Source organism: Rattus rattus, chromosome 5 (assembly GCF_011064425.1).
Source record: "Rattus rattus isolate New Zealand chromosome 5, Rrattus_CSIRO_v1, whole genome shotgun sequence".
NCBI lineage: Eukaryota > Metazoa > Chordata > Mammalia > Rodentia > Muridae > Rattus > Rattus rattus.
In genome coordinates this window covers 33,745,428-33,816,085 of record NC_046158.1, presented here as the reverse complement: position 1 = coordinate 33,816,085, position 70,658 = coordinate 33,745,428, and the positions used below count along the sequence as shown (strand labels likewise).

General features: G+C 39.7%; 1 protein-coding gene and 1 pseudogene across 1 annotated transcript; both read left to right on the top strand.

Annotated features, from left to right (window-relative positions):
• Nucleotides 1–21,852: 21,852 nt before the first annotated feature.
• Nucleotides 21,853–23,226, top strand: LOC116900178 (annotated as a pseudogene).
• A 1,354-nt stretch (nt 23,227–24,580) lies between these two features.
• Nucleotides 24,581–45,962, top strand: Tbpl2 (TATA-box binding protein like 2). The gene is made up of 7 exons (XM_032901933.1): nt 24,581–24,643; nt 26,064–26,527; nt 27,329–27,416; nt 30,356–30,447; nt 32,359–32,526; nt 43,174–43,268; nt 45,886–45,962. Exons 1-7 carry the CDS (start codon nt 24,593–24,595, stop codon nt 45,960–45,962), a joined length of 1,035 nt encoding a protein of 344 aa, XP_032757824.1. The 5' UTR covers nt 24,581–24,592.
• Nucleotides 45,963–70,658: the final 24,696 nt, after the last annotated feature.

Genomic DNA, 70,658 nt, shown 5'->3' with positions numbered 1-70,658 from the left:
CTAAGATCAGAGAATGGAAACAAATGGGATCTCTGTAAAACTGCAAAGCTTCTGTAAGGCAAAAGACACTGTGGTTGGGACAAAACAGCAACCAACAGATTGGGAAAAGATCTTTACCAATCCTACAACAGATAGAAGGCTTATATCCAAAATATACAAAAGAACTGAAGAAGTTAGACAGCAAGGAGAAAATAACCCTATTAAAAATGGGGTTCAGAGCTAAACAGAGAATTCTGGCTGAGGAATGCCAGATGGCTGAGAAACACCCTAAAAAAATGTTCAACATCGTTAGTCATAAGAAAAACTGAATCAAAACAACCCCAAGTTTCACCTCACACCAGTAAGAATGGCTAAAATCAAAACTCAGGTGACAGCAAATGCTGGCGAGGATGTGGAAAGAGAACACTCCTCCATTGTTGGTGGGGTTGCAGACTGCTACAACCATTCTGGAAATCAATCAGGTTCCTCAGAAAAATTGGACATTGAACTGCCTGAGAATCCAACTATTCCTCTCTTGGGCATATACCCAAAAGATGCCCCAACATATTAAAAAGACACGTGCTCCACTATGTTCATAGCAGCCTTATTTATAATAGCCAGAAGCTGGAAAGAACCCAGATGCCCTTCAACAGAGGAATGGATACAGAAAATGTGGTACATCTACACAATGGAATATTACTCAGCTATCAAAAACAATGACTTTGTGAAATTCGTAGGCAAATGGTTGGAACTGAAACTATCATCCTGAGTGAGCTAACCCATCACAGAAAGACATACATGGTATGTACTCATTGATAAGTGGCTATTAGCCCAAATGCTTGAATTACCCTAGATGCCTAGAACAAATGAAACTCAAGACGGATGATCAAAATGTGAATGCAGATCGCTCATGAGAGACACAGCCAGAATACAGCAAATACAGAGGCGTATGCCAGCAGGAAACCACTGAACTGAGAACAGGACCCCTGTTGAACAATCAGAGAAAGAACTGGAAGAGCTTGAAGGAGCTCGAGACCCCATATGTACAGCAATGCCAACCAACCAGAGTTTCCAGGGACTAAGCCACTACCCAAAGACTATACATGGACTGACCCTGGACTCTGACCTCGTGAGGGCTGCAATGAATATCCTAGTAAGAGCACCAGTGGAAGGGGAAGCCTGGGTCCTGCTAAGACTGAACCCCTAGTGAACTAGACTGTTGGGGAGGGGCAGCAATGGGGAGGGGTTGGGAGGGGAACACCCATAAGGAAGGGAGGGGGAGGGATGTTTGCCGAAACCGAAAGGGAATAACATTCAAATGTATAAAGAAATACTCAAGTTAATAAAAAAATAAAATACAAACTGCAGTTGAAGCATTTGACATATCCTTTCTCCTTTCTTTCCAGTCACTGGCTTTTTGCTGAAGTTTCTAAATTTCCACTCAAAACTTAATCATTGTTGTTGAAAGATATATTTTATGTTTAATTATATAGGTAGCTACATATCTGTGGGAGCATATGCATGGGACTGCCCATGACAGAAGCTAGAAATGGGTGTTGGATCTCTTGGAGTTGGAGTTGCAAACACTTGTGAGCCACCTGGTGTGGGTTCTAGGGACTGAGCTCAGGTCCTCTGGAAGAACAGGGTCTTCTCTCAATCACTGAGCCATCTGTCCAGCCCTCCAGTCAACACATTTGAGAATTAATCTTTGTGCTTATCTCAGTCTTACTCTCCATGCTGAGGCCATCAGCCTAATATGCAGTAAGTCAAAACTGGGCTAGCTCTTCTGTCACAATGTATATCTTCCCTTTATCCCCAGGTCTCATGATTCTGTTTCCGTCTCTTTTAGTTTACTCTAATGGCAGGAGGTATCCCCTAAGACCCTGGAACAATGATATAGAAGTAAAAGATTTGAAACTTCTTTGCTTGGTCATGGGGTATGAAGGGATAGGTAGATTATAAACATGCATGGGGCACTTTGGGACCAGATAGATATGTTTATTTGATTGTAAAGAATACTATATGTCCACAGCAAAGCTCCTGAAACTATGACAATATATTGCTGGTGTCAGTTATAGCCCAAAGAAGCTGTAATAAACATGAAGAAAAGGCATACCCATAAAGTTAAGTTTACCAACCTATGTTCTTAGCAAATCTATATAGACACAGGTATTCTCAAAAGTGTTGTCAGAAATACAAAATAATATACTCTCAGGAAAAATCAGGTCATAATCACACAGATGACAAATATGTTTAGTCTTTGACCACTTTGTTTCCAGAAGAGATGTGAAATACATACAGGTAGAAATACAAAGAATGCTTGTATGAAACAGTTCAGCAAAGTACTATTTGTAAGAGTAAAATAATTGGCAAATGGGACCTCGTAAAATTGGAAAGCATTTGTAAGGTAAAGGACACTGTTATTAGGACAAAACAACAACCAACATATTGGGAAAAGTTCTTTACCAGTTGTACATCTAATAGAGGGCTAATATTCAATATATAAAAAGAATTCAAGACATTAGACTCCAGAGAATCAAATAACCCTACTAAAAATGGGGCACATAGCTAAACAGAGAGTTCCCAACTGAGGAATATCAAATGGCCATGAAGCACCTAAAGAAATGTTCAACATTCTTAGTCATCAGGGAAATGCAAATCAAAACAACCCTGAGATTCCACCTCACACCAGTTAGAATGGCTAAGATAAAAAAATCAGGTGACAGCAGATGCTGGTGAGGATGTGGAGATAGAGGAACACTTCTCCATTATTGGTAGAATTGCAAGCTGGTACAGCCACTAGGGAAATCACTCTGGCAGTTCCTCAAAAATTGGACATAGTACTACCTGTGGACCCAGCTATACCACTCCTGGGCATATACTCAAAAGATTCTCCAATGTATAACAAGGACATATGGTCTGCTATGTTCATAGCAGCCTTATTTATTTATAATAGCCAGAAGCTGGAAAGAACCCAGATGTCCTTCAACAGAGGAATGGATACAGAAAATGTGGTACCTATAGACAATGGAATACTACTAAGCTATTAAAAACAATGACTTCATGGAATTCTTAGGCAAATGGATGGAACTAGAAAATATCACCCTGAGTGAGGTAACCCAATCACAAAAAAGCACACACAGTATGCACTCATTGATAAGTGGATATTAGCCCAAAAGCTCAGAATACCCAAAATAAAAATCACAGACCAGATGAAGCTCAAGAAGGAACACAAAAGTATGGCTGCTTCAATCCTTTCCAGAAGGGGGGACAAAAATACTCACAGGAGGAAATATGGAGAAAAAGTGTGGAGCAGAGACTAAAGAAAAGGCCAAACAGAGACTACCACACCTGACGATCCATCTCATATACAGCTACCAAAGCCAGACAATATTGCAGATGCCAAGAAGTGCATGCTAATAGGAGCCTGATATAGCTGTCTCCTGAGAGACTCTGCCTGAGCCTAGCAAATACAGAGGAGGATGCTCATAGTCAACCATTGAACTGAGAACTGGGTCCCCAGTGGAGGAGTTAGAGAAAGGATTGAAGTAGCTGAAGGGGTTTGAAACCCCATAAGATGAACAACAATATCAACCTACCAGATATCCCAGAGCTCCCAGAGACTAAACTACCATCCCAAGAGTACACAGGGATGGGTCTACAGCTCCAGCTGCATATGCAACAGAGGATGGCCTTATTGGACATCATTGGTAGGAAAGATCCTTGGTCCTGTCATGGCTCTATGCCCCAGTATAGGCGAATGTCAGGGCAGGGAGGTGGGAAGGATTGGGTAAGTGGGTGGGGGAGCACCCTCATAGAAGCAGGGAGAGATAGCAGGTTTCTGGAGAGGAAAGCAGAAAAGGGGATAATATTTGAAATGTAAACAAAAAATATCCAATAAAAAATTGATTCAAGGGGTTGGGGATTTAGCTCAGTGGTAGAGCGCTTGCCTAGTAAGCGCAAGGCCCTGGGTTCGGTCCTCAGCTCCGAAAAAAAATTGAATCAACAAAAAGAGAGTAAAAGAATAAGTCAATTAAATGTCTATGAATGACAGTTTAGCTGATGAGTACAGCACCATTCAACTTCAGAGAAATAAGGACACTTTCAAATTACTGCTATGAAAGGACTGGAGGGATGACTCAGTGGGTAAGAGCAGATACTCCTCTTGCAGGTGAGTTCCATTCTGAACACCCTCATTTGCCCCAGGGACCAAATATGTTTTTATAGGAGTCTTATGCACCTGCACTGACATTGGCAGAAACACACATAATTCAACATAAATTGAAATTTTTATTGAATATTTTTATTTACATTTCAAATGTTATACCCCCTTTCAATTTCATGTCCATAAACCCCCTATCCCATTGCCCCATCCCCTTCTTCTATGAGAGTGTACCCCTTCCTGAACCACCCACCCCTTTCTGCCTCCCTGCCCCGATATTCTCCTACAGTGGAGGGTCCAGAAATGGCAGGACCAAGGACTTCTCCTCCAATTGGTGCTCAATAAGACCACATTCTGCTACATATGCAGCTGGACTCATGGGTCTGTCCATGTGTACTCTTTGGATGTTGGTTTAGTTCCTGGGAGCTCTGGTTAGTTAGAATTGTTGTATTTATGGGGTTGCAAGTCCCTGAATCTCCTTCAATCCTTTCTATAACTCCTCCAATGGGGACCCAATTCACAGTTCAATGGTTGGCTTCGAGCATTCATCTCTGTATTTGTCATGTTCTGGCAGAGCCTCTCAAGAGATAGCTATATCAGGCTCCTGTCAGCATGCACTTCTTGGCATCAGCAATATTGTGTGGGTTTGGTGACTATATGTATATGGGCTGGATCCCCAGGTGGGGAAGGCTCTAAATGGCCTTCAGTCTCTGCTCCAAACTTTCTCTCCATATCTCCTCCTATGAATACTTTTATTCCCCATTTTAAGAAGGACTGAAGCGACTGAACTGAACAGGTCCCACAGTTCCCTGCATGCAAATCCTGTGGGGGAGATAGCTGAACACCCAGAAGTGCAGACAATCCTGAGAACTCAGAGGAGACAACTACTTTCTGCCCATATTTATGACCCAAGAGAAACTGCCTAGTGCTATCTGTCTCCACTGAGTACAGGGACCTAGGAACAGTCAAGGGTAGGACCCTTAGGGTTTCTGCCTGCACCAAGAGCTGAAATCCAGTCACCAGGAGCACTTACACTCCTGGGAGCAGAGGTAAAACCAACTCTTCTGTGCTAAGCAACCCACCTGGAGGTTCAGGTCACACAAACCCAGGAGCAGTTCTCTGTTCCCAGATCTTGCTCTAGGTAAACAGGTCTACAGGAGTGCTGACACACAAGGAGGGTCAAGCCACTGTAAGAGACAGCAAGACAAACTAACACCAGAGACAACCTGATGGCAAGAGGCAAGCATAGGAACCTAAGCAACAGAAACCAAGACTACTTGGCATCATCAGATCCCTGTTCTCCCACCAAAGAAAATACTGGATATCCAAACACACTGGAAAAGCAAGATTTGGATTTAAAGTCACAACTTATGATGATGATAGAGGACTTTAAGAAGGACATAAATAACTCCATTAAAGAAATATAGGACTGCACAAATAAACAAGTAGAGGCATTTAAAGAGGAAACACAAAAATCCCTTTAGGAATTACAGGAAAACACAACCGAAAAGGTGAAGAAATTGAAAAAACCATCCAGGATTTAAAAATGGAAATAGAAACAATAAAGAAAGCACAAAGGGAGACAACCCTAGAGATAGAAAACCTAGGGAAGAGATCAGGAGTCATAGATGCAAGCATCACTAACAGAATACAAAGGATAGAAGAGAGAAGATACCATATAAAACATTGACACAACCACCAATGATGATGTAAAACACAGAAAGCTCCTAGCCCAAAATATCCAGGAAATCAAGGACACAATGAGAAGATCAAACCTAAGGATAATAGGTAAAAAATAGAGAGAAACTCCAAACGTCAAGGGCCAGGAAATATCTTCAACAAAATTATAGAAGAAAACTTCCATAACCTAAAGAAAGAGATGACCATAAACATACAAGAAGCCTATAGAACTCCAAATAGATTGGATCAGAAAAGAAACTCCTCCCATCACATAATAGTCAAAACACCAAATCTATAAAACAAAGAAAGAATATTAAAAGCAGTAAGGGAAAAAGGTCAAGTAACGTATGAAGGCAGCCCTATCAGAAGTACACCAGAATTCTCACCAGAGACTATGAAAGATCCTGGGCAAATGTCATACAGACCCTAAGAGAACAGAAATGCCAATGCAGGCTATCTTATCAAGCAAAACTCTGAAGGAACATAGATGGAGAAACCAAGATATTCCTTGACAAAACCAAATTGATACAATATCTTTCTACAAATCCAGCCCTACAAGGGATAATAGAGGGAAAACGCCAACACAAGGAGTTGCTGTAGGAGGAGGGAAACTACACCCTAGAAAAAGCAAGAAAGTAATCTTCTTGCAACAAAACCAAAAGAAGAAAGATACACAAACACAATTCCACCTCTAAAAACAAAAATAACAGGAAACAACAATCACTATTCATTAATATCTCTTAACATTAATGAACTCACTTCCCCAATAAAAAGACATAGACTAACAGAATGGATATGTAAAGAGGACCTGGTATTTTGCTCCATATAGGAAACATGCCTCAGAGACAAAGGCTGGAAAACAACTTTCCAAGCAAATGATCCCAAGAAGCCAGCTGGAGTAGCCATTCTAATATTGAATAAAAGCAACTTTCAACCAAAAGTTATCAAAAAAGGTCAGGAAGAACACTTCATATTCATCAAATGAAAAAAATACCAAGATGAACTCTCAATCCTAAATATCTATGCTCCAAATGCAACAGCACATACATTCAAACAGGAAGCCTTATAAAGCTCTAAGCACACATTGCACTTCACAAAATAATAGTAAATTTCAGCAACCCACTCTCATCAATGGATCATGGGAACAGACATTAAACAGATAAACTAACAGAAGTTATGAACCAAATAGATCTTACAGATATTTATATAACATTCCATCCTAAACAAAAAGAATATACCTTCTTTTCAGTACCTCATGGTATCTTCTCCAAAATTGACCATATAATCAGTCACAAAACAGGCCTCAACAGATACAAGAAGATTGAAAGAGTCCTATGCATCCAATCAGATCATCATGGTCTAAGGCTGGACTTCAATAACATCAGAAACTACAGAAAGCCCACATATACACGGAAGTTGAACAACACTGTAATCAGTGAAAACGTGGTCAATGGAAAAAAAGAAATCAAAGACTTTTTACAATTTAATGAAGGCACAGCATACCAAAACTTATGGGACACAATGAATTCAGTACTAAGAGGAAAATTCAAAGCTCTGATTTCCTCCAAAAAGAAACAGGAGAGAACATACATTAGCAGCTTGACAGCACACCTAATATCTCTAGAACAAAAAGAAGCAAATACACCCAAAAGAAGTAGAAGGCAGGAAATAATCAAACGCAAGGCTGAAATCAATGAAGTAGAAACAAAAAGCACTACACAGAGAATCAACAAAACCAGGAATGAGTTCTTTGAGAAATTAAACCAGATAGACAAACCCTTAGCCAGACTAACCAGAGGGCACAGAGACAGTATCCAAATTAACAAAATCAGAAATGAAAAGGGAGACATAACAGAATCTGAGGAAATTCAAAACATCATCAAATCCTACTACAAAAGCCTATATTCAACAAAACTGGAAAATCCAGAGAAAACAGACAATTTTCTAGACAAATACCAGGTACCAAATTAAATCAGGATCAGATATATCATCTAAAGAATCCCATAAGTCCTAAAGAAATACAAGCAGGCATTAAGTCTCCCAACCAAAAAGAGCCCTAGACCATATGGATTTAGTACAAAATTCTATCAGTCCACAAAATAGAAACAGCCTGAGTGCTACCTAATTCCTTCTGTGAAGCCACAGTTACGCTTATACCTAAACCACACAAAGACCCAACAAAGAAAAAGAACTTCAGACCAATTTCCCTTATTAATATTAATGCAAAAATACTCAATAAAATTCTTGCAAACGAAATCCAAGAACACATAAAAATGATCATCCATCATGATCAAGTAGGCTTCATCCCGCGGATGCAGGGATGGTTCAATATATGGAAATCCATCAACATAATCCATTATATAAACAAACTCAAAGAAAAAACCACCTGATCACTTCTTTAGATGCTGAGAAAGCATTTGATAAAATTATATACCCCTTCATGAAAAAAGTCCTGGAAAGATCAGGAATTCAAGGCCCATATGTAAACATAGTAAAAGCCATATACAACAAACAAGTAGCTATGCATTAAACTAAATGGAGAGAAACTTGAAGCAATCCCACTATATATAATCAAGGACTAGACAAGGCTGCCAAATCTCTCCCTACTTATTCAATATAGTACGTGGAGTCCTAGCCAGAGCAATCAGACAACAAAAGGAGGTAAAAGGAATACAAACTGGAAAGGAAGAAGTCAAAATATCATTATTTGCAGATGATATAATAGTGACCCCAAAAGTTCCACCAGAGAACTACTAAGCCAGATGAACAACTTCAGCAAAGTGGTTGGGTATAAAATTAACTCAAACAAATCAATAGCCTTCCTCTACTCAAAGTATAAACAGGGTGAGAAAGAAATTAGGGAAACAACACCATTCACAATAGTCACAAATATTATAAAATACCTTGTTATTACAGTACTCATGCAAGTAAAAGATCTGTATGACAAAAACTTCAAGTCTCTGAAGAAAGAAATCAAAGAGGATCTCAGGAAATGTAAAGATCACCCATGCTCACGGATTTGCAAGATTAATATAGTAAAAATGTCCATGTTGCAGAAAGCAATCTACAGAACAATGCAATCTCCATCAAAATATTAACTCAATTTTTCATAGAGTTAGAAAGAGAAATTTGCAAATCCATTTGGAATAATAAAAAAACCTAAGATAGGGAAAACTATACTCAACTATAAAAAACTTCTGGGGGAATTACCATCCCTGATCTCAAGCAGTAGATCAGTAGAATAGAATTAAAGACCCAGAAATGAACTCACACACCTATTGTCACTTCATCTTTGACAAAGGAGCTAAAACCATCCAATGGAAATAAGATAGCATTTTCAACAAGTGGTGCTTGTTCACCTGGAGGTTAGCATGTAGAAGAATGCAGATCAGCCCATTCTTTTTACCCTGTACAAAGCTTAAGTCCAAGTGGATCAAGGACCTCCACATCAAACCAGATACACTCAAACCAACAGAAGAAAAGGTGGGGAAGGGTCTCCATCTCATGAGCACTGGAAAAAATTTCCTGAACAAAACACCAATGGCTTATGCTCTAAGATCAGGGATTGACAAATGGGACCTCATAAAACTGCAAAGTTTCTGTAAGGCAAAGGACACTGTCATTAGGACAAAACAGCAGCCAACAGATTGGGAAAAGATATTTTCCAATCCTACATCTGATAGAGGGCTAATATCCAAAATATGCAATGAACTCAAGAATTTAGACTCCAGAGAGCCATATTAAGAAATGGGATATAGAACTAAATAAAGAATTCTCGGCTGAGGAATATAGAATGGCTAAGAAGTACCTAAAGAAATGCTCAACTTCCTTAGTCATCATGGAAATGCAAATCAAAACAACCCTGAGATTCCACTGATTTGTTTGAATTAATTTTATATCCAGTCACTATGCTGAAGGTGTTTATCAGGCTTAGTAGTTATCTGGTGGAATTTTGGGGGTCACTTAAGTACACTATCATATCATCTGCAAGTAGTGATATTTTGACTTCTTCCTTTCTAATTTGTATCCCTTTGACCTTCTTTTGCTGTCTGATTGCTTTAGCTAGGACTTTGGGTACTATATTGAACAAGTAGGGAGAGAGTGGGCAGCCTGGTCTAGTCCCTAATTTTAGTGCAATTGCTTCAAGTTTCTCTTCATTTAGTTTGATGTTGGCTAGTCATTTGCTGTATATAGCTTTTACTATATTAAGTATGGGCCTTGAATTCCTGATCTTTCGAAGTCTTTTAACATGAAGTGGTGTTGAATTTAGTCAAATGCATTTTCAGCATCTAATGAGATGATCATGTGGTTTTTTCTTTGAATTTGTTTATATAATGGATTATGTTGATGAATTTCTGTATATTGAACCATCCCTGCATCCATGGGATGAAGCCTACTTGATTGTGATGGATGATCATTTTGATGTGTTCTTGAATTTGGTTTGAGAGAATTTTATTGAGTATTTTTGCATTAATATTCATTAGGGAAATTGGTTTGAAGTTCTCTTTCTTTGTTGGGTCTTTGTGTGGTTTAGGTATAAGCATAACTGTGCCTTCATAGAAGGGATTTGGTAGTGTACCTTCTATTTCTAGTTTTTGGAATACTTTGGTCAATATTGGTATTAGGTCTTCCTTGATAGTTTGATTGAATTCTCCACTAAACCCATTTGTTTCTGGATTTCTTTGGTTGAAATCCTTTTAATAACTGTTTCTATTTCCTTAAGAGTTATGGGACTGCAGTGAACTAGATTGTTGGGGAAGGGTGGCAAGGGGGGAGGATGGGAGGAACACCCATAAAGAAGGGGGGGGGGGGGGATGTTTGCCGGAAACAGGAAAGGGAATAACACTCAAAATGTATATAAGAAATACTCAAGTTAATAAAAAAAAAAAGTTATGGGACTGTTTAGATGGCTTATCTGATCCTGATTTAATTCTTAGGGTCTGTGTGACATCTTCCCAGGATCTTCTGGCTTTCAAAGTCTTTGGTGAGAAGTCTGGTGCAATTCTCAAAGTTCTGCCTTTATATGTTACTTGACCTTTTCCCCTTACTTCTTTCAATATTCTTTTGTTTTGTGCATTTGGTGTTTTAATTATTTGGAGCAATTTCTTTTCTGGTCCAATCTATTTGGAGTTCTGTAGGCGTTTTGTATGTTTACGGGCATCTCTTCTTTAAGTTAGGGAAGTTTCTTCTATAATTTTGTTGAAGATATGTACTGGTCCTTTAAGTTGGGAATTTTTGCCCTCTTGTATACTATTAGCCCTAGGATTGATCTTCTCATTGTGTACCGGATTTCCTGGATGTTTTGTGTTAGGAACTTTCTCCTAGTGGGGTCTGGGTATAGAGATTTGTGGGACTGGGTCAGCTCTGGGTCAAAGCAGAAACTGGAAGGGTCCTGTCCCAGACTGCTCCTCAGTTCATGTGTCCTGAGGGCTCCTGGCAGGTCCCTCGGAGCAGAAGTGGTGGTCTTATCTCTGCTTGCAGTTGTGTCAGTGCTCCTTTTGATTGCTTTCCAGCTCTTGGTGCAAGCAGAGACTGGAAGGATCCTCTCCCTGACTGCTCCTAGTTTCCCGTGTCCAGATGGCTCAAGTGGGTTCTTTTGGGGTCAGGAATGTGGGCAGAAGTAGTGATCTTCCATGAATTCTCAGGATTGTCCACACTTCTAAGAACACTGCTCTCTTTCCCAAGGGATTTGGGTAGAGTAGTGTATAGGTCAGCTCAAGTGCAGGCAGAAACTGGAAAGGTCCTGTCCCCGAATGCTCCTAGGTTCCTGTGTCCAGAGTGCACTAGGCAGGTTCCTCTTGGTCCAGAAATGTGAATAGAAGTGGTGGTCTTTCCTGAGCTCTCAGGATTGTTCACACTTCTAAGAGTCCAGCTCTCTCGCCTACGGGATTTGGGTACAGAGAGCTGTGGGAATGGGTCAGATCTGGGCGCAGGCAGAAAACAGTAGGGTCTCGTTCCAGACTGCCCCTGGATTTATGTCCTGAGGGCTCTGGGTGGGTCCCTTGGAGCAGAAGTGGTAGTCTTACCTCTGGATAGTCTGTACCTCAGGTGTGTCAGTGCTCCTGGTGACTGGCTTTCAGCTCTGGGCTCAGGGAGAGACTGGAAGTATCCTCTTTTTGACTGCTTCTTGGTTCCTGTGTCCAGAGTACTCTAGTCGGGTTCCTCTTGCCAGGAATATGAGTAGAAGTGATGGTGTTCCCTGGGCTTTCAGGATTGTCTGCATTTCTGAGAGTCCAGCTCTGTCCCCCAAGGGATTTGTGCTGTGAGACCAGTTCAGCTCTGTGTTCAGGCAGAAACTGGAAGCACATAAAGTGAATCTTAAAAGGATACTCCATTGCAGAACTGTCTCCCAGGTGCGTTATCAAGTGGATATACAAGGTTTGGAGATACTAATTATCCCACATTCCTGAAAATATCACATATGTTGTCGTGGTCTGTAAATGTATAAACCTTTAGTGAACTGCACCATTAAGATCAGTGTGCTTTATATATAGTTGCACCTCTGTGAGTTTTTCCTTTCTTAGATAAAAGGTAATAAAAGAACTAGAGAACAAAGCAGATGCAGTCAGTATATATGTGATCTGTGGAAGAAAGGACTGGCTAGCTAGAATTTATGAAGTGACAGGAGAGTTCTTTTTCTCAGCCTCCCTCCTTCCCTTCTCCTCCTCCCTTCTTCCCTCTACCCTTCCTTCTTCCATCCTTGCTTTCTTCCTTCCTCTCTACCTTCCTTTTTGTAATGGGAAGACTTAAGCATGTCTAATTGCCAATGGCTAATGAGAAGATCAATTAAAGAAGAAAATTGATTTAGATATTTGTGGTGCTACATGCCTATAATCTCAGTGCTTAGAAGACTAAGGCAGAAGGATTATAAATTCAAAGCCAACCTGAGCTACCAGCTAGCCTCAGCTACACAATGAGACCCTGGCTCTTAAACAAAACAAATAGAGTATGATGTGTTCACATCAGAAAGAAGAGGAATAACCATGAGGAAAGTCCCAGGAAAACTGAGAGTCCAATCTAAGCAGAGCTGTCTGTAGACAGGGAGAGACATCCCCACTGTCCCAGGCACAGGGGCCTAGGTAGGGACAGACATAGGACACTCTTAGGATTAGGAACATCATACACATTTGTTCTCTATCAAAAAGCTAGATCAATATAGCAGGAGGTAGCAATAGAGTGGAAGTGGAATTGAGAAAAGAGAAATATTTGAAATATTTGAGAAATGGGATGAACATGTTAAGAACTTATTAGGAAGATCATGTGACTTTTTCCATCAAGGTCAATTGGAAGCAAAAAGCTGAGATTTGCTAAAGGGCACAAGAAGAGATAGGTCAGAGACAATTAAGGTCATTGGCCAAGGGTGTTAGTAAAGTAACATGTCATGCAGCGTAAGGTGAGGAGATGGGGAAGTCAGGAAAGCAGAGGGCTGGTTAATATAAAGTCAACAGAGGATGTGAAGTACTGTCCTGGAAGATGGCAGGCAGGGTAGGAGGACATGGCCAGAAAGGCATGCAGACCTGCCTGCTCAGTGATGACTAATTGTGACAGCTGGGGTAACATGTCACCCCAGAGGTGACATGTTACAGCTGGGGCACCTGTCACCCAGAGGTTAAAAGCTGTGTTTGTCAGCACTCCCTGTATCTACCCAGTCACAGGCTTGTGTAGTAACAAGGCCATATTAGAGTTTAGATGCTTCTTTTATCAAAAATTAAAAAAAATCCTGCTTTCTGTATTTACATCTTCCAAGCCCGTGTCCTGTGTCTCTCTTCCTGTAATTATTTATATCATATGCTAACCTAATGTTCCTCGACATGCATTTCAGCAACTGTCTCATCAGTTCACATACTGAACCTCTCACCTGAATACATGAACAATCATCATAGCACACAGTCCTTTTTAAACCTATGTACTTTAATGTATTTCCAAAAGAAAGGACTGTCTATCAACAGTATTATGAGAGTATAGACCACTTTAAAAAGCTTAAAGGGGATATCATTAGATTAATACAGTTAGGCTTAGCTTGTCATCCTAAGAAGGTAAACAAACAAACTAACTAAAACCAAACAAAAAAATAACCCAACCTCCTATTTTGTTGAATAGTTGGGAAACTGGGAAAAAATTTAATTGCTAAAATAATCCTAGTTTGTATTAATATGCCTCACCTTGACCATTAAGCAGTCTTCCATTAAAACTAAGTAGTTTTCCAAATTGGTAAAGACATTAAGTACCAAAGGTTCTGATGCTATCCAAAGAGAATATGTATTTCTATTCTTTAACCTTATGATGTACATTCAATCATAGACAGTAAGAAAACAATTTCCAGTCATTAAAATTGATGAAAAGAAAGGTCTCCATTTTCCTTTACTTTCCACGAATGGAAGAACAATAACAAAACATAGATACCTGATAGGTTGCTGCCCCTCCCTCTGGGAAAATGATCTTTTCTTCCTCGACCTTAACATTTTGGTAGATGGTACAATGTGGGTAGAAGTGACTTGGGTTACTTCCTCAAGTTTTAAGAGGAACCCATTCATGATCCACCCATGTCTCATTCCCTTCTTCAGCAAGGAGAATCTGCTGTCTGCTCAAATCCACAAGAGAATATCAGCCCAATATGAGAGGACAGGTGTTATGGGCAAGACCTGCTATAGCAGAACCCAGTCTAGGCTGACTGGCAGATTCCACAGTCTCCAGGCTAGGTTTATGTCCAAAGCCTGGTAACTGTTAATGAGGAGAAGCAATCATCTGGAGCATGAAATTAACACCACCTGACTGATCAGGATAGTTGGGCAGATTGGTTTCCTTTCTCTTGTCAACTTTAATTGGCTCATAAGGACAGCTTGAATCCAGTCCATGGAGAGGGATACTGAAGCTATACTCTCAACTGTCAGAAGCGAATGCTCTGCTTATGAACGCATCTGCCAGGGAAGGGAGGTGTGCTGAGCTGCCCTTTTCAGCCTGTGCAGCAACATTCCTGCTCATGATCATTTTTATTTTCAGCATTGTATAGGAGGCCTTATTTTTTGAGCCAGAAATAAACAGTTCATCAAATATTTTTAATTAACAGTTTCGTTTAATTCACTGACTAGAGGGGAAATGTAACTATGGGATGTGACCACAAGATTCTTTCTCAGTCAGATACTAAGGAAGTGTGTGTCTTTGTCAGAGCATTGCTAGTGGACTTTTGACTTATTATGTTCAGGGTACAGGTCAAGCCTGAACATCTTGCAGCAGAAAGAACAAAATCTGTAAATAGATTTGTATAAAACAGCATGGTAGCTTTTCAGGGGAACCGAAGAATCAGAAACAGGTTTGGGAAGAAGGTCAGAGGGGCCTAACAACTTGATGGGAGGGTTGGGAGAGGAGAGGAACATGGTCACAGGAAGTGCTTCCAGGGGACAGAAGCACTGAGGATGTTAGAGAGCTGGGATAGGAAAATGTGACACAAATATTTTAAACCTGCTCTGGTTTGAATATGAGCTGTCTCCCACATGCTCATGTGTTCTTAGCACCCATCTGATGGTGCTATTTTGGGGCTTCTGGGAATTTTGGGATGTGGAGTCAAACTAGAATCTTGGGAAATAGAGTGAACCTCTGATCCAATATGACTGTTGTTTTTAGAAGGGAAGACAGTTGGACAAAGGCACACAGAGGGAATGGCATATGATGCATGGAGCTATGCCACCACAAACCATGAGCTACTAGAAGATAGAGAAAAGATGTAGGCAGAGCCTTGAAAGGGCCCACAGTTCTGCTGACACTTCTAGATGCTTTCAGAATCATAAGACAGTACATTCCTCTTAAATAGGCCATTAAGTTTGTAGTACTTCATTACTGTAACTAGGAAACTAGCACTGCATATCACACACACACACACACACACACACACACACAAACACTTCATTACAACACACATTTATCATAAGAACCTCAGTGCATATACATACCACATCATACGCAAATGCATCACATGAAACATGCACCCTACTCACATACACACATGCAATCACAGACCAAATTGTTTTAATTACACACATGCATAAAATACTACATATACATACCACACATACACAGACCATTGCTAAAATCAAAACAACCATGAATTGTGACACCCTAAGGACTGGACTGGAGTTTGTGGAGGAGTCAGGCTATACCAGAGGGTGATGACATGCAGGAGGCAGAATGCTGAGTGGGGAGATCAAGAAAGTGGCAGCAGCAACAGAGAGAAGTAGAGGGGCTTGGACTCATCCATGTGCCTCTGTGCAAGAGTTCTCAAAGTCCTTGGGAAAGTAGTTTACTTCCTGAAGCATATGGGATGGCATTTGAGACTATCTTTACTAAATCACTTGCTGTAGAAGTTAGAAACATCTGGAAGCTGACATCTGGCTCCCAATTTCACTGTCAGGGAATAGTATAAATAATGAGTAATGTGAGGTAACAGGACCCACCACCACCTCCCAAAGAAGACAGGCTCTCAGCCAGCCAGGCTGCCCACTCTTTGATCTCATTTTCACGACTTTCTGTGCAGAGGTAATGAGTTGACCACTTTGTGGGGTCTTTGGGGGTAAGCTGATGGCAGCTTGATTTAATACCTGCTGATTCCAAGGAGGAAGTGACCTTGGCTGTCTCTGATGGAGGTAAATTTCTATTTCTCCTTCAGCTTGGAGCTGTCTAAGGGAGGATAATCATTGACCTAGGAGCCTCACCTCCAATGCTGCTTGGATGAAAGGAAGAAGGAAGAAATGCAGATATTGTTTTTCAGCCCTCTTCTTTTAGTCTTTCTATAAGCAAAGTACAGCCAGAAAACATTCGAGCTACTGTGGATTTCTTCCACATAAGAATTATACAGGCAGGGGGTGGGGGTGTCCAGGAAAGTCTGCCTGGATTGCCACTCATCAACCATTCTCCAAGCAGAAGAGAGAGGATATGGGACGTCAAATATGGGACGAGTTGAAATCAAGTTCAGATTCAACTGAGTGCAAGTGGCTGGTATACAGCTAAAAAGGGGCTTTGAGTTGATTTCTGATTTCATCCTTTTAAATTTGTATTTTACTTCAAACACAGTGGAGGGAAATTATGAGTTTTTTTTTCTCTCCTTCATGAAACAAGGAAAATGACATACTTTGGGAAGATGATCTGTTTTCTAGAAATATATCTGCAATTCCCTGTGCCCTTGGGAATGGCTAGGCAATAAACTCAAAGTTTCACACATTATATTATTTGGGCAGTTGCTTTGTTCAGCTATCTGTCTGTTTGTTTTAAAGCCAAGTGTCACTACGTACCCAGGCTGGCTTTCAATTCATGATCACCTTGCCTCACCAAGTGCTGGGATTATAGGTATGTGTCACAATGCCTAATAGAACTGCTTTAAATGTTCTCTGTTCACAGATGGGAAGCCTAGGGCTTAAAAGGGTTAAACTTGGTCAGCCGTGTATCTGTCCAAGCCCTCTAAAGCCAAACCTTAGTCCTACTCTGCTTCCTCCACAGAGAATTCAGCTGGAGGGCTTTTCATTAGAAAAGGTTAAACAAAATAGAACAAAACAAACAAGTGAGTTTAAATTCTTCTATAAGCTTTGTTTATAACTTTTCTGTTTTCCATCATTTTTTTGCCAAAGTACAAAATACGATAAATTTCTATACAAAAATAAGCCAGACTTGAAAGAGATGAGATGTGTAATATCAATCTAAGATGTCGTATGTAGACTGTTGATAAAGGGTCACACAGAGAATACAGGTCTGAAAAGGAATTTATAAACCGAGGCAGGCTAAGTGCGCTTATTGACTTGGGGTGTAGCTCAGTGATAGAATGCTTGCCTGATGTGTATAAGAGGTGCTGAACTCAGTCCACAGCACTACAGAGGATGGGGAGGGTACTCACTCCAAGTTTTGTTGTGACACTAAAGTGAATCTAGACATGTGAAACACTTAACCTCCAGTAAAGGCCCTACTAAGGATGCTAGCTAGCAATCAGCTCTTGTTCAATGGAACAGTGACAATCTTTTATCCCCAGCAAAGAACAACTTAAGGTTTTAGACAAACTAATATGTCACCAAAAACAACTGAAAACACCCTCCAAACATCCCTTTTTTCTGAAGCTTTTCATTTGAAATAATTTCAAACATACAAAAGGTTACAAAGATCAAAGTAGAAGGAACATTAGTCTTCCCAACATTTGCTTATCATTAGCATCGAATTCCTCTGCTTGTCACTTGAATGCAAATCATAGAAACCTCTGTATCTGATTACTATTGATAACTCATTTGTTTGTTTGTTTTGGGGTTTGGGGACAAAGTATACTGTAGCCCAGGCTGACCTTTAATTTACTAGGTAGCTGAGGCTTGCCTTGATTTGATCCCTTACCTTTTGCCTGATGCTGGGATCGCAGGTATGCTCCACAATGCCTAACTCATTTACAACCCACCCTTTACTCATTTATGACACTATCATCTCATAAGCTCACATTTGAATAAACCCCCAATTTGATGAAAATGTAAGGAGGAAAACTGCTAAAGGCAAAATCAAAGATATGTCTTTCTAAGTACAGGAGGAACTGCTCAACATTCTTTATATCAGTGAAGCATGAATCTAAACTATACTGAGTAAGGTGTGGTGTCACATACTATTAAGCCTAGCACAGGTAGGTGGATTGCTGTGAGTTTCAAGCCAGACAGGTCTATGTACCAATTATCCACTTCTTATGAAAATTAATATGGAGAGTCCTCAGGAAACTAAAAGTAGAATTTATATATAATTCAGTTTTGTGTTCCTATGTTCATCCCTAAAAGAACAGAAGAACCAAAGGACAGAGATATTTACATACCTATACAATATTCACAGCAGCTAGGTTATAGCATCTGCCTGGGTGCCTATTAATGGTGACTGAAGAAGACAACATAGTGCATGTCCACAAAGAACAAAATCACCTTATATAGAATAAGAGATATCCAGGTAAAGAGAATAATAACCTAATGGTAAAATCTCTATTCAAACATAGAGGGTGATTTTAGCCCAAAGAATGGCACACAACCAGCATGAGATTAGGCCCATTATCATTCGCTCATGGGGAAATGCCTAAATTAGTGAACTAATACATTCGATGGGGTTACTTATAGATATATGCACTACTCAAAGACAGCTACATCTCCAGGAAGTCTCCTGGGTAACTTCCAGGCAGCTACACTCCTGAAGAGTCCAACCTGCAGCATAGAGAACTTATAAAAAACTGTAAAGTTGTTCATCGCAGCCTTATTCATAATAGCCAGAAGCTGAAAAGGACCCAGATGCCCTTCAACAGAGGAATGGGTACAGAAAATGTGGTACATCTACACAATGGAATATTACTCAGCTATCAAAAACAATGACTTTATGAAATTCATAGGCAAATGGAGGGAACTGGAAAATATCATCCTGAGTGAGGTAACCCAATCATAGAAAAACATACATGGTATGCACTCATTGATAAGTGGCTATTAGCCCAAATGCTTGAATTACCCTAGATGCACAGAACACATGAAACTCAAGAAGGATGACCAAATTGTGAATGCTTCACTCCTTCTTTGAAAGGGGAACAAGAATACCCTTGGGAGGGAATAGGGAGGCAAAGTTTAGAACAGAGGCAGAAGGAACACCCATTCAGAGCCTGCCCCACATGTGGCCCATACATATACAGCCACCAAACTAGATAAGATGGATGAAGCAAAGAAGTGCAGACTGACAGGAACCGGATGTAGATCTCTCCTGAGAGACAAAGCCAGAATACAGCAAATACATAGGCGAATGACAGCAGGAAACCACTGAACTGAGAACGGGACCCCCGTTGAAGGAATCAGAGAAAGACTGGAAGAGCTTGAAGGGGCTCGAGACCCCATATGAACAACAATGCCAACCAACCAGAGCTTCCAGGGACTAAGCCACTACCCAAAGACTATACATGGACTGACCGTGGGCTCCAACCTCATAGGTAGCAATGAATAGCCTAGTAAGAGCACCAATGGAAGGGGAAGGTCCTACCAAGACTGAACCCCCAGTGAACGTGATTGTTGAGGGGAGGGCGGTAATGGGGGGAGGATAGGAAGGGGAAGCCCATGTAGAAGTGGAGGAGGAGGGGTTAGGGGGACATTGGCCTGGAAACCGGGAAGGGAAATAACAATCGAAATGTAAATAAGAAATACCCAAGTTAATAAAGATGAAAAAAACTGTAAAGTTGGCAATGGTTGTACTAAATCCCCCAAAAAAGGCACACAACAAAGCCAGACACAGAAAATGAGGGTGACATGTTTTCTGTCATATGTGTAGCCTAGGAAACACAGTGATGATGTGAAAGCAGAAGTAGCTATCAAGGAAAAGGAAAACAGATGGGCAGGTCCATGGGAATACTGGCGACAATCTATAATGGGAGAACGTGATGAGCACTATGAATGCGCCATCATGGAAATAGTATTTTGTACAGTTAATATGACTACCCAACATCACAAAGAGACTAGAGATCGCTCTAGCTATGTGAAGAAGCCAAATTTAATTCTTTATAACTGTAGAGCTGAGATATTCACTTGCTTGTCATATCACATTTGTCCCATTCTTAGGGTCTAGAAGTTACCCAGACTTCTTGTATCATGGTCCCATCTATCTTCAAAGTCAGTAGTGGAAACTTGTATCTATGGCAAAGTCATCTCCTGCTCTCAAATCCCTCTCAAAGATTTGAGAGTACTTCTTGGCAGCTCAGTCAGTAAGGCCAGACTTAGCCCTTTCCTAACAACAGACTTGGAATTTTAATGACATCTTCAAAGCTCAAGAGCTTCTGGATTTGTTTTTAGATAACTGGGAGTTGCATTTGGTTCATCTGGACAGGAATTTGGGGAACCACCAAAACATTATGCCTGCAATATGAGAGATTATTATAAATCTATTTTGGAGGCCGAGAGATGGCCAAGCAGTCAAGAATGCTTTCTACCTTTTCAAAGGATAGAAATTCTGTTACTATTCTGTTACTAGCACCCACACTGATTCCAGCTCTCCAGGACCTGATGCCTTCTTCAGGCTCCTTAGACACCAGTTTGCACTGGCATATACTTATGCACAGGGGAAGGCTCTCTTTCTTTCTCTCCCTCTCTCCCTTTCTCCTTCTCCCCCTCTCCCCCTCTCTCTCTCACACACAAGATGGTGAGATATAAATAATGAAGTAAAGTTTGGATCTGCTTTAGCCAGTTTGGGATGCCATAATAAAACATCACAAATTGGGCAGTTTAAACCACAGAAATTCCTTCTTCATGGTTCTGGAGGTTGGAAATTCAAGATCAAGGTCCTTGCAGGTTTGATCTCTCCTGTAGCCATCCTCCCTCCACCCCCTGTAGGTAGCTGCCTTAATACTGTTCCTTTTACAGCTTTTTCTTTGTATATGCACACTCCTTGTGTCTGTGTGTTCTAGCTTACTAGTTCTATGAAAATATCAGACATTGGATTGGGGCTTCCATTCATGATTTTTGTGGGACTGGGACAAACAGTTTAAGTGCAGTTAAGAATACAATAGTTACTGATTTATCAGGCTGGCTTTGAGGTTCAGCTCAGTAGGCTGTCTCATTTACCACACACTTTTACCATCACATACCATTATATAAATCCCAGCTTTTTCAAAAGGATCCCCTTATTTTTATTAGAATGTCTGATGCTTAGAGTCATCTAACTCTAGTATAGGTTATCCAGGCTCCATTCTTAGGGCCCTTTCATCCACCAAGACTGATTGAGTAGATGAGCTAGGCACAGAGACATGATGAAGAATGATTCAAATTTCTCCCTTTAAACAGTAGAATCAAGTATGGAAGATTTAAAAATACATTTTGCAATCTCTTACATCAAAACGTCTGTTTCTAGAACAGTTCAATAAAGTTAAGCTAAGACATTTGAATTAAAACTTTAAAGAAAGAAAAGCTTTGGCTACAGACACCATTATCCTCTGCTTCTCCACTGCATGGACATTGCCATCGTGCTTGTCTCTCACTTGATTGCGGCTCATTGGTAGATCCATTTAATTCAAGAAAATGGAGACCAAACAGCCAGAAGAAACCTTCCCTAACACTGAAACCAATGGTGAATTTGGTAAATGCCCTGCAGAAGATATGGAAAAGGAACAAGCCTTTAAAAGATCTAGAAATATGGATGTGACGGTTGAATCACGCATTTTGCTTCACAGCAAGAATGCTGGGGCAGTGATTGGAAAAGAAGGCAAGAATATTAAGGCTCTCCATACAGTCTACAATGCCAGTGTTTCAGTTCCAGAAACACTGGCCCCGACTGCATACTATCAGTGTGGATATTGAGTTGATTGGAGAAATTCTGAAGAAAATCATCCCTACCTTGGACAAGAGCCTGTAGTTGCCATCACCCACTCCGATCAGACAGCTCCCGCTTGAATCTGATGCTGTGGATGCTTAAATCACCAGTATTCTAAAGGGAGTGACTTTGACTGCGAGCTGAGACTGTTGATTCATCAAATCTGGCAGTAGGAAATATTGGTGTTAAAGGTGCTAAAATCAAAGAACTCTGAGAAAACACTCAGACAGCAATCAAGCTTTTCCAGGAATGCTGCCCTCATTCTACTGACAGAGTTGCTCTTATTGGAGGAAAACCTGATAGGGTTGTAGAATGCAACAAGATCATCCTTGACCTTATATTTGAGTCTCCCATCAAAGGACATGCACAACCTTACGATCCCAACTTTTATAATGAAACTTATGATTATGGTGGCTTTACAATGATGTTTGATGACTGCCGAGGACATTCTGTGGGATTCCCCATGCCAGGAAGAGGTGGTTTTGACAGAATGCTTTCTGGTCGGGATAGGCACCCCATACCTCCTTCTAGAAGAGATCATGATGATATGAGCCCTCATTGAGGACCTCCTCCATCTCCTCCTGGTTGAGGTGGAAGCCTGGAATCTTCGTCTTCCTCCTCCACCACCCACAGGGGGAGATCTATTGGCTTACAACAGAATGGGACAGCCTGGAGACCGCTATGATGGCATGGTTGGGTTCAGTACTGATGAAACTTGGGACGCTACAATTGACACATGGAGCCCATTAGAATGGCCAATGGCTTATGAACTACAGGGTGGTTCTGGATATAATTATTTTTAAGCAGGGGGTCGTGGGTCACACAGTGATCTCGATGGACCTATTATCACTACACAAGTAACTATTCCCAAAGATTTGGCTGGATCTATTATTGGCAAAGGTGGTCAGTGGATTAAAGAAATTTGTCGTGAGTCTGGAGCGTTAATCAAAAGTGATGAACCTTTAGAATGATCAGAAGATTGGATCATTACCATTCCAGGAACACAGAACCAAATACAGAGCACATAGTATTTGCTGCAGAACAGTGCGAAGTAGTGTGCAGATGTTGAAGGATTCTAATGCAAGATATTTTTCTCTTTTATACTGTGAAGCAGTTTTCGTGAAGGTTTTTCTAAGACTAGCAAAGAACTGAAGGAGTCCTGCATATTTTTTTTTTAATTTGCTTCTGTTTAAAAGACCAACATTCCTCTGCTTCATAGGTGTTCTGCATTTGAGGTGTAGTGAAATCTTTGCTGTTCACCAGATGTAATGGTTTAGTTCCTTACAAACAGGGTTTGGAGGAGGGCATGCAAAGAAAACCTATCATTGAAATTCTGAGATAGCAGCAGAGTGAATGACTTTTATTTTTTGTTTATTGTTGGTGGCTTGAAAAAAAATCCCCCTGTGTAATTATTGTGAACACCTTGCTTTGTGGTCACTGTAACATTGGGGCGGGGGGCGGCAGGGAGAAAAGTAATAGTCCACATGTCCCTGGCACTTGTTCAGAGAAATGTGCAGAATGTAATGCTCTTTTGAAAGAAATGTTTTATGATTTTTAAAATAGATTTAGTGAATGTAAAAAAAGAAAGAAAGAAAAGCTTTTCTAGATATTTGGTTTTACATTAACTTCTTGAGTTGTTTGAATCCTAACTGTAGAGCAACACAGCTGTAGGCAAATTCTCTGTAACAGGTGAAAATCTACCTGGGGTGTAAAGGTGAAGAATAATTACAGAAATATCACATCTGAATAGATGAGAAGACTCAGTGAGTAAGGGTATTTGCCACCAGGACTGACACTCTGGGTTTGATCCTTTGGTTTCTTCCAAAGCTGGAAGGAGAGAACCTAGTCCATGTGTCCATGCACACATGCCAATGAAGATAAATCAATATTAGAAATATCACATCTGAGAATCTGGGTATGGTAGTGCACACTGTAATCCTAGCACTCAGGAGCTGGAGGATATACAAATTTGTGGCTAGCCTGGCCTACATGAGAAGGGGAAAAGGAAAGAGAAAGTAAAGAAGAAAAGGGAAAGAGAAAGGAGAAGGAAAAGAAAAGAGGGGGAGAGAAAAACATTCTTTCCTCATTGTGCACTGCACTAACCTTACCATGCTGTTCTCCTGGAGGCATGGGCAACACCTGGTTGCCCTGCAAGCACCAGTTGCAGTCCTATCCTGGCCTGCCCCATCCAGCTCAGCAGCCTTCCTCTTCTGGAAGAAGCTGTGTCTTGCCTGGTTCATCAGCTTCTTCTCTGTATTTCACCTGACTCCTAAGCTCATTCATACCATCTGTGCAAGGTGGCAGAGCTGGCCCCACCTCACTGCGTGCTGCCTGATAAAGGGCATCTGCTCCCACAATCAGGAAGGTTCCAATAAAGCTCCTCCCACATGCCTGGATGCTGATCCCTTTGCTTGCTCCTAGCTTTACATAGTGGGCTCTCCCCTCATGGAAGAGGACATGTACTTGGACATCTTCCTGGACCCTTATACCTTCCAGGTGAGCCTGGCAGACACATTGCTGAGAACCAGGGCTGGTGTTGGCCTTGGGAATCTCTTTGAAATGCCAAATCCTCACTAAGAGGCAGGGTTTTAGGGACCCTTCAGGTGAACTTGAGCAAGGTGATCAGGGCTGTCAATCAGACACCCTAGCCACGAAGTTAGATGACCTGGTTATGGTGGTAAAGTGACATGCTGCCTGCAGTCACCTGGGTTTCAATGCTTCAGCTTTTGCTTTGCTCTGTCCAGGCCAGGCCCATGGCATCTGACTTCTTAAACCAACAGTGAACAACTAGGTTTACAGAGATCTGCCTACCTCTGTCTCCTGAGTGCTGGGATTAAAGTTAATAATCCAGCACTATAGAGGCTGATGCCAGCCTGGGCAACAATGAGATTCCATTTCTAAAACAAAACAAATATCAATTTAAAATTCTCTTAACATTTAAATCTCAGTATCTTATTTATCTGCCCTAGATTTATTTTTAAATCTTACATTTTTAAAATCTTTCCCCTGAATTAGAAAAAGCATGCAGAGTCTTTAATTAGTGTTTATTAGTCAATTAAGACTATGTTCCAATGTTCACTTGCTTACTGTAAAATGTGAGTTTTCTTGGGCCATGGAGATAGCTCCATAGTTAGGAACAATTACCAGTCTTGCAGACAACCTGAGTTCAATTCCCAGCACCCATGTCTGTGGCTCATGACTTTCTGTAACTTCAGGTCCAATGAGGTCTGATGCTGCCTTCTAGATTCCTTAGACTTCTGCACTGATTGCACATATCCCCTTCACACATATACATAATGACAAAATAATAAAAATAAATCTTTAAAAATTAAATGTGAATTTAATGAAGGACCATTTAAGTCAACTGATGCTCATAATTAACTAATAGAGTGCAACTGCTCTCTTTAACAGCCGGGGCTAGGGACAGCTTAGTAGGCTATAACTGAAGTAGGAAAAAACTATATGATAAATGCTTTTTCTATGTTTTAAGATATACTTACAAAAGATTCATTTGCCTTTATTTTCCATGTATGAGTGTTCTGCCTTCATGTATGTATGTGTACCATGTATATGCCTGGTGTCCAATGAATGAGTCCAAAAGAGGATATCAGATCTCCCAGACCTGGAGTTACAGATGGTTGAGAGTAGCCATGTGGGGGCCACAAACCTGGGTCCTCTGGAAGAGAGCTCAGTCATCTGTCATCAGTTTCTGGTCATCTGTCCAGCTCTAAGATACACTTTTAAGCATGCTGTAACTCTGCAGTAGAACATTGGGTGGTACTTTGTAGTAGGAGGTGGGGTATGGATTTAAGCAATCTTGGACCACCTTCTAGACTGAACCCACTTCCTCCATAGTGGAATACCACTGGTGTAAGACACTGGTGTTTTGATTTCTTTTGCTTTGCAAACTGCCTAGGATGACTTTCCTCCAGCTACGTCTCAACTATTCAGCCCAGGAGCGTCTTTAGATGTGCACCCACTTAATCCATCCAATCCAGAGACTGTGTTTCATTCACATCTTGGTGCAGTCAAAAAGGCACCCAGTGACTTTTCATCTGTGGATCTAAGCTTCTTACCAGATGAACTTACCCAAGAAAATAAAGACCGAACTGTCACTGGAAACAAAGTCACAAATGAGGAAAGCTTTAGGACTCAAGATTGGCAAAGTCAGTTGCAGTTGCCTGATGAACAAGGCAGTGGGCTGAACTTGAATAGCAACAGTTCACCAGATACCCAGTCATGTCTGTGCTCTCATGATGCTGACTCCAACCAGCTCTCTTCAGAAACACCAAATTCCAATGCCTTACCTGTGGCATTGATATCATCCATGACACCAATGAACCCTGTTACAGAATGTTCTGGAATTGTGCCTCAATTACAGTAAGTGTACTTGTTTTTAAAGTGAGGGATGCTTCTAGATACACAGTTTATATTTCAGAACGTGACAGCTAATTTCAGGATAATGGTGTGAAGGCAGAGAAGTTCAGATTGCTGTATTCTTTTTAAGTTATTTTTAATTTTTATTAAATTAATTAATTCACTTTATACCCCAATATCAACACTTCCCTCCTCTAAATATCGTCTTCCTATTCCTCTGTCCCCTTCTTTTTAGATTGTAAGAAGATACAGTCTTACAATCTTCTTAGATTGTGGGTGGTCTGGTAACTTATAAAAGGAAGCACCAGTTCTTGACACATTCTTGAAAGATTGTATTGATTATACCAAAAGCATAAAAGTTTTAACAAGTGGGAGATTGTTTGGTGGCTGCATGTATATGGGCTGAATCTCCAGATGGTGCAGGCTCTGAATGGCCATTCCTTCAGTCACTGCTCCAAAGTATGTCTCCATATCCCCTCCTATGAATACTTTTGTTCCCCTTTTAAGAAGGATTGAAGCATGGGCACTTTGGTCATGCTTCTTCTTGAGCTTCATGTGGTCTGTGGATTATATCTTGGATAATTTGAGCTTTTGAACTAATATCCACTTGTCAGTGAGCGCATACCATGTTTTGTTTGTTTTTTGTTTGTGGTTTTGTTTTTTGGGGACTGGGTTACCTCACTCAAGATGATATTTTCCATCCATTTGCCTAGCAAGTTGCTCAGGCAGAGTCTATGAAATAAGTTAAGAAGTTGGTATTGAAACTACACCTATATGATTTTCTGCGTTGACTTCTTTGCTCAGGAATGTAGTTTCCACTGCAAATCTGGCCTGTAAATTGGATCTGAGAAAAATAGCTTTGAATGCCAAAAACACAGAATATAATCCAAAGGTAAGATTCCTTGGTGTTCCTTTGATCATTCATTTTCCCTTAGGTCGTTTCCATTGTATGATTTTGGCATTATTTTTTCCTTCAGTTATTTTTCTTGTATGACTTTGACAATGCTTAATTTTTTAAAAATAAATTCTTAGTGAAAAGTTTTGCTATTCAGAAGTTTAAGTCTTTAATTTTTTTTATGTTGAAGTTAAGAAAAAAGCATTCTCCACACCGGTTAAAGCAGTAACTCAGGGATCCTAACACTGGGTCTGGGCACTGTTCCTGGTGGAGCACTAACTCTCTGTAACTGCCATGACATCTGTGGAATTTTTTTCTTTTCTTTTAATTGGTTATCTTATTTACCGTTCAAATGTTATTCCCCTTCCTAGCTTCTCCTGTGCAATCCCTCTAACCTATCTCCCCTGCTTCTATGAGGGTGCTCTCCCAACCCACTCCCACCTCACTACCCTAGCATTCCCCTATGCAGGGGCATCAAGCCTCTACAAGAATTTTTAACATTTTTGACAATGTCTTGATATGTAATAAAGACTTGGCTTGATCTTCGAATCCTCCTGTCTCTTCTCCCAGGACCTACAGGTCTGTGTAACCCTGCCTGGTCAGAAATCCTATTTTTCTAAATGCTGGCCCACTTAGCTGACATATCTGCTTTCCCAGTTACAGTTTTGCTTATACCAAAAGTAAACTCATTCTAAGGTTCAAGCTTCTATTTACTGGAGGATAATTCTGTGATTCTCTACCTAAAGTTTTTCTCACTGTCTAACCAAGCTGGCCTCCAACTCATAGGAACCTCCCTGCCTGTGCCCACTGACTGCTGTTTAGTAAAATCTGTTCCTTGTGTCTCAACAAGGGTAGGCACTCTTTTTCATTGGCTTGTTTGCATACAGAATGTGGATTTGTTAGCTACATCAACATTTAATAATTTCTTAGGGCCTGTACCTTGTAGAAAAAGACAGGATTTGAAGCCAAGTCCTGTACTAGGAATGCAATAAGCAATATTTTGACAAAGAATTTCAATAGAAGAAGAGATGACATGCATTAAGTCTTTATAGATAAGCATTTGCTTTTGCTGACATTGGAATTTAGGGCTACTTATTATCCAGATACAGTATAGCTTCCCCTTTTATGTCGTATATCTCTGGCTCAAGTACAGGTGGAAATAACTCTTCTGGGCATGGTGGTGCACACCTTATAATACCAGTACTTGGGAGGCTGAAGTAGGCATGTATGTATCTGTGAGTTCAAGGCCAGCCAGGTCTACAAAAAGAGTCAAAAAGCCAGCCAGTGTGACATAGTGAGACCCAGTCTCGCAAAACAAAATTGGTCATCTGCACTTATAATTCCAGCACTGGAGAGGCAGCAGCAGAAGGCTGTTTGCCTGGGTCACATAGAAGAGGGTATGTACATTTTTCACTCTTCATCCCTTACTCACCCCTCCCCTTTCTCTACCTTTTCCTTTTCCTCCTCCCCACCTCTCCCTTCCTCCCTCCCTCCCTCCCTCCCTTTGTCCCTCTCTCTTATTTTAATGAATACCAGGAAAAGTGATATATTTTAGTATGCACATGAACAACACTAACAGGACTTATCAACTCCCTGGTTGGTGACTGAGGGATTTGTGTGTGTGTGTGTGTGTGTGTGTGTGTGTGTGTGTGTGTGTGTATGTGTGTGTGTGTGTATATATATGTGTGTGTGTGTGTGTGTGTGTGTGTGTGTGTGTGTGTGTGTATGTATGTGTGTGTGTGTATGTATATGTGTGTGTGTGTGTGTGTGTGTTGACAGTTCAAATTGCAATTGCTTGTCAGAGCTTGAAGTCATCTTTTATCTTTTGGAATAGCTGGAGTTGTCTTGCATGGGACCCACTCCAATGCTGTTACTGGCCTACTGGGTAAAGGAAAGTTGGAGAAGAGAATGTAGGACCAGTAAGAGGTTATTTAGTGCCACATCAATGTGATAGGCTGACTGGTCTCGAGTCTGTCCTTGAAAGGTTTACTGAAGAGCAGGCCCAGGAGCACACATTGCACATGGAAATGGATTGGGAAGACTGGAACATGATGAAACAGGTTTTCTTTTAATTTTAAGTATGTCTGTCATTATGTATACTGTGTTCTGTATTTCAATTACTTTGGTACAGTATAGAATCTTGGCAATAACATACATGATAGCATACTTCTATTTTCTATGGTGGGTTTGTTTTGTCTTGAAGTAGGATTTAGCCCTGTGATTTAGGCTGTTCTTGAACTTGGAATCCTTCTACCCCAGTCTCCCAAGTGCTAGACTTATAGGCATGTCCCACCACATTGAACTTGTACAATTTTTTGTACTGAGATGAGATCTCATGTATTTCAAACTTGCCTCAAATTTTTTTTATGCTGCCAAGGATGATCTTGAATTTTCTCTTTCCATGTTTCATATTCAGGGTGCTGGGAATCCAAGTCTGCACCACCAAACCTGGATTATTTGCATCTGGGCAATGAAACTCAGGGCATCATGTGTGTTCAGAATTACTCTGCCAACAGAGCCGTATCCTCAGCTCCCCATCTTTACTCTTTCTTTTAAAACAGGGATTCTGTAAGAGAAGAAGGAAGTATGTCAGCATAAATCTTACTAGTTGTAGTTTTGCACCCTATCCTTACCAAGTTCTGATAACATTGGAGGTTACTTAATTTCTTGTGTACTAAATAAGGGCAACAATTAACTCAAGTTACTCTTGTTATACTAAATGAGAGAAATTGGATAGGCACTGTCACATTAAGAATGACTGTGAAATAACAATTATAATTCTTGTTAATGTGTTGAAAACAGACCTAAACATTATCTGTTTTTTTTTCCATCTAGTTTTAGTTTTCTCAAGATGTTCATATATAAAGCCACACTTTCCAACTGTGCTAGTAGTAACTTCCAGGAGAGACTAATCTCCCATTGGCTTTGGTTTGCAGAGGTTTGCTGCAGTCATAATGAGGATCCGAGAGCCAAGGACCACAGCTCTTATATTTAGCTCTGGGAAAGTGGTCTGTACAGGAGCCAAAAGGTATGAAGATGAAGTTTCCACTCCTACCCTATAGGCAACTCATTATGTAAGAAAAGAAGCATAGTATTTGTGTGAAAATTCATACTAGGAGCAATATATTTTTCACTGTCTATTAATATGGAGTTGAAAGTTCAAGAGACAGCAGCATAATTGTCCAAATTCTATACAAATCTATTTTCCTATAATAAAGATGAAGAATACATATTTACTTAGGGCTATGTGCAGAAGGTAAAACTTAAGTTTTAAAAGGGATCACATCCAAAGATCTGATCTGACCAGAGACTTTAGAATTTTTAATCTATTTTCTAATGTTTGTGCAATGAATATATGTACAGACTTTGAGCTGTGGTAAAATAGGAACTTGTTTGTGAAATTTTCAGTGAAGTAAGCCTTCCTTTATAAAATGTCCTTATTCCATGGCTAACCTGGGACACTGTTGAAGTTAGGCTCCAGTTCTGCCTCTCAGCCCCATGTTCCTAGAAATAAGACTCAAATTATACTTACAAATACCTGGGCCACATAGCTATGCCCTACTCTGACTAAATCATAACTTTAGATGCCCATTTATTTTAACGTATATTTTGCCACATGGCTAATCACCTATGCTCAGGTACCATAGTCTGTGTCCTCACTTCTTTTCGCTCCTCCTTTCCCTCCTAGAATTCTTTCTCCTCCTGATGTCTCACCTCTTATTTCCTGCCTAAGACAGAGGTTGTAAGCTTTTTAATTGACATTGAAAACCATACAAGACACAAGATAATCTCTCCACAGGACATAGCAGTGTCAGGAGTTAGAATTGGGAAGAGGAAAACGGGGATAATTGAAGTAAAGCACATATAACAGAGTTCCCAGAAGAAGACAGTAAGGGATTTAAAGACTCCAACGTCTCCCTTTGTCCAGGCAAGCGGAGTCACACTGGCTTTTCTTTTAGAAGCTGCTCATTTACAATTTAAAGATGGGATATGTCCCACAAGACAGCTGTGTTCCCATAACTTACTCATTAGGTGTGGCTCCTGTCTAGCAGCCACTGCTGCTCATGGAGTATGTTTTATAGCAGTTGGGTGAGAAATCTGAGAAAACTTGGTCAAGTTTTAAGCAATTAAAATTTGTCCTTGGCCATCTGTCTGGTAAAGATGGAAGTCTATCCCACTTACCTGGCGCATGTCTGTCTTCCGTGTGTTGTTCTCTAAGCGTTCTTTGTACTTATTTTTGTTCCTATATAAATGCTCCACACATTTAGACCAGGGCCATTCTCAGGCTGTGGTGAGGAACAGAAGCATTTGGGAGGCTGTGGACAGCGGTTCGTTGGGCCTCAGACAAGACTGTGTGTTTGACAGAAGGCAAACCTGGGTCATGGCTCCTCTAACAAGATTTTAGGACTGTGGACACACTTTAAGAAATGGCACAGTAGTTAATTTTCCAAGTAACATTTAAGACAAGTAAAAGAAAAAGTGCCTTCTAGAGGAGAGATGACCAATCAAGGGTTTTGGTGGTTGGTTCAGCCCAACAGTTCATTGTGCACTGAATCAGACCTTTGACAAGACCTCACAGGCACAAGCATTGGAGGGAGGTCCCTCTCATGGAGCCTCTCCTTTATCTTATTTTTGTAATTCTGGGGACCAAACCCAGAGTCTTGTACACATTAGGCTAGTTAAGTCACTGAGCCCCATCCCAGTTTACAGAGTTGTAGGTGCATTAGAAGCTGAGCATAGGCTGCAAGTGTAACACAAATAGTAGAGGAGACAAGCTGTCTAAGATGCCATTGGTCAAGTAGGTGTGGTGATGACTGCCAGTAGTTTCAGGCAAGGGAGGCTGAAGCAGGAAGGTACAAGTTCCCACTGGCCTGGGCTGCAGAGCCAGATTACCTCAAAAACAATATGAATGCCTTTAATCATGCTTGCATCTCCCCAGTGAAGACGAGTCTCGGCTGGCAGCAAGAAAGTATGCTCGCGTGGTGCAGAAGCTGGGGTTCCCCGTCAGATTCTTCAATTTTAAAATTCAGAACATGGTTGCAAGCTGTGATGTGAAATTTCCCATCAGGCTGGAGATTTTGGCACTAACCCATCGGCAGTTCAGTAGGTATGATGGTATCAAGCTTAATGTTGTACTTACTAGGTTATAGCAGTTAGAAAATTCATGCTGATAATATAAAATAGCTTTCAGAGAAAATGACCATTTACCAAAAAATGCTTTACAGGTAGAGGCAGGGTATCTGAATGAATCAAGATGCTGTGCCCAAGTTATCAAAAGTTACTATATGAAGCCAGTGTTTTGAAATAGTGTTTTTCACAGAAAAACTGCATAGTTATCACTAGCAAAACTTTAGCTCACAGCTTTGATTGGACAGCCTCACCAGTAGAGAGTCAGCTTGCAGTCCTGCAAAGTTCATAACTGACTCTGGTGCTTCTGACCTGGAACTTCCTTCTCTTCTCTTCTCTTCTCTTCTCTTCTCTTCTCTTCTCTTCTCTTCTCTTCTCTTCTCTTCTCTTCTCTTTTCCTTTCTTTTCTTTTCTTTTCTTTTCTTTTCTTTCTTTCTTTTTTTTCTATTTTTCTTTTTCTTTTCTTTCTTTCTTTCTTTTTCTATTTTTCTTTTTCTTTTCTTTTCTTTTTTTTATGGGTATAGCCTTGAAACTTAGAAAAGAGAAAATCAGCAATTGGGGAGACTAGACTTTTTTTTAATATGCTTTCATTATTCTGATTTTGAAGATCATGAATACAACTAACATTTGTGTGTGCGTGTGTGTGTGTGTGCATGTGCGCACATGTTTTAGCACATGCTTTACTTCTTTTAATTTTTTATTGGATATTTTTTATTCACATTTCAAATGTTATCCCCTTTCCCAGTTTCCTATCCATAAACTCCCTATCCCACCTAAACACCCTCTTCTATGAGGGTGTTCCCTCATAGAATGGATGAATGGGTATTCATCCACCCCTTCCTCCCTCTCCACCCTGACATTCCCTTACACTGGGAGGTTGAGCCTTGACAGAACCAAGGGCTTTTCCTCCCACTGGTGCCAAACAAGGCCATCTCTGCTATGTATGGAGCTGGAGCCATGGGTAAGTCCATGTGTACTCTTTGGATGGTGGTTTAGTCCCTGACAGCTCTGGTTGGTTGGTATTGTTGTTCTTATGGGGTTGCAAATCCCTTCAGCTCCTTCAATTCTTTCTCTAACTCCTCTAATGGGGACCCTGTTCTCGGTTCAGTGGTTGGTTTATACAGTCTGCCATTGTATTTGACATGATCTGGCAGAGCCTCTCAGGAGACAGCTATATCAGGCTCCTGTCAGCATGCACTTCTTGGCATCACAAATATTGTCAGAGTGTGGTAGCTATATGCATATGGGATGTATCCCAAGGTGGGGCAGTCTCTGGATGGCCTTTTCTTCAGTCTCTGCTCCAAACTTTGTCTCTGTTCCAAATTTTGTCTCTGTATTTCCTCCTATGAATATTTTTGTTCCCCCTTCTAAGAAGGACTGAAGCATTCCCACTTTGGTTGTCCTTCTTGAACTTCATTTGGCCTGTGCATTGTATCTTGGGTAATTGGAGCTTTTGGGCTAATATCCACTTATCAATGAGTGCATGCCATGTGGGGTTTGTTTGTTTGTTTTTGTGATTGGATTCCCTCACTCAGGATATTTTCTAGTTCATTTATCTATGAATTTTATGAAGTCATTGTTTTTAATAGCTGGGTAGTACTCAATTGTGTAAAGGTACCACATTTTCTGTATCCATTCCTATGTTGAGGGACATCTGGGTTCTTTCCAGCTTCTGGCTATTATAAATAAATGTGCGATGAACATAGAGCGTGTCCTTGTTATATATTGGAGCATCTTTTGGGTACATGCTCAGGACTGGTATAGCTGGGTTCTCAGATACTACTATGTCCAATTTTCTGAGGAACGACCAGACTGATTCCTAAAGTGGATCCTAAAGCTTGCAATGCCACCAGCAATGGAGGAGTGTTCCTCTTTTTCCACAGCATCACCAGCATCTGTTGTGAACTGACTTTTTTATTTTAGCCATTCTGACTACTGTGAGGTAAAATCTTAGGGAATCTTGTGATTCCCTGATGACTAAGGATATTGAACATTTCTTTAGGTACTTCTCAGCCATTCGATATTCCTCAATTGAGAATTCTTTGTTTAGCTCTGTACCCCATTTTTAATAGGGTTATTTGATTCTCTGGAGTCTAACTTCTTGAGTTCTTTGTATATATTGGATATTAGGCATCAGATGTAGGATTGGTACAGATCTTTTCCCAATATGTTGGTTGCCATTTTGTCTTAATGACAGTGTCCTTTGCCTTACAGAATTCTTGCAATTTTATGAGGTCCCAGTTGTTAATTGTTGATCTTAGAGCATAAGCCATTGGTGTTCTGTTCATGAAATTTTCTCCAGTGTGCATGTGTTTGAGGTTCTTCCCCACTTTTTCTTCTATTAGTTTGAGTGTATCTCGTTTATGTAGAGGTCCTTGATCCACTTGAACTTGACCTTTGTACAGGGCAATAAGAATGGATGAATTTGATTTCTTCTACATGCACCATTTGTCGAAATTTGTCGAAAATTCTCTTTTATCCACTGGATGGTTTTAGCTCCTTTGGAAAGATCAAGTGACCATAGGTGTGTGGGTTCAATTCTATTTCATTGATCTATCTTCTTGTCTCTGTACCAATATTATACTGTTTTTCATCACTATTACTCTGTTATATACCTTTAGGTCAGGGATGGTGATTCCCCCAGAAGTCCTTTTATTGTTGAGGATACTTTTCGCTATCCTAGGTTTTTTGTTATTCCAAAGAAATTTGCAATTGGCTCGTTCTAACTCTATGAACAATTAACTTGGAATGTTGATGGGGATTGCATTGAATCTGTAGATTGCTTTTGGCAAGATGACCATTTTAACAGTATCAATCCTGCTTCAATTGAACCAAAGACATGCCTAAAGTGTTTTACATCAAAGCTCTGATGCTCCTCTAGTTTCTTATTGTTTGCCTCTCTTTGAGGAAATATATGAACACAAAGATGAAATTCAACTAGTTTCAATGCCTTTTTCTTTAAAATGTTGAAATGCTAGAAATGAAGCATTTTCTGTTTTTAAAAAACAAACAAACAAACAAACAAACAAACAAAAAACAGTATCAATCCTGACAATCCATGAGCATGGGAGAACTTTCCATCTTCTGAGATCTTCGATTTCTTTCTTCAGAGACTTGAAGTTCTTGTGCAGATCTTTCACTTGTTTGGTTAGAATCTCACACCAATGCATTTTATATTATTTGTGACTCTCATGAAGGGTGTTGTTTCACTAATTTCTTTCTCAGCCTGTTTATCCTTTGAGTAGAAGAAGGCTACTGGTGTGTTTGAGTTAATTTTATATCCAGCTACTTTGCTCAAGTTGTTTTTCAGGTTTAGAAGTTCTCTTAAGGAATTTTTGGGGTCATTCAAGTATACTATCATATCATCTACAAATAGTGATATTTTGACTTCTTCCATTCCAATTTGTATCCCTGTGACCTCCTTTTTGTCTAATTGCTCTGGCTAGGACTCCACAATACTATATTAAGTAGATAGGGAGAGAGTGGGCAGCCTTCTCTAGTCCCTGATTTTAATGGGATTGCTTCAAGTGTCTCTCCATTTAGTTTGATGTTGTCTACTGGATTGCTGTATATGGCTTTTACTATGTTTAGGTATGGGCCTTGAATTGCTCATTTTTCTAAGACTTTTAACATGAAGGAGTGTTGAATTTTGTCAAATGCTTTCTCAGCATCTACTGAGATGATCATGATGATCATGTGGGTTTTTTTTTTTTTTGAGATTTTACATAGTGGGTTATGTTGATTAATTTCCATATATTAAACCATCTCTGCATCCCTGGGATGAAGCTTACTTGATCATGATGAATGATCATTTTGATGTACTCTTGGATTTGGCTTGCAAGAACTTTATTGAGTATTTTTGTGTTGATATTTATAAGGGAAATTGGTCTGAATTCTCTTTCTTTGTTGGGTCTTTGTGTGGTTTATGTATAACTGTAATTGTGGCTTCATAGAAGGAATTGGGTAGTGTTCCTTCTGTTTCTATTTTGTGGAATAGTTTGGACTGTATTAGTATTAGGTCTTCTTTGATAGAATTCTACACTAAACCCATCTGATTCTGGGCTTTCTTTTTTCGTTTTTTGTTTTACTTGTTTGTTTTTTGTAGGAAGACTTTTAATAACTGCTTCTATTTCTTTAGGAGTTATGCGACTGCTTATATAGTTTATCTCATCCTGATTTAACTTTGGTACCTGGTATCTGTCTAGAACATTGTCCATTTCATCCAGATTTTCCAGTTTTGTTGAATATAGGCTTTTGTAGTAGGATCTGATAATTTTTTGAATTTCCTCGGCTTCTGTTATATCTCTCTTTTCATTTCTGATTTTGTTAATTTGGAGACTGTCTCTGTGCCCTCTAGTTATTTTGGCTAAGGGTTTATCTATCTTGTTGATTTTTTTCAAAAAACAAGTTTCTGGTTTTGTTGATTCTTTGTATAGTTCTTTTTATTTCTACTTGGTTGATTTCAACTCTGAGTATATTTCCTGCCATCTACTACTCTTGGGTGTATTTGCTTCTTTTTGTTATAGTGCTTTTAGTTGTACTTTCAAGCTGTTAGTATATGTTCATTCCAGTTTCTTTTTGGGGGCACTCAGAGCTATGAATTTTCCTCTTAGCACCAATTTCATTGTATCCTGTATGTTTGAGTATGTTGTTCCTTCATTTTCATTAATTTCTAAAAAGTCTTTGATTTATTTCTTTATTTCTTCCTTGACCAAGTTGTTATTGAGTAAGTCATTTTTAAGCTTCCATGTGCATGTGGGCTTTCTGTTTTTTTGTTACTGAAGACCAGTCTTAGTCTGTGGTGATCTGATAGGATGCATGGATTATTTCAATATTCTTGTATCTATTGAGAGCCCTGTTCTGTGACCTATTTCTCCATTTTTGGAGAAGGTATATTCTTTTGTTTTAGGATGAAATGTTCTATAGATATCTGATAGATCCATTTGGTTCATAACTATTAGTTTCTCTGTGTTTTTCCTTAGTTTCTGCTTCTATGATCTATCCATTCAAGAGAGTAGGGTGTTGAAGTCTCCCACTATTATTGTGTGAGGGCAATGTGTGCTTCAAACTTTAGTAAGGATTCTTTTATGAATGTAGTTACCCTTACATTTGGGACATAAATATTCAGAATTTAAAGTTCATTTTGTTGAATTTTTCCTTTGATAAATATGAACTGTCCTGGAGCTTTCTATGTTCAGGTGCATTAATTTATAAAAATAGGCCCAAGTAGCTTTGGAGATGGTAGTGGAAGAAGTGAAGGGCTGAGGCTGTTAGCTGGAGCGTGGCAGGAAGACAGAGAGAGCTAAGGCACAGACTCTGAGTCTGACCCTATTTGGAAGGGGCATCTTTGTGTAGTTGTAAAGGCCACAGTAATGCTCTATTTATAGTATTCCTGTCCTAAGGGAGCCTTGTAGCCTCCTGGCTTCTTTAATCCTAATCTCCATAGCCAGGGTGGCTCCCCGTCCTCAGCTCAGCCCTCAGAGAGGGCAGCTCAGGCTTCAGGGATCACAATGTCCCTTGAATACACATTGGAGTCAAAGCTCCTAACCCAACGTATGATAGCAGATGCTTTTACATTCTCTTGATCAGTTCAGGCTCATTCCACCCTTCTTCCTTCTTTGGGTAAACAGTAAGTCTGTTCAACAGTGTGGGTAAGACAGTGGGAAGGGGCTTTGTTAGTTTTCCTTGCAGATCCATTCCCAAGAGAAGTTTAAAGTGTCTTGACTTTTCTTAACTGTCAAATTATGGTTCATTCCTAGATCTAGCTTGGACAATGCATTCTCCCTCCTCCTAATTATTTTCTTTTCCTCTTCCATACAATCTGCTTATTGAGTAACTATGCTGTCTGTTATTATTTATTTCAAAAGTCTGAGTTTCGTGGACAGCTTCATCCCTTCCTCATACAATATATATCATCTCTAGGTGTGTTTTCTTTTTCAGCTCGGGGGTAATTTACAGACTTAGTACATACTCCATTTTAAAATATGTGAACACTGCCATTTATTGTCAAGAATCTTGAGCTACAGGTCTCCAACTCCATTCTTAGAACACACCAATGAGCTCTACCTCAACTCAAAGCATGGCTGAGGTGTAGACTCTTGGTTCTCCTCTTAGGCTACTTGGGGCTCGACATGCTATGTGCCATTCATCTTCCTTCTTTCTTCCCTTTCTCAATAATATGCAGAGGGATCTCAGTTGATAATGACAGTTACCTGTCACAGTTTTCACTTTCTGTAAAACAAAACTGCTGGAAGAGCAAAAACAGAGTTAGCTGCCTGGCTTATCCTTTTTGGAAGCAGCCCAGACCCACCTTGTATTCCCAACCAGCCAGGTTTATAGACCCAGTCATTTTTGCTGTGTCTGGTTGGAAAGGTGTACTTTGTCTTCCAGAGACTGTCTGTTTCCAGTCTCACTCTGGCCTCCCTCAAAAGCACTCTGTCAGGCCTTTGTCCACAGGATATAGATATCAACACTAGTATGGCTGTATTCTTCATGTTGGGAGTCTTGAAATTTTTTTCTTTGCAGAGAAAGAGATTTCTTCTTAGCTCTTTTTCTCAATGGCCAGAGCTTATGGGAAGCATGGCACCCATTAGTCATGATCAGGTCAAGTGTAATTTAGGGCCTGAAAATTTGCATTTCAACATCTAATTTTGAAATAAGGTAACACAGGTTGGTCTCACACTATAGTGATTCTCTTGTCTCAGCCTCCTGAGTATTAGGATTATAAGCATGTACTACCATGTCTAGGCTGTTAAAGCCAGTGCCTCCTCTCTCTTAGGCAAGTGCTCTACGGCTGAGCTGCATTACCACCATAGTCTCCCCCTTGCTACCTTCTCTATCAATCTATATTACAATCATCTTTATAGCTTTCTATGAGCATTTCCACCTTAGTTTTAAACTAAAAAAACTATGCTAATAAATACTTGTTGAAGGTCTAAAATCCAGGCTAGTATTGTGTGGTAGCTGATAAGGTGCTACTGGCCACCTATGCAGTCTTCGTCCTTTGCCCACATGGAATTTGCTGACAAAAATAAAGACAAACTGTCACTGTTAGTCTTGAACTGTGGTAGGCACTATGGAGCTGAGACAATTCTCTGTGCTATGGGACTCTGAACAGGGTGCTTTGTGTTTCTGTGGATCTAGAGAGTTAGAAAAGTTCTTCTGGAGAGGTGATGATGTAAGACGATTCAAGGGTGAATTGGTCAAGAAATCGACAGAGATGTGAAGTTCAGCTTCTCTTGGGTGGTCTGTGACTTTTGTCCTTTCTCTGTGTTAGCTCTCTTTATTACACTGACACAGAGTAAGGAATGCATCTCTATTCAGGAGTTTGTCATGCCTGTCATGGTTTGGGAAGTGACCTTCCTACTCTTAGGCCAATCCCCTTTCTGTCTCCAGCAAGGGCTTCTACAGTTTTAGTGGTTGAAGAGCTGTGGGTGTTATCAGTGTAGTCTTGTTCATCCTCTATACACACACAGAGAGTCAGGCAGTTCTTAGTGTACCACTTTTCAGATGTCTAACTTTCCTTATACCTGTTCTCCATGAGCCACTACTTTGAGAACAATTGTATTTTTGTATTACTCTCTGGAACCAACATATCAACTACTTTTATGACTCTATGCCCTTCTCTGGGACAGACTGTGGAAACACAGTTTTTATTTTTTAAATTTTTTTCATCTTTATTAACTTGAGTATTTCTTATTTACATTTCGATTGTTATTCCCCTTCCCGGTTTCTGGGCCAACATCCCCCTAACCCTCCACCTCCCCTTCTCTATGGGTGTTCCCTTCCCATCCTCCTCTTTACCGCCAACAATCACTATCACTGGGGGTTCAGTCTTGGCAGGACCAAGGGCTTCCCCTTCCACTGGTGCTCTTATTAGGCTATTCTTTGCTACGTATGCAGTTGGAGTCCAGGGTCAGTCCGTGTATAGTCTTTGGGTAGTGGCTTAGTCCCTGGAAGCTCTGGGAAACACAGTTTTTAAACCCTATCCTTTGCTCCACAAAGATCTAGCATATGTTTCTAGTAAATCTTTGTGATTTACTACTTAAAGGGACAAATTGTGAACTTAACATGTTTGGTATAATGTAATCTGGTTCCTTTGTATAGCAGACAAGTACCTGTGGTCCTCTTTTGTTGTTAAAAATATTTAGCAGTTTATTTATTTTCTTTTTGTTCCTGTTTTTTTTTTTTTTTATTAACGAGTATTTCTTATTTACATTTCGAATGTTATTCCCTTTCCCGGTTTCCGGGCCTACATCCCCCTAACCCCTTCACCTCCCCTTCTATATGGGTGTTCCCCTCCCCCCATTACCGCCCTCCCCCCAACAATCATGTTTACTGAGGGTTCAGTCTTAGCAGGACCCAGGGCTTCCCCTTCCACTGGTGATCTTACTAGGATATTCATTGCTATCTATGAGGTTAGAGTCCAGGGTCAGTCCATGTATAGTCTTTGGGTAGTGGCTTAGTCCCTGGAAGCTCTGGTTGGTTGGCATTGTTGTTCATATGGGGTCTCAAGCCCCTTCAAGCTCTTCCAGTCTTTCTCTGATTCCTTCAACAGGGTCCCGTTCTCAGTTCAGTGGTTTGCTGCTGGCATTCGCCTATGTATTTGCTGTATTCTGGCTTTGTCTCTCAGGAGAGATCTACATCCAGTTCCTGTCAGCCTGCACTTCTTTGCTTCATCCATCTTGTCTAATTGGGTGGCTGTATATGTATGGGCCACATGTGGGGCAGGCTCTGAATGGGTGTTCCTTCTGCCTCTGTTTTAATCTCTGCCTCCCTATTCCCTGCCAAGGGTATTCTTGTTCCCCTTTTAAAGAAGGAGTGAAGCATTCACATTTTGATCATCTGACTTGAGTTTCATGTGTTCTGTGCATCTAGGGTAATTCAAGCATTTGAGCTAATAGCCACTTATCAATGAGTGCATACCATGTGTGTTTTCCTGTGATTGGGTTACCTCACTCAGGATGATATTTTCCAGTTCCATCCATTTGCCTATGAATTTCATAAAGTCATTGTTTTTGATAGCTGAGTAATATTCCATTGTGTAGATGTACACATTTTCTGTATCCATTCCTCTGTTGAAGGGCATCTGGGTTCTTTTTAAGCTTCTGGCTATTATAAATAAGGCTGCGATGAACATAGTGGAGCACGTGTCTTCTTTTGGGTATATGCCCAAGAGAGGTATAGCTGGCTCCTCAGGTAGTTCAATATCCAATTTTCTGAGGAAACTCCAGACTGATTTCCAGAATGGTTGTACCAGTCTGCAATCCCACCAACAATGGAGGAGTGTTCCTCTTTCTCCACATCCTCACCAGCATTTGCTGTCACCTGAGTTTTTTATTTTAGCCATTCTCACTGGTGTGAGGTGAAATCTCAGGGTTGTTTTGATTTGGATTTCCCTTATGACTAAAGATGTTGAACATTTCTTTAGGTGTTTCTCAGCCATTCGGCATTTCTCAGCTGTGAATTCTTTGTTTAGCTTTGAACCCCATTTTTAATAGGGTTATTTGTCTCCCTGCCGTCTAACTTCTGGAGTTCTTTGTATATTTTAGATATAAGCCCTCTATCAGTTGTAGGATTGGTAAAGATCTTTTCCCAATCTGTTGGTTGCCGTTTTGTCCTAACCACAGTGTCCTTTGCCTTACAGAAGCTTTGCAGTTTTATGAGATCCCATTTGTCGATTCTTGATCTTAGAGCATAAGCCATTGGTGTTTTTTTTCAGGAAATTTTCTCCAGTGCCTATGTGTTCGAAAAGCTTCCCCACATTTTCTTCTATTAGTTTGAGTGTATGTGGTTTGAAGTGGAGGTCCTTGATCCACTTGGATTTAAGCTTTGTACAGGGTGATAATCATGGATCGATCTGCATTCTTCTACATGTTGTTTATAAATGCATATAAAATGTGTGTGTTATTGGGAACTCAGAAAATCAGAAAAACATTTTGTATAGTGTTACTGGCAAGCTTTAGCTCAGTGTAACAAGCAGAGAGTGTTTAACAAGATATTCAAGTACCAAATCTGATAATGAAGTTAATCTCGATTTTTGATCATCTAGGGTAGCTTACAAATGTGAGAAACATTAACCAAAAGTTAGCTCTTAAGCTGGTCATGGTGGCATATGCCTGAAATTCTAGAACTCAGGAAGATGAGGCAGAAGACCACAAGCTCAAGGCCGGCCTGAGTTATGTGTAGCAAGTGTTGAACTAGTCTTAGAAACTTACAGGGAGACCCTGCTTAAGAAACCAATAAAATGTAATGATGTTTGAGGCAGTTTTATTATGTAGTCCAGACTTGTCTTTAACTCTCAATTCTCTCTTGGTCTCATGATTGCTGGGATTTACAGACATGAGCCACCAATCCCCAATCAACTAAAAGCTCTGTTTTTGGATGTCTTAAGTGTCTATAGTTAGGGTCAAGGGTGTAGCCCAGTGTCATAGCACATGCCCACAATGTGTGGGGTTCAGGGTTTAATCCTAGCATAGAAACAAAGTTTACACTCAAGCACTACTCTTGCTGAGAGAGGCTTTTAGTAAAATGGTACTTGTCTACAACTGTGAGGTAAGGTTTAACATGTGGGACCTTGAAATGTTCTAGAAAAGCAGTGGATTTATCACTTTGTGTGTCTCAGCAGTTATGAGCCTGAACTGTTCCCTGGCCTTATTTATAAGATGGTGAAACCGCAGGTTGTGCTGCTCATCTTTGCATCTGGAAAGGTTGTACTGACAGGTAAGTTCTCAGGTTACTGTTCCACGGCATACGATATCAAGTTATGTGTGTGCTTTTCCTTCAAGGAATGCTATGCATTTCATCCATAACAGGTAACTTTTGCTATACTGGAGAGAAAATGATGTCACTCTCAGATCGCAATTTCTAAAATTACTACTACTTGATGTATATTTTTATCTTGCCATCTTGCTTTATATCAACCATTATGGACTATGAGAGTAAGTTTTCCTTTGATGTCCATACTTTATTAAGGAAATGTTGGATAAGGTCACGGACACAGTCAGAGGAGAAGGTTCTTCTTAGAATGTAAAGGACTCTCGGTCTAATCCTCATCACTAGAACTAGTACTAACTTTACAAAATCTTGTTTTAACATGTGGGCATGAGTACAAATGGCACTTGTTTGATTGCTCCTAGTGTTTACAATTCCTTTAGGAAGGAAGACACTGGTTTTGTGTCTCTCCTAACTGCTGTTTTATGATGTAGGTAACTTCAATTTCTTGCTTCCCTGTCATTTATGAAATGAGGAAACTGTACAGAAATTATTTTTCTATGATACGAAATATGGCTTCCCATTGTTTCTACTTCCTGGGGTCTTTGGGTAGTATGCTCTTCATGTTTGAAGGGGATGTTCTTAGGCACAGTATTTTATATAAAGTCCTATGGAAAAAGATCAAATGCCAGATCTAGATTTTATGTTCCTCAAGGAATTGTGAAAAGAATGCCTTGCCTTTGGGTCTGGTTTAGTGTGCAAGTTTGTTTCACCTCTCACATGCCATTTTCGGATGGCAAGAAGCCTGTTCCACAAAGCCAGAGGCAAGTCCTCTGTCAGTAGCTTTGTACTTTTTGTATACCCCACATCCTATTCAATTTACTCCAAACTGATCTACTTGGAAAGGAAAACTTGAATATTCTAAACTCTGATGAGACTCTGGGGGAATTTCCCACTCCAAAGACACAGTGTACCTTCTTCATTCTGCCAACTTTTGGGGTGCAGACCTACAAATTTCAAACTCTTTAACAACAAATAAACACAATTTTGTCATTATTAGTAGCCAAAAAACTTTTAGACATTTAAGTACTTCCTTTTGACTAGCAGGTTTTTAAAAATAAAATTAAGTTTGTTAACTTAATTTTGAAAGTGGACTATAGAGGGCATTTATTTCATGTAGTTTTCTGCAATGTGACTATATCATTACCTCCAGTTCTAAGACATTCCTATGACTCCAAGTAAATCCCTGTGTCATCGAACAGTCTTTCATGTTCTCCAGCAGCCACCAGTGTCTGTTGTCTTCATGGATTCACCTTACCTCTTTTGGATGTTTCTTGTACATGGAACCCCTCCTGCCCTTTCTGGGGTGGTGGCTGGGGAGTAACTGGCCCTTTTTTCTCAAATTGTTTTTCTCAAATGTTCAAAGTTTGTCCTTTTTGTGACTGAGCAATACTCTGACTGTGTGTATATAATCCTAGTCTTATCCATTGATGGCCACATAGTCTGGCTTCACCTCTTTGTTTCTATGACTACCGTGGCAATTACAGTCTGCATGAACACCTGCATTAGGTTTTGTGAGGGTTCCCCAGCTGGGTTGTGCAGTGACCCCTTAACTTTTGGGGACCCCGACTTTGGAGCTGAATCCTGTTTTACATCCCCTCTAGCAGTGCAGAGGCAGCTGAACTTCCGAATCCTGTCAGTTATTTTCTTCTTTAATAAAAGCATTGTAGTTCATAGGTAATCCTGATTTCTGGTTAGTCCTCTTTCTGAATCTTCTCCATCTTCATGCCTGGAGCTGAGCCAGACAATCCTTCTCATATCTCCTTTCTTTCATTCTTACTCCACATTTCTTAAGAAAGAGCTTATGACTCCAGGTATTTTATTTTTTTCACACAATAACAGGCTATTTTGATGGTTTTGTTCATTTTTTGCTTTGTTTTTGAAATAGGGTTGGCTATGTGCTCAGGATGACTTCACATCATATTATACATAGTTAACAACTGCTGACACCTAAGACTCTTCAAGAGTAAAACTGGTATAAAATTTTCCCTCTAATTACTTCCTATGCATTAAAATTGGCAACTCTTAAGATGACTCTACCTACCCTAGTACATTTTGAAGACAAGACACTAGCTAGAAGTTAGTGGATCCATAGCAGTCATTTCTGATGGTAGTTAGTTTGATCACAGGTGCTGAAGATGTCAGTCTTAGGTCTCTTATAGAACATTGCATCCATATCTCTACTGAACCCTGTATGACTGAAGACAAGATCCACAAAGAGGGGAAACTAAAGGAACTCTGCCCTAGGGCATGTATTTTGGGGAGACTATGACAATAGTGCCCCTCTTCCAATTCTTTTCTGTATTACAAAGAAATGTCACTTACTGCAAGCAACTAAGGAAGTGTCCACTTGAAACCATCACAAAGCTGGGCATGCTTGTAATCCCAGAACTAGGGAAGCAGACACAGATAAGTCTGTACTGAGGCCAATCTGTGATGTTTAGCTGGACCATTTCCCAAAATAAAAGAGGCAGCAATCGAACATGGTAAAATGAAATTTTAGTATGAAAAATGTTGGTGGTGTTCTTCTATTAAAGATTATATACACTTGGATTTTTTTTTATAGGTGCCAAAGAGCGTTCTGAGATCTACGAAGCATTTGAAAACATGTATCCTATTCTAGAAAGTTTTAAGAAAGTCTGAGGGTGTCATTGGGCTTCTAGCAATGATTTGGATATGTGCTTAAACTAAGTACAGCAAAGAGCAAGCTGATTCCTTCTATAGAAGCTTCTCATATTTTCTAGCAGCCATGGGCCTCTGTTATTATGCTAATAGATTATGTTTTCTGTTTGATTTTTGTCTTGTTTTAGAAACAGGGTCTGCTATGTAGCCTAAAGTGTAATTTGATTTATTACAGAATAATTCTGTGTGAATAGCCATGATTAAGAAATGAAAATTTCTTGCTCAAAATGAGTCTTGTATGTTATTTAATTATAAATAATAAGAACAAGTAAACTTATTTCAGAATTTGAAATATGTCAGGCCTTGCTAGACTGAGACATTAAGACCACACTTTATTTATTAAGTATATAATATATTAGTATATACTTCAAGTGACTGCATATCTTGATCATATCTGTAATATAACATCTATCAATAAAAACTCATGTTTAATTTTTTTTTTCATTCCAAGTATAGAAAAGACAGAATCCAGACCTTTTGGTAACAGAAACTGTGAAAAATCAGCTGGGGAGAACCAATAAAATATCTCAAACCTTAAAATCCTTTGTTTGAAATGACCATGTAAAATTGCAGCCACTAGCCATTATTATGCTAATGATTTTGTGGGTTTGGTTGGTTTTGACATGTTTACAAGTCATCTACTCTGTAGTCCAGAATGCACTTTGACTTGTTACATTTTAAAATCTTAATCTTTCAAGAACAATTCTGGTTTACAGAAAACTATTTTGGAAAATGATATAGGTTGCTTCAGCTTTTTTCTTCATTAATTAATCAATCAATCAACTTTACATCCTGATTGCAGCCAGTTCATCCTTTCCTTCTAGGTCCTCCCTTACAAGTCCTTATCCCCATTACCTCCTCCCCACCTTTTTTGTCAGAGAAGGGGAAGCCCCAGCAGAGGCTAGACCTAGGCCCAATATACATTTGTAGCAGTTAAACAGCTTGGTCTTCATGTGGGTCCCCTGACAATTGGAGCTGGGAGCTGTCATTGCCTGCTGTTGGATCCTCTTCCTCTAGCTGGATTGCCTGGTCAGGAATTTGGGCTTTTACCTGATTGTATTTAATTAGACCCTGGAGAAGGAACAATGAATTCAGGCCAAAAACCTACCCAGGTTGTAGTCATCAGGATTTGAAGGTTGATAGGCAACTGGCTCCTGTGGTCCAGGCTCTAGTCCTGACATGGACTACTGATATTTTCCTTTCTAAAGTAGATTTGAGTTTCTAGGTGAAATACATAGAAAACATTATTTGGTATCTAGGGGGGCAATTTAAGTGCTGGGATGTGTGATATGGGGAGAAATCCCCACTGGAAAGTATCCAGAGCTTTTGTCAGTAAATGGCCTACCAAAGATATTCTTGAAAATAATGTGTCCAACTGGACACATAGTCACATTTCTCTATCTCCATTATGATTTAGAGGCATATCCAACAAATGCGATACTCCCCATCCCCTAAAGAAACTTAGAGGAAGTCCCAATGAATCCAGCTTCTCTTAAAGGATGGCCCAGGGATAGGAAAGAAAAAGAGCCATTTGACCTCAGTTTTCTGAATTTGCTGGTGTAATCCCTTCATTCGGGAGGCTGCCATAGCAGGTTTGGGACTCTAGGGCAACAGACTACATAGAACAAAATTCAAGGCCCATACCTAAACATAATAAAAGCCATATACAGCAATCTAACATTAAACTAAATGAAGAGAAACTTGAAGCAATCCCACTAAAATCATGGACTAGACAAGGCTGCCCACTCTCTCCCTACTTATTCAATATGGTTCTCGAAGTCCTAGCCAGGGCAATCAGACAACAAAAGGAGGTCAAAGGGATACAAATTAGAAAGGAAGAAATCAAAATATCACTATTTGCAGATGATATGATAGTATACTTAAGTGACCTCAAAAGTTCCACCAGAGAACTACTAAGCCTGATAAAACAACTTCAGCAAAGTGTTTGGGTATAAAATTAACTCAAACAAATCAGTAGCCTTCCTCTACACAAAAGAGAAACAGGCTGAGAAAGGAATTAGGGAAATAACACCCTTCATAATAGTCCCAAATAACATAAAAAAATATAAAATACCTCAGTGTGAAAGATCTGTATGATAAGAACTTCAAGTCTCTGAAGAAAGAAATTGAAGATCTCAGAAGATGGAAAGATCTCCCATGCTCATGGATTGGCAGGATTAATACAGTAAAAATGGCCATTTTAACCAAAAGCAATCTACAGATTCAATGCATATTGATTTGGGGATCAAAATACCAATCCAATTCTTCAGAGTTAGACAAAACAATTTGCAAATTCATTTGGAATAACAAAAAACCCAGGATAGCTAAAACTATCCTCAATAATAAAAGGACTTTTGGGGGAATCACCATCCCTGACCTCAAGCAGTATTACAGAGCATTAGTGATAAAACAAAACAAAACAAAACACTGTGGTATTGGTACACAGACAGGCAGATAGACCAGTGGAATAGAACTGAAGACCCAGAAATGAACCCACACACCTATGGTCACTTGATTTTTGACAAAGGAGCCTAAACCATCCAATTAAAAAAAAAGATAGCATTTTTAACAAGTGCTGCTGGTTCAACTGCAGGTCAGCATGTAGAAGAATGCAAGTTGATCCATTCTTATTGCCCTGTACAAAGCTGAAGTCCAAGTGGGTCGAGGAACTCCACATAAAACCAGATACACTAAAACTAATAGAAGAAAATGTGGGGGATGCATCTCGAACACATGGACACTGGAGAAAATTTCTTGATCAGAACACCAATGGCTTATGCTCTAAGATCAAGAATCGACAAACGGGATCTCATAAAGCTGCAAAGCTTCTGTAAGGCAAAGGACACTGTTGTTAGGACAAACAATCAACCAACAGATTGGGAAAAGATCTTTACCAATCCTACAACTGATAGAGGGCTTATATCTAAAATATACAAAGAACTCAAGAAATTAGGCTGCAGGGAGACAAATAACCCTATTTAAAAATGGGGTTCAGAGCTAAACAAAGAATTGACTGCTGAGGAATGCCGAATGGCTAAGAAACACCTAAAGAAATGTTCAACATCTTTAGTCATAAGGGAAATGCAAATCAAAACAACCTTGAGATTCGACCTCACACCAGTCAGAATGGCTAAGATCAAAAACTCAGTTGACAGCAGATGCTGGCAAGGATGTGGAGAAAGAGGAAAACTCCCCCATTGTTGGTGGGATTGCAGACTGGTACAACCATTCTGGAAATCAGTCTGGAGGTTCCTCAGAAAATTGGACATTGAACTATCTGAGGACCCAGCTATACATCTCTTGGGCATATACCCAAAAGATGCTCCAACATACAACAAAGACATATGCTCCACTATGTTCATAGCAGCTTTATTTTAATAGCCAGAAGCTGGAAAGAACCCAGATGCCCTTCAACAGAGGAATGGATACGGAAAATGTGGTACATCTACACAATGGAGTACTATTCAGCTATCAAAAACAATGACTTCTTGAAATTCATAGGCAAGTGGAATGAACTAGAAAATATCATTGTGAGCGAGGTTAACCAATCACAGGAAAACACACATGGTATGCACTTACTGATAAGTGGATATTAGCCCAAATGCTCGAATTACCCATGATGCAAGGCCACACGAAACTCAAGTAGGATGACGAAAATGTGGATGTTTCACTCCTTCTTTAAAAGGGGAACAAGTGCTGGAGAGATGGCTCGGCCGTTAAAGGCTAGGCTCACAACCAAATATATAAAAGGGGAACAAACATATCCATAGGAGGGGATAGGAAGGCAAAGTGTGGAGTAGAGACTGCAGAAACAGCCCTTCAGAGCCTGCCTCATATGTTACCCATATGTATACAGCCACCAAAACTAGATAAGATGGATGAAGCTAAGAAGTGCATGCTGACAGGAATCGGATATAGATCTCTCCTGAGAGACACAGCCAGAACATGTCAAATACAGAGGCAAATGCTAGCAGCAAACCACTGAACTGAGAATGGGAACCCGTTGGAAGAATTAGATAAAAGACTGAAGGAGCTGAAGGGGCTTGTGACCCCAGAAGAACAACAATGCCAACCAACCAGAGCTTCCAGGGACTAAACCACTACCCAGTCTATACATGGACAGACCCTGGGCTCCAACTTCATAAGTATCAGTGAATAGCCTTGTTGGGGCACCTGTGGAAGTGGTAATGGGGGGTGAATGGGGAAGGGAACAACCATATAGAAGGGGAAGGGGAGAGGTTAGGGGGCTGATAGACAGGAAACCAGGAAAGGGAATAACATTTGAAAGGCAAATAAGAAATACCCAATTTAATCAAAATGGAAAAAATAATAATTAAAAAACCCTCGCAGAAAGGAAGAAAGGAAGGAAGAAAGAAAGAGAGAGAAAAAGAAAGAAAGAAAATAAACAGCAACCACATGCACAGACAATAAAATAGCTGGGTGGGCCTGTCCTGAAATTACCATTCCTACCTTTACTGAGCCTGAACCAAAACTGCCTCTACCTCAAGCTAACCTTAAATTCAGGAATCTATCTGCCTTTGTAAGAATAAGCAGCAGCACAATAAACAACAAAAAAAGCTGGGTGGAATCTTGCCCTGTGATCACCACTTTCTAATCTCTTTATCTCCTTCTTCAGTTTCTTTCTGAGAAGATAGTCATAGTTCAGCTGCCACTGTTCCTTTAGATTTGTGAATCTCCATAAACAACTCATATTTCATCATTACATTTTACATAATTGAGAAATTATCCATTTTTGAACTCATGTTTTCAGCATTCTTTCCCACAGCCTTATGGGATGTCCTGACAAACACAGTACTCTATCATTTTGCTGAGACATAGATACACTCTCACCTCTTGGACTCATGAGGTCTTTGATTATCATGGAGATATTAACCTTGGCAGAGAGGATATTCTTTGAAAAAGGTACATGAAAATATGTACACTATTATACAAAAGAGCCTTTTGCCCACAGTAGCCATCAACACTTTTGGAGGCCCATGCCCCAATGTCTCTGTTTCAGGGGCAGGAAACCATGTCATATTGTCTGTTACATGGCCAAGCTGGGATTGGCAGGCATGGACAGATGTGATTCAGACTCTAAGAGACCTCAAAAGCTAGCTCAGACTACTATATATAGCAAAACTTTTAATCACCATAGATGGAGAAATAAAGCATTCCACGATAAAAAAAATTAAACAATATCTATATATTATAGATATATAAAATATAGATATATTTATCTATATATTAAAACTAGTAGCACAGCAGATGTTAGAAAGTAAAGTCCAACCTAAAGGGGTTAACTACTTCCAAGGAAACATGGGAAATAAATAATTACAGATCAGCAAAGTCAAAAGAAAGTGTGTATATAAATACTCCCCCCCACACACAAACACCAGGACAGATTAATGGAGCATAAATAACTGGAGTGAGACTCAAACAGTAAGTACTTGGGGAGCTCAGCTGGGAAGTAACCATTACAGTGATAGAAAAGAGGGGCAATTCCCTGTAGTAATTGTGCTAAAGCTGACTAAGTAAATCTAGTAGTCACAGTTTCTCTTATTTATGAGCTAGATGGGGATAGAGATGAATATTTCTCTTTCAAAAACAGGACCTACACCTCAGTGACAAAGACAGACAATACCTAAGAGTAAAAGGCTGGGAAATTTTTTTCCAAGCAAATGGTTCCAAGAAAGAAGCCGGAGTAGTCATTCTAATATCAAATAAAATCGAATTTCCACCAAAAGTTATCAAAAAGATAAGGAAGGACAGTTCATCCTCATCAAAGAAAAAAAATCTACCAAGATGAAATCTAATTCTGAATATCTATGCTCCAAATGCAAGAGTACTCACATTCATAAAAGAAACTTTACTAAAACTCAAAGCATACATTGCACCACACACAATAATAATAGGAGACTTCAACACCCTACTCTCACCAAAGGACAGATAATGGAAACAGAGACAAAGTAAAACTAACGGAAGTTATGAACCAAATGGATTAGGTTCATCTATAGAATGTTTCATCATAAAACAAAAGAATATACCTTCTTCTCAGCACCTCATGATACCTTCTACAAAATTGACCATAAAATTGGTCACAAAACAGGCCTCAATAGATATAAGGAAATTGCAATAATTCCATGCATCTTATCAGATCACCATGGAGTAAGGCTGGTCTTCAATAACAACAAAAACAACAGAAAGCTCACATACACACAGAACCTGAACAACACTTTACTCAATGACAACTTGGTCAAGGAAGAAATAAAGAAATTAAAGACTTTTTAGAAATTAATGAAATAAAAGCACAATATACAAAAAATTATGGGATACAATGAAAGCAGTGCTAAAAGGAAAACTCATAGCTCTGAGTGCCTCCAAAAAGAAACTGGAGAGAGCATACACTAACAGCTTGACTGCACAAATTTGGACTGTGTCCAAATTAACAAAATCAGAAATGAAAAGGGAGATATAAGAAATGGAGGAAATTAAAAAAAAATCAGATCCTACTGCAAAAGCAGATACTCAACAAAACTTGAAAATCTGAAGAAAATGAACAATTTTCAAGATAGATACCAGTTATCAAAGTTAAATCAGGATCAGATAAACCATCTAAACAGTCTGATAACCCCTAAAGAAATAGAAACAGTTATTAAAATCTCACAACCAGGGGTTGGGGATTTAGCTCAGTGGTAGAGCATTTGCCTAGGAAGCGCAAGGCCCTGGGTTCGGTCCCCAGCTCTGGAAAAAAAAAAAAAAAAAAGAAAAAATCTCACAACCAAAAAAAGCCCAGGACCGGATGGGTTTAGTGCAAAATTCTATCAGAACCTCAAGGAAGACCTAATACCAATTCTCCTTAAACTATTCCACAAAAATAGAAATAGGAAGCCAAAATTATGCTTATACCTAAACAACAAAAAGACCCTACAAAGAAGAGAACTTCAGACCAAATTTCCTCATGAATATTGGTGCAAAAATACTCAATAAAATACTCACAAACCAAAATCAAGAACACATCAAAATGATCATTCACTATGGTCAAGTAGGCTTCATCCCACAGATGCAAGGATGGTTGAATATTCAGAAATCCATCAATGTAGTCCACTAATAAACAAACTCAAAGAATAAAACCACATGATTATTTCATTACATGCTTAGAAAGCATTTAGCAAAATTCAACACCCCTTCATGATAAAAGTCTTGGAAAGATCAGGAATTCAAGGTCCTTAACTAAACATAATAAAAGCAATATACAGCAAACAAATAGCCAATGTCAAAATAAATGGAGAGAAACTTGAAGCAATTCAGGGACTAGACAAGGTTGCCTACTCTCTCCATACCTATTATATATTGTCCTTGAAGTCATAGGCAGAACAATTAGACAACAAAAAGAGGTCAACAGTATACAAATTGGAAAGGAAGAAGTCAAAACGTCACTATTTGAAGGTGATATGAAAGTATATTTAAGTGAGCCCAAAAATTCCGCCAGAGAACTCCTAAACCTGAAAAACAACTTTAGCAAAATGGCTGGACATACAATTAACAGAAACAAATCAATGACCTTCCTCTACTCAAAGGATGAACAGGCTGAGAAAGAAATTAGGGAAATGACACCCTTCACAATAGTCACAAATAATATAAAATACCTTGGTGTGACTCTAACCAAGCAAGTGAAAGATCTGTATGACAAGAACTTCAAGTTTCTGAAGAAAGAAATTGAAGATCTCAGAAGATGGAATGATCTCCCATGCTCATGGATTGGCAAGATTAATATAGTAAAAATGGCCATCTTGCTGAAAGCAATAGACAGATATAATACAATCTGCATCAAAATTCCCACTTAATTCTTCATAGAGTTAGAAAGAACAATTTGCAAATTCATTTGGAAAGAGGAAAAAAACAGAATAGCGAAAACTATTCTTAGAAATAAAAGAACTTCTGGGGGAATCACCATTCCTGACCTCAAGCTGTATTACAGAGCAGTGGTAGTAAAAACTACATGGAATTGATACAAAGATTGGAAGGTAGACCAATGGAATAGAACTGAAGACCCAGAAATGAACCCAAACACATATGGTGACTTTGTCTTCTGCAAAGGAGCTAAAACTATCCAAAGGAAAAAAGACAGCATTTTCAACAAATGGTGCTTGTTCAACTGGAGGTCAGCATGTAGAGGAATGCAAATTGACCCATTCTTATCTCCTTGTACAAAGCTCAAGTCCAAGTAGATCAAAGACCCTCACATAAAACCAGATACACTGAAACTAATAGAAGAGAAAGTGGGGAAGAGGGTTGAATTCATAGGCACAGGGGAAATTTTCCTGAACAGAACACCAATGGCTTATGCTCTAAGATGAAGAATCGACAGATAGGGCCTCATAAAATTTCAAACTCTCTGTAAGGCGAGGACACTGTCAAAAGGACAAAATAGAAACCAACAGATTGGGAAAAGGACTTCACCAACCCTACATCTGATAGTGGTCTAGTATCTACTATATACAAAGAACTCAAGAAGTTAAACTCCAGCGAATCAAATAACCCTCTTAAAAATGGGGTACAGAATTAAGGAAAGAATTCTCAACTGAGGAATACTGAACAGCTGAGAAGTACCTAAAGAAATGTTGAACATCCTTAGTCACCAGGGAAATGACAATTAAAGCAATCCTGAACTACCACCTCACACCAGTCAGAATGGCTAAGATTTAAAACTCAGGTGACAGTAGATGCTGGCAAGGATGTGGAGAAAAAGGAACACTCCTCCATTTTTGGTGTGATTGCAAGCTGGTACAACCATGCTGGAAATCAGTCTGGCCGTTCCTCAGAAAATTTGACATATTACTACGTAAGAACCCAGCTATACAACTCCTGGTCATATACCCAAAAGATACTCCAACATAAAACAAGGACACATACTTCACTATGTTCATAGCAGCCTTATTTATAATAGCCAGAAGCCTGAAAGAACCCAGATTTCTTTCAACAGAAAAATTGATACAGAAAATGTGGTATATTTACACAGTGGAGTACTACTTAGCTATTAAAAACAATGACTACATGAAATTCTTAGGCAAATGGATGGGCCTAGAAAATATCATTCTCAGTGTGGTAACCCAGTTACAAAATAACACAGATGGTATGCACTCACTGATAAGTGGTTATTAGCCCAAGTTTTGGAATACCTAAGAAAAAAATTCACAGATTGTATGAAGCTCAAGAAGAAGGAAGATCAAAATGTGGATGCTTTTTTCCTTCTTACAGGGGAGAACAAAATACTCATGGGAGGAAAAACAGGGACTGAAAAAAAAGGTCATCTAGAGCCTGCCCTACCTGGGAATCCATGCCATATGCTGCCACTATTGCTGATGCCAAGAAGTGCTTACTGACAGGAGCCAGATACGGGTGTCCCCTGAGAGGGTCTCCCAGAGCTCTACTGATACAGATGAGGATGATTGCAGCTAACCATTTCACTGAACAAGGGGACCCCAGTGGAGGAGTTAGAGAAAAAAAACTGAAGGAGCTGAAGAGGTTTGCGATACCATAGGAAGAACAACAGTATCAAACAACCAGACCCCACCAGAGCTCCCAGGGAATAAACCACCAACCAAAGAGTACACATGGGGTACTCTTGACTCCAGTCACATATGTAGCAGAGGATGGTATTGTCCAGCATCAATAGGAGGAAAAGCCCTTGATACTGTGAATTATTTCCCCAATGTATGGGAATACCAGGCATTGAGGTGGGACTGAATGGGTAGGAGGGAGTGAGATCATCCTCATAGAAGAGAGGGAGGGAGAGGGAGTATGACAGAGGGGGAAGGGGGCTAACATTTGAAATGTAAATATATAAATTATCCAAGAAAAATAAAATTAAAAAATTTTCCAAAACCCAAAAGTTGAAACATTTATATTTGGCACCCAACAAACCATCAAGATGATACTTCTTAATATCCATGCCCTGAGCAGAAGGGTACCCAAGTTTTAAAAGAAACACTTCAACTGCTTAACTCACATATTGACATGCAATATTGATAGTAGGAGACTTCAACACTTTGCTCTTGCCAATAGACAAAATAGACATCCAGACAAAAGTTAAACGGATAAATTCTGGAGCCAATTAAAGTTATAAATCAAATTGACCTAAGATATATTTACAGAACATTTCACCCAAACAGTAAAAGTTTCCCAAGGAAAAATCCCCAGAGCAAAATACTTTTAGTACTGAATTTTACCACACTTTCAAAGAAGACTTAATGCCATACTCCTTAACTTATTCCACAAAATAGAAACAGAAGGAACATTGCCTAATTTCTTTTATGAGGCCACAGGTATTCTGATACCCAAACCACATATAGACCTAACAAAGAAAGAAAACTACACATTTATTTTCCTTATGAACATAGATGAAAAATTGCTAAATAAAATACTTGCAAATCAAAGCCAAGAACACATCAAAAAGATCATTCACCATGGTGAAGCAGGCTTCATCCCAGAGATGCAGTGAAATATCAACATACATAAATTAATAAGTGTAATCTATCATATAAACAGACTGGAAGAGAAAAACAGCAGAATCACCATATTAGATGCAGAAAGGGCCTTTGACCAAACTCAACATCCTTTCATAATAAAAGTCCTGAAGAGATTAGGGGATACAAGGGATATACTTGAACAAAGTAAAGAATTTACAGCAAGCCTTTAGCCAACACCAACTTAAATGGAGAGAAACTCAAGGAAATATCTTTAAAATCAGAAACAAGACAAGATAAAGCAGCCCATATCTACTCCATAATAATTGAAGCTGGGGCAATAAAACAACTGAAGAAGATCAAAGGGATATAAATTGGGAAGGAAGAAGTCTGTAGCTGCCTGTATTATAATGCTAATTGGATTCCCCCAAAAGTCTTTGCACAAGAGTATGAATGTAGCTTCTGGGAACCTGTCCCCCAGATTGGTAAATAAAGATGCCACCAGACAATAGCTGAGGAGGAGAGTCAGAGGCAGGATTTAGGATTCCCATGCTTGGGACTTCAAGGAAGGGGAAGAGAAGGAGGAAGAAAAAGAGGAGGAAGAAGAGGAGGAGGAGGAGAAGGAGGAGGAGGAGGAGGAGGAGGAGGAGGAGGAGGAGGAGGGGGAGGAGGAGGAAAAGGAGGAGGAGGAGGAAAAGGAGGAGGAGGAGGAAAAAGAGGAGGAGTAGTACGAGGAGAAATAGTGGCAGGAGAATCAGAGTCTCCATGCAGAGGGGCCAAGTAAACGTTGACCCAGAGGGAGCTGCTCAATTGGGTCAAAAGCAGCCAAGATGGAACAAAGAAATTAATAAGTTTTATCAATGGGAGGTAGATTCTAAAGCATGGGGATTAGGCAGTTGCCCAGCTCTTGGGCTGCTTAAGGCATATTAAAATATAAAGACTGCCTGTGTGTCTGTCACTCAGAAACAAAACCCATTAAGGTGGGAAGGACCCCATGCCAGGACTATTAAAATATTACTGCAGAAGTAAAAAATGTCTTTATTTTCATATGATATGATAGTATATATAAGTGACCCTAAACATTTCACCTGGAAACTCCTACAGCTGATAAATCCTTTCAGCAAAATAGATGGATATAAAATTAATTCACAAAAATCAGTAACCTTCCTAAATACAAATGACAAATGATCTGAGAAAGAAATCAGGTCACATTTTCACCATAGCCTCAAATAATATAAAATATCTTGGGAATATCTCTCATCAAGCAAGGGAATGACATATAATAAAAACTTCAAGTCATTGAGAAAAAAATTAAAGATAACACAGATGAAAAGATCTCTCATGATCATGGACTGGTAGGATTAACATAGTAAAAATGGCCATTCTACTAAGAGCAATATACAGATTTAAACAACCCCCAACAAAATTCAACCACAATTCTTCTCAGATCTTGAAAGGACAACTTTCAGCTTCATATGGAAACAACATCAACACCAAAAAACCCACAATATCTAAAAATTCTAAGTAATAAAAGAATTGCTGGAGGTATCACCATCCCTGATTTCAAGTTTATTACAATGCTAAATAATAATAATAATACATGGTATTGCCACAAAACAGATAATTCAATCAATGGAATAGAATTGAAGACCCAGTCATAAATAAGTTCACACAACTATGGACACCTGCTTTTTGACAAAGAAGCTAGAAATACACACTGAAAAAAAGACAGAATCTTCAACAAATGGTGCTGGTCTGCATTTAGAGGAATACAAACATCCGTCCTCACCACCCTGCCACAAGTCAACTCTAAATGGATCAAAGACCTCAACATAAAACCAGATACATTAACTCATTAACACTGGAAAAGACATTCTAGACAGAACATGGACAGTGTACTAAAATGAATAATTAATAATTGGTACCTCATGAAACAGAAAAGTTTCTATAAGGAAAAGGTCACAGTCATTTGGAAAAAGCTGCAACCTAAAGGTTTTTTTTTTTTTTCCAACTCCACTTCTAATTGAGAGGTAACATACAAAATAAATAAAGAACTCAAGAAGGTATATATCAAGAAAACAACTCAATTTGAAAATGGAGTACAGATCTAAACAAAGAATTCTCAATAAAGGAAACTTAAAGGGCTGAGGAGCACTTAAAGAAATGTTCAACTTTTGTAGCCATCAGGGAAATGCAAATCAAATCTACTCAGAGATTCCACCTTACACCTGTTAGAATGGCTGAGATTAGCATAACAAATAAGTGACTGCTCGTGCTGGTGAGGGTGTGGAGTAAGAGGAGCACTTACACATTGTGGATGGGAGCAAAAATACAAGCAGCTACTATGAAAATTACTGCAGCAGTTCCTTAGAAAGATGTGAATAGATATACGTCAAGATCTATCTATACCGTTCTTGAACATTTACCCAAGGAAACTTCATTCCACCACAGAGACATTTGCCCAAACACTGTATTCATAGCAACCAGAAATTGGAAACCTAGATGTTCTTCAACAGAAGAATACAAAAATAGCATGTTACATTTATACAATAAAATATTAGCCATTTAAAAAATGACATCATGAAATTTGCAAACAAATGAAATGGAACTAGAATAAAACTATCCTGAGTGAAGTATCCTAAACCCAGAAAGATAAATATGCTATCTATTCACTTATATGTGGATATTGGCTGTTACGTCAACGATTATCAAGCTGCAATCTATAGAACTACACGATGGTAGGTAGACAGTAAGGGACTTGAGAAAATAGATCTCACTAGGAAAGAGAAATACTATTGCCCAGTGGATAGGGTTGGGGCTAGAATAAAAGGATAAGCCTTGGGAGAAGGGCCAAGAGGGAAAGAATTAGAAGACAGCTAAAATTAAATGTCATTTGATGGGTAGTATAAAAAGCCAGTCCACTAGAAACTTGCTAAAATATATGCATATGTGAAGGTGATCTAAATTGCCAAATGTTGGTGGAGACAAAGTCCCAACCGGCCATCTCTTGTCACTAAATGAAACCTCCAGTACTGACCTTGGGTTACATCTGATTGAGTTGTTGACCAAAAACGATCCCATAGGAATCTACAAACAACCCAGACTGTTGCTAGTACTATAGGTTTCTCTTCATAACTGACAGCAAGGTCACATTGCTGAAGACCACACCAATACAACTCATTGAACATGGTGAACTTAAGCTGTTGTCTTTATAGAGCCTTTACCACTACATTCTGGGGATTTTGGTACAGAAAGGTATTCTACACACTATCAAAAGAGGAATGTAAACACCAACCCAGCCATAAACCCTTTAATCTACAGTGGTGTCCTACCGGCAAGATAGGTAATGGTGATGGTGGCAAAAATCTTTTGGGAGTAATCAACCAATATCTTATTTGACTCAAGGCTAATTTTACCAGATGAAATATGGGACTTGCACTACTTGTGTAAACAAGAACCCGAGACTGGACAACCCAGAAATCTAGGGGAAAACTAAATATTAATGGTCTACAATAACAACAACACAAAGACACTGATGCTCTTACTAGGCTATTCATTGCTACCTATGAGGTTAGAGTCCAGGGTCAGTCCACGTATAGCCTTTGGGTAGTGGCTTAGTCCCTGGAAGCTCTGGTTGGTTGGCATTGTTGCTCATATGAGGTCTCGAGCCCCTTCAAGCTCTTTCAGTCCTTTCTCTGATTCCTTCAACGGGGGTCTTGTTCTCAGTTCAGTGGTTTGCTGCTGCCATTCGCCTCTGTATTTGCTGTATTCTGGCTGTGTCTCTCAGGATCGATCTACATCCGGCTCCTGTCGGTCTGCACTTCTTTGCTTCATCCATCTTGTCTAATTGGGTGGCTGTATATGTATGGGCCACATGTGGGGCAGGCTCTGAATGGGTGTTCCTTCTGCCTCTGTTTTAATCTTTGCCTCCCTACTCCCTGCCAAGGGTATTCTTGTTCCCCTTTTAAAGAAGGAGTGAAGCATTCACATTTTGATCATCTGTCTTGAGTTTCATGTGTTCTGTACATCTAAGGAAATTCAAGCATTTGGGCTAATAGCCACTTATCCATGAATGCACACCATGTGTGTTTTTCTGTTATTGGATGATAATTTCCAGTTCCCTCCATTTGCCTATGAATTTCATAAAGTCATTGTTTTTGATAGCTGAGTAATATTCCATTGTGTAGATGTACCACATTTTCTGTACCCATTCCTCTGTTGAAGGGCATCTGGGTTCTTTTCAGCTTCTGGCTATTATAAATAAGGCTGCGATGAACATAGTGGAGCACGTGTCTTTTTTAAATGTTGGGGAATCTTTTGGGTATATGCCCAAGAGAGGTATAGCTGGATCCTCAGGCAGTTCAATGTCCAATTTTCTGAGGAACCTCCAGACTGATTTCCAGAATGGTTGTACCAGTCTGCAACCCCAGCAACAATGGAGGAGTGTTCCTCTTTCTCCGCATCCTCGCCAGCATTTGCTGTCACCTGAGTTTTTGATCTTAGCCATTCTCACTGGTGTGAGGTGAAATCTCAGGGTTGTTTTGATTTGCATTTCCCTGATGACTAAAGATGTTGAACATTTCTTTAGGTGTTTCTCAGCCATTCGGCATTCCTCAGCTGTGAATTCTTTGTTTAGCTCTGAACCCCATTTTTTAATAGGGTTATTTGTCTTCCTGCAATCTAACTTCTTGTGTTCTTTTTATATTTGGGATATAAGGCCTCTATCTGTTGTAGGATTAGTAAAGATCTTTTCCCAATCTGTTGGTTGCCGTTTTGTCCTAACAGCAGTGTCCTTTGCCTTACAGAAGCTTTGCAGTTTTATGAGATCCCATTTGTCGATTCTTGATCTTAGAGCATAAGCCATTGGTGTTTTGTTCAGGAAATTTTTTCCAGTGCCCATGTGTTGCAGATGCTTCCCTAGTTTTTCTTCTATTAGTTTGAGTGTGTCTGGTTTTATGTGGAGGTCCTTGATCCACTTGGACTTAAGCTTTGTACAGGGTGATAAGCATGGATCTATCTGCATTCTTCTACATGCTGACCCCCAGTTGAACCAGCACCATTTGCTGAAAATGCTATCTTTTTTCCATTGTATGGTTTTGGCTCCTTTGTCAAAAATCAAGCGACCATAGGTGTGTGGGTTCATTTCTGGGTCTTCAATTCTATTTCGTTGGTCTATCTGTCTGTCTCTGTACCAATACCATGCAGTTTTTATCACTATTGCTCTGTAATACTGCTTGAGTTCAGGGATAGTGATTCCCCCTGAAGTCCTTTAATTGTTGAGGATAGTTTTAGATATCCTGGGTTTTTTTTATTCCAGATGAATTTGCAAATTGTTCTATCTAACTCTTTGAAGAATTGGATTAGTATTTTGATGGGGATTGCATTGAATCTGTAGATCGCTTTTGGTAAAATGGCCATTTTTACTATGTTAATCCTGCCAATCCAAGAGCATGGGAGATCTTTCTGTCTTCTGAGGTCTTCTTCAATGTCTTTCTTCAGAGGCTTGAAGTTCTTATTGTACAGATCTTTTACTTGCTTGGTTAAAGTCACACTGAGGTACTTTATATTATTTCGGACTATTATGAAGGGTGTCTTTTCCCTAATTTCTTTCTCGGCTTGTTTCTCTTTTGTGTAGAGGAAGGCTACGGATTTATTTGAGTTAATTTTATACCCAGCCACTTTGCTGAAGTTGTTTATCAGCTTTAGTAGTTCTCTGGTGGAACTTTTGGGATCACTTAAATATACCATTATATCATCTTCAAATAGTGATATTTTGACTTCTTCTTTTCCAATCTGTATCCCCATGATCTCCTTTTGTTGTCTGATTGCTCTGGCTAGGACTTCAGGAACTATATTGAATAAGTAGGGAGAGAGTGGCAGCCTTGTCTAGTCCCTGATTTTAGTGGGATTGCTTCAAGTTTCTCTCCATTTAGCTTAATGTTAGCATCTGGTTTGCTGTATATGGCTTTTACTATGTTTAGGTATGGGTCTTGAATTCCTATCCTTTCCAGGACTTTTATCATGAAGGGGTGTTGAATTTTTTCAAATGCTTTCTCAGCCTGTAATGAAATGATCATGTGGTTTTGTTCTTTCAGTTTGTTTATATAATGGATCACGTTGATGGTTTCCATATATTAAACTATCCCTGCATGCCTGGGATGAAGCCTACTTGATCATGGTGGATGATTGTTTTGATGTGCTCTTGGATTCGGTTTCCCAGAATTTTATTGAGTATTTTTGCGTCAATATTCAAAAGGGAAATTGGTCTGAAGTTTTCTTTCTTTCTTTGTTTTTTTTTACTTTTTTTTATTTTTTATTTATTTTTTTTTATTAACTTGAGTATTTCTTATGTACATTTCGAGTGTTATTCCCTTTCCGGTTTCCGGCAAACATCCTTCCCTCCCCCCCCTTCCTTATGGGTGTTCCCTCCCCTCCCCCATTGCCGCCCCCCCCGACAGTCTAGTTCACTGTGGGTTCAGTCTTAGCAGGACCCAGGGCTTCCCCTTCCACTGGTGCTCTTACTAGGATAATCATTGCTACCTATGAGGTCAGAGTCCAGGGTCAGTCCATGTATAGTCTTTAGGTAGTGGCTTAGTCCCTGGAAGCTCTGGTTGCTTTGCATTGTTGTACATATGGGGTCTCAAGCCCCTTCAAGCTCTTCCAGTTCTTTCTCTGATTCCTTCAACGGGGTTCCCGTTCTCAGTTCAGTGGTTTGCTGCTGCCATTCGCCTCTGTATTTGCTGTATTCTGGCTGTGTCTCTCAGGATCGATCTACATCCGGCTCCTGTCGGTCTGCACTTCTTTGCTTCATCCATCTTGTCTAATTGGGTGGCTGTATATGTATGGGCCACATGTGGGGCAGGCTCTGAATGGGTGTTCCTTCAGTCTCTGTTTTAATCTTTGCCTCTCTCTTCCCTGCCAAGGGTATTCTTGTTCCCCTTTTAAAGAAGGAGTGAAGCCTTCACATTTTGATCATCCGTCTTGAGTTTCATTTGTTCTAGGCATCTAGGGTAATTCAAGCATTTGGGCTAATAGCCACTTATCAGTGAGTGCATACCATGTATGTCTTTCTGTGATTGGGTTAGCTCACTCAGGATGATATTTTCCAGTTCCAACCATTTGCCTACGAATTTCATAAAGTCGTTGTTTTTGATAGCTGAGTAATATTCCATTGTGTAGATGTACCACATTTTCTGTATCCATTCCTCTGTTGAAGGGCATCTGGGTTCTTTCCAGCTTCTGGCTATTATAAATAAGGCTGCTATGAACATAGTGGAGCACGTGTCTTTTTTATATTTTGGGGCATCTTTTGGGTATATGCCCAGGAGAGGTATAGCCGGATCCTCAGGCAGTTCAATGTCCAATTTTCTGAGGCACCTCCAGACTGATTTCCAGAATGGTTGTACCAGTCTGCAATCCCACCAACAATGGAGGAGTGTTCCTCTTTCTCCGCATCCTCGCCAGCATTTGCTGTCACCTGAGTTTTTGATCTGAAGTTTTCTTTCTTTGTTGGGTCTTTGTGTGGTTTAGGTATAAGAGTAATTGTGGCTTCCTAGAAGGAATTCGGTAGTGCTCCATCTGTTTCAATTTTGTGGAATAGTTTGGATAGTATTGGTATGAGGTCTTCTATGAAGGTCTGATAGAATTCTGTACTAAATTCTGTCTGGACCTGGGCTCTTTTTGTTTGGGAGACCTTTAATCACTGCTTCTATTTTGTTAGCAGTTATGGGATTGTTTAAACGGTTTATCTGTTCCTGATTTAACTTTGGTACCTGGTATCTGTCTAGAAAATTGTCCATTTCCTGCAGATTTTCAAGTTTTGTTGAATGTAGGCTTTTGTAGTAGGATCTGATGATTTTTTGAATTTCCTCTGAATCTGTAGTTATGTCTCCCTTTTCATTTCTGATTTTGTTAATTTGGACACACTCTCTGTGTCCTCTCATTAGTCTGGCTAAGGGTTTATCTATCTTGTTGATTTTCTCAAAGAACCAACTTTTGGTTCTGTTGATTCTTTCTATGGTCCTTTTTGTTTCTACTTGGCTGATTTCAGCTCAGAGTTTGATTATTTCCTGCCTTCTACTCCTCCTGGGTGTATTTGCTTCTTTTTGTTCTAGAGCTTTTAGGTGTGCTGTCAAGCTACTGATATATGCTCTCTCCTATTTCTTTCTGCAGGCACTCAGAGCTATGAGTTTTCCTCTGAACACAGCTTTCATTGTGTCCCATAAGTTTGGGTATGTTGTACCTTCATTTTCATTAAATTCTAAGAAGTCTTTAATTTCTTTCTTTATTTCTTCCTTGACCAGGTTATCTTTGAGTAGAGCATTGTTCAACTTCCACGTATATGTGGGCGTTCTTCCCTTATTGTTATTGAAGACCAGCTTTAGGCCGTGGTGGTCTGATAGCACACATGGGATTATTTCTATCTTTCTGTACTTGTTGAGGCCCGTTTTTTGACCAATTATATGGTCAATTTTGGAGAAAGTACCATGAGGAGCTGAGAAGAATGTATATCCTTTTGCTTTAGGATAGAATGTTCTATAAATATCTGTTAAGTCCATTTGGTTCATGACTTCTCTTAGTCTGTCTACATCTCTGTTTAATTTCTGTTTCCATGATCTGTCCATTGATGAGAGTGGGGTGTTGAAATCTCCTACTATTATTGTGTGAGGTGCAATGTGTGTTTTGAGCCTTAGTAAGGTTTCTTTTACGTATGTAGGTGCCCTTGTACTTGGAGTATAGATATTTAGGATTGAGAGTTCATTTTTCCTTTGATGAATATGAAGTGTCCTTCCTTATCTTTTTTGATGACTTTTAGTTGAAAATTGATTTTATTTGATATTAGATGGCTACTCCAGCTTGCTTCTTCTGACCATTTGCTTGGAAAGTTATTTTCCAGCCTTTCACTCTGAGGTAGTATCTGTCTTTGTCTCTGAGGTGTGTTTCCTGTAGGCAGCAGAATGCAGGGACCTCATTGCATATCCAGTTTGTTAATCTATGTCTTTTTATTGGGGAGTTGAGACCATTGATGTTGAGAGATATTAAGGAATAGTAATTATTGCTTTCTGTTATATTTATTTTTGGATGTGAGGTTATGTTTGTGTGCTTTTCTTCTCTTTGTTTTGTTGCCAAAACAATTAGTTTCTTGCTTTCTCTAGGGTGTATCTTGCCTCCTTATGTTGGACTTTGCCATTTATTATCCTTTGTAGTGCTGGATTTGTAGAAAGATATTGTGTAAATTTGGTTTTGTCATGGAATACCTTGTTTTCTCCATCTATGTTAATTGAGAGTTTTGCAGGATACAGTAACCTGGGCTGGCATTTGTGTTCTCTTAGGGTCTGTATGACATCTGTCCAGGATCTTCTAGCTTTCATTGTCTGTGGTGAGCAGTCTGGTGTAATTCTGATAGGTCTGCCTTTATATATTACTTGACCTTTTTTCCTTACTGCTTTTAATATTCTTTCTTTATTTTGTGCGTTTGGTGTTTTGACTATTATGTAACGGGAGGTGTTTCTTTTCTGGTCCAATGTATTTGGAGTTCTGTAGGCTTCTTGTATGCCTATGGGTATCTCTTTTTAGGTTAAGGAAGTTTTCTTCTATGATTTTGTTGAAGATATTTACTGGTCCTTTGAGCTGGCAGTCTTCACTCTCTTCTTTACCTATCATCCTTAGGTTTGATCTTCTCATTGAGTGCTGGATTTCCTGTATGTTTTGGACCAGTAGCTTTTTCTGTTTTATATTATCTTTGACAGTTGTGTCATTGATTTCTATGGAATCTTCTGCTCCTGAGATTCTCTCTTCTATCTCTTGTATTATGTTGGTGATGCTTGTATCTACGGCTTCTTGTCTCTTCCTTTGGTTTTCTATATCCAGGGTTGTTTCCCTGTGTTCTTTCTTCATTGTTTCTCTTTCCATTTTTAATTCCTTCAACTGTTTGATTGTGTTTTCCTGGAACTCTTTCAGGGATTTTTGTGATTCCTCTCTATAGGCTTCTACTTGTTTATTTATGTTTTCCTGCATTTTTCTAAGGGAGTTCTTCATGTCTTTCTTAAAGTCCTCCAGCATCATGATCAAATATGATTTTAATTCTAGGTCTTGCTTTTCTGGTGTGTTTTGATATTCAATGTTTGCTTTGGTGGGAGAATTGGGCTCCGATGATGCCATGTAGTCTTGGTTTCTGTTGCTTGGGTTCCTGTGCTTGCCTCTCACCATCAGATTATCTCTGGTGTTACTTTGTTCTGCTATTTTTGACAGTGGCTAGACTGTCCTATAAGCCTGTGCGTCAGGAGTGCTGTAGACCTGTTTCCCTGTTTTCTTTCAGCCAGTTATGGGAATAGAGTGTTCTGCTCTCAGGCCTGTAGTTTTTCCTGTCTACAGGTCTTCAGCTGTTCCTGTGGGCCTGTGTCCTGAGCTACCAGGCAGGTCACTTGGAGCAGAAAAGTTGGTCTTACCTGTGATCCCGAGGCTCAAGTTTGCTCGTGGGGTGTTGCTTATGAGATCTCCTTGAGGGCAGCAACCAGGAGGACCTGCGCCGCCCTTTCTGCAAGCCCCTGTGCACCAGGGTCCCAGATGGCATTTGTTTTTTTTCTCTGGTGTCAGAAATGTGGGCAGAGTGTAGTCTCTTCTGGTTTCCCAGGCGTGTCTGCCTCGCTGAAGGTTTAGCTCTCCCTCCCACGGGATTTGGGTGCAGAGAACTGTTTATCTGGTCGGTCCCTTCAGTTTCCGGCGGTTTCTCGGGCGCAGGCGACCTGCAGCTCCAGTGCCCCTATCTACTGGTTCTTGTTTGTTTTTTTAAAGAAAGACTTAAAGTTCAGTGGGTAGTGACAGGGAGAGGATTGAGAAGGACTTTGGAGAGGGGAAGAATATGAAATTTAAAAACATGATATAAGTAAAAAAAAAAAAGAAAAAGAAAAAAAGAAAAAAGCCACTATCAACACTAAATAAAAGTGTCAAGTGGATTGGTCATTAATTATCATATAACTTGTGTAGAAAATTTTTTAAAGGAAAAGGCATATACTAATAAATACTAAACAAAACTATGTCTATTTTTGTTTTTTTAAATTTATTTTTATTATTATTCTGTGTGTTTGTGTGTACACACACACATGTGTGCACTCATAGGTACAATTGCATGTATGTGTCATGTGATGTTATTCTCAAAGTGTACCGACACCTACACTCAGAACTCTGTCCTTCCCAGGCAGTGTCCCAGTGACTCTGGCATGAAGGGTGTACTGACCCATTCTATTGCTGTTACTACAGTTGATAATGTTACATGTAGCACATGATTTTTTTGTGTCTGTGTGTGTCTAATTCTGAATCTGATTAAAATTACATTTATGTGTTGGATTGACTGGAACTGCTTCTGAATCCTAAATCTTTGCACCCTTCCCTCCTCCATGGATCATTTTTGTCATTTCTAGCACCTCCTGCCATTATTTAACAGAACCAAAGAGAGCTGCAAGTACATACATCCTAACCTCTCTTCACAGATAACAGCACCCTGTGGACACTGCTGTGCTCCTGGCTTTGTCACTGACACTGTCTCAGAATCGCCCTCTGCTGTCTCTGCTTTGATGGTGCCTGTGATTTGTATATTTGCCAGGAGAGGGCAGAAGAGAATTGTTTTAGTTGAAGGCACTCTTCCAGGTTCAGTGATTCTCTCTTTTTAGAGAATGCAGGGTGACATTGGACATGGAAGATTTTTCTTCCTGACAATAGCATCCAGCAGGACCCTGTCCTGTATCCTGGTGTGGGTTTCAAGCTATCCAGGAACAGTCCTTGATTCCACGCCTGCAAACTACCACTTCGAGCAGGCACATGTATAGAAATAAATGAGATTCTTTCTAAGTAGATGAAAAAAATCTCTAGTCTTTTTAAAGTGATCAAAATGAGAAGAATTAATTATATCGATGTGACAAAAAAATCCCTTCCAACATTGAAGATGGAATCAATTTCATAGGAGAACTGACAGCTTCAAATGTAGAAATGTATATGAAATTGTTCATGAGAAATGCTCACATTAACCCACTGTTTGGACTTAAAGATTAATTTACATACCCAAATACAAACCCATGCAGCTACCAATGCTGACTTTTGGCAAATACCACACACACACACACACACACACACACACACACACACACACAGAGAGAGAGAGAGAGAGAGAGAGAGAGAGAGAGAGAGAGAAAGAGACAGACAGACAGACAGACAGACACACAGAGACAGAGACAGACACACAGAGAGAGACAGAGAGAGAAGAAAAGAGTATCTTCAACAATCATTGTCTCGATTTGCATAAAAAGAAACTCAAAATAATCAAAGACCTTACTATAAGACTAGAATATATGAAAGCATTAGGAAAAGAAGGAATTGCTTCAAAATTGAGGTATAAGTTAATAATATGTTTGGGTTATCTCCTATATTGTTCCTTGTATATAATGTGGTCTGGCGTCTCTCCAGAAGGGAGTGTAGGCTTGTTAGAAAACACCTAATAATTTAACCAGTTAAAACTAGTCATATTGGAAGGAAAGATGTATGAAAGAATAATAATGCCTTACATGTCTAAAGGGATTAATGTGGCCAGCTTAGCTGCCATGACCAGTCTCTACTCTTGTCTATATAATTTGGTCATCTCACACCTAGCTATAAGTTCTCTTACCTGTCTGTTCCTTAGGATTGTAAATTCTGATATTTAACTCTGAACCCCCCTTTTATTACAGCCTTGGCCCTCACTATAACATCTGCAAGCAGCTTTCAGTATTCACCCTGGACACTGATATCCTACTGACAGCTACATCCTGCCTCAATAGGACAGCTATACTACTCCTGGGTATGTACCCTAAGGACTACTACTCAGCATATTGGAGACACACTTGCACATCAGTGTTTATCACAGCATTGTTTACAGCAGCTAAGATATGAAAAGAGCATAAGTTTCCCACAACAGAGGGGGGAAAAACAAAAGACAAAAGAAAAAGTAAAGAAAATATGGGCTATATACACAGTGAGGTTTTTTTTTCTCAATTATAAAGAAAGTGATGTGCCTTCCCATTTCCATCTGTGACCCAGAGACAACCCTGTACCACAGCTCTCCATACTTCAATCCTGCCCAGAAAGAGTTGGTCTCCCAGGAGTGCTGGCATACCCAAAATCACAGGTGAGACCACCACTATTGCTTTCTTCTTCTTTTTTCTTTTTTTCAGAGCTGGGGACCGAACCCAGGACCTTGCACTTGCTAGGCAAGCGCTCTACCACTGAGCTAAATCCCCAACCCTCCACTATTGCTTTAATAGCTGGCCTACGAGGGACCTACCAGGTGCCCACAGGGCACGGAGCCACAGAGCAGTTGGGGGCAGGATCCTTCCAGTTTTCATCTGTGCCTGGGAGATAACCTTGTGCCACTCTCAGGAGTGCTGACACACCTAAGATCACGTGTTCACAGGCTCACACAAGGGACAAGCTCAAGTCAGAGACACCAATATGAGCTAAGACCAGAGATAACCAGATGTCAAGAGGCAAGCACAAGAGCCTAAGCAACAGGAACCAAGGCTATGTGGCATCATCAGAACCCAGTTCTCCCACCTCAGCAAACCCTGGATATCCCAACACAACAGGAAAGCAAGATTCTGATTTAAAATCACATCTCATGATGATGATAAAAGACTTTAAGAAGGGAATAAATAACTCCCTTAAAGAATTACAGGACAACAAAGACAAACAAATAGAAGGATGTGAAGAGGAAACACATAAATCCCTTAAAGAAATACAGAAAAACACAACCAAACAGGTGAAGGAATTGAACAAAACCATCCAGGATCTATAAATGGAAATAGAAACAATAAAGAAATCACAAAGAGAGACAACCTTGGAGATAGAAAACCTAGAAAAGAGATCAGGAATCATAGATACAAGCATCATCACATAATACAAAAGATAGAAGAGAGAATATCAGGTGTAGAAGATACCATAGAAAACATTGACAGGATAGTCAAAGAAAATGAAAAATGCAAAAAGCTCCTAACCCAAAACATCCAGGAAATTCAGGACACAATGAGAGGACCAAACCTAAAGATCATAGGTAGAGAAGACAGTGCAGATTCCCAACTCAAAGGCCCAGTAAATATATTCAACAATATTATAGAAGAAATTTCCTTAACCTATAGAAAGAGATTCATATCAACATACAAAA

Excerpts from the sequence above, each read along its gene's own strand:
- Tbpl2 (XM_032901933.1), top strand. The coding sequence starts at position 24,593 with ATGGAAGAGGACATGTACTTGGACATCTTCCTGGACCCTTATACCTTC. Across the intron at positions 27,417-30,355 it reads ACACAGAATATAATCCAAAG|AGGTTTGCTGCAGTCATAAT; the intron begins GTAAGATTCCTT and ends TTTGGTTTGCAG. Across the intron at positions 43,269-45,885 it reads TGGAAAGGTTGTACTGACAG|GTGCCAAAGAGCGTTCTGAG; the intron begins GTAAGTTCTCAG and ends TTTTTTTTATAG.